Source organism: Pomacea canaliculata, linkage group LG14 (assembly GCF_003073045.1).
Source record: "Pomacea canaliculata isolate SZHN2017 linkage group LG14, ASM307304v1, whole genome shotgun sequence".
Lineage (NCBI taxonomy): Eukaryota > Metazoa > Mollusca > Gastropoda > Architaenioglossa > Ampullariidae > Pomacea > Pomacea canaliculata.
Genome location: NC_037603.1, coordinates 14,581,621 through 14,653,709, shown reverse-complemented (window position 1 = coordinate 14,653,709; position 72,089 = coordinate 14,581,621). Strand labels below are relative to the sequence as shown.

Below are 72,089 nucleotides of genomic sequence, written 5' to 3'. Positions count from 1 at the left end.
ATATCGTCCTGCAAGGACTGGCGGGAGGGTCAGGCGGGGCCCACGTCCACGTACCTGGCCGGCGCCTTCCTGCTTCATGAGGACGATGAGATCAGCGTTCTAACGACAAGTCAGAGCATGCTGCAACGGCTACCGGCCACCACATACTTCGGCATTCATCTCATTTAGTGGCATAGCCTCTCTACTTTGAGCGGAACACATTCAATAAATAATGACAAACACGACAATGATAGAGTAAATACTCATCTTCTAACTTCTTGCAGGTATCAGTGTATAGATTATGTATGTGTATTTATTGTGTGTGTGTGTGGAATGAACTACTTCATTGTCCAGTTGAAGAAATAAAGAAGGATAATAAATTTCTATTATATACGTCCTTCGCTCAAAGTCCTAGTTTGAGAAAGTGAGAGACAGGGAGGAATCAAATGAGGAGAGAGCGATGCACCAAGCTTAGCCGAATCTTGGTGTGTTTGCTGGGAGGGAGCGAGCAAGAGAAAGTCATGAGCTGTCAACCTATAAAGTTAGGGAAGGGACATCAAGCCTCCAAGTGTTTCGCTGTACAATGCGCGTTTATAAGCTTGAATAAAGCGATAGATAAAAAGCTGGCAATAAAATCACAGCTGTGATAGTAAACTGTTTAATATTAAATACAACACTGGTATTTATGCTGATGAGTAACAGGGTTTAAAGATAGATCAGCCGTACTGAAAATGTCATAGATACATATCTGTCACGATGACCAGCATGTATGAGCATTTGATACACAATAAAACTCTTGTTCTGTTTTGTTTAGTCCTTGTTACTCCTCGAGGACCATAGGGCCACAACAACACCTCTCCAGCAGACCTGGTATAGGGCAGCCCCCCTCAGTCGGGCCAATGTGGTTCCCACGTCCTTTACCTCGCTCTCTACTGTTCTTTTCCAAGTCTGCTTTGTTCTCCCAGCTCTCCTCTTCCCCTGAGGATTCCAGTCAAGTGCCTGCCTGGCAATGGTGTCAGCTGGTTTGCGCAGGGTGTGTCCTATCCAGCACCATTTGCGCTTTTTTCTGGTTCTTTTCCACAGGCTGCTGTTGAAGATCTTTTGAGGCCATCTTATTTCCAGAATATGGTGTGGCATCTGTTCATGTTATTTCCTACAGTCGCTTCATGTTTCCCTGTATAGCTGCTGTCTCTGTTTCCTCTGTCAGTTCATTGGTGACCCGTCTCTTGTCCTCCCTGACAGACATCTTCACTTGGCGGTTGGCTTCCAACATTCAGCTCTGAGACCTTCCTTCTCTTGTTGATCTTGGCACTGATGGAGCTTTTGTTTCAGTCCCTTTCTTGATTCAATCTTTTCCCAGGTCTCTGGAGTCATCCATTTCTTGTTTTTTCTAATAAAACTCTTGATAAAGGAAATTCAGCTTCATTTGCATCCGCGCAAGGTGGAGAGTGAAGGGACAGATGGTAACGATCAGGATACGAACTTTTCGAAGGGAGAAGTCTAGTCTAGATGTAACTTTAAGAAAATTTGAACCATAGATATATAGTACACCGTCCAATGTGTTGTAGAACTGACATCCTTTGGAAAAAGTGTCACAGTACTTTCTTGTTTAGCTTATTCAAACAGCAATTAGTGACATAGAAATATATGTAAAGGATTTAAGTTTGTAAAATCACATAATTTCCTAGAATTCTGCGATATAAACTCTGTTTTCGGAAGTTTCTATTCCCAAAATGTAGCTAAAACCACGGACCTGTATTAATGGACTGTTTGCAGACGATTTCAACAATGAAAGAGGTGGTTCATACTGCTGATTAAAACTATGGAAAGCTTGTGATGTTCGTCGTTTTAAACCGGAACTGGTTTAGAGATTGAACTCAGCTGCTATCAGATAAAAAGCTCCGTCCTGACATGTCAGATTATTTGCAAAAGCTGTTTTCAAATACCTTGTTCCTTCATTATCACAACTTTTAACCTAATTGCAATATTCGTTAAACCACGAACTAATATACACGTCCATGCTTAAACATATCCGTTCAGGAATATTTAAAATATGCTACTGTGAGATTCTTTATACTTCATGTGTGTGTGTGTGCGTGCGTGATATCGACACTTATAACAAATTAAGATAGGGAAATTCTTGCTGTCTGTTCTATAAAAACAAGGAAAAAGTGATCGACGATTTGTCAATTATTCATTTTGTGCCAAAATAAAAACGATCTGCGCAGGAAAGCATTAAATAGATATTTATTATCTGCACCTTGCACGACCCACAGGCTTTAGTTATGTTTGGAGTCTTGGGACAAACACTATGGAAGCTGGATAGTAGGGTGTCTCTCAGAGTACCCTTTGGGTGCATATTCCCTCTGACCTGCACTGACTTATTGTTACAGATTACATAGCAGACACGAAAGCACAATATTCAACAGACATTCAAGTCCCAAGAGGATTTATTATTACCACGTACTTATTCTGCTACATCTTTCTTGTTTATTTCTGTCTACACGAGAGGTAGAAATGTTTCTTTAAGCCCTCCCAAAAGTAATAAAGCACAGCAATTGAAAAAAAGAGTACCTTTCATTTTTTGAGTAATATACAAGTTATACAGATATTGTGCATCAATGTACACACAAACACACACAGATACACATCATATATGCACTTACACAGGTCTCCAAAGTACAGGTAATAAGTTTGTCAAGAGATCGACCATCAAACTGGTTTTTGATTACATAATCACGTAACTGAAAAGGAATTTTTTAAAAGTTTCTTGAACCAAAAGAAGATGCTAAAGCATTTGTATCCCTTGTATGGTCAGTTGTAATTTCAATCTCCACTTCAAACAGCATCTCAATTAAAAAATAATAAATAAAATACTTGGAAAAGAAACAGTATGAATGTCACATGAGAAATATTACAACCAATACACTTTACTGCTTGCTTTCTTGAGGTAATGTGTATCTGCAAAATGCAGTAAGAGAAAAAAAAAGAAGAGCAGTAAAATTTGAAATTTTAAACTGATCTGAATGATTTTGAAATATTCCTTTCGCGTTTTGTCTCCACCCCCTGACACACTAACAGTCTCAAGAAAAATAAAAGCTGATACTTCAAAAGCAATAACTATTTTATAGTTAATATTCTAAAGGAGGGGTTGAATAGAATGGTGACATCAACTCAGCATTGTTGAAGTGAAGATCTGTTGAAGGATCATGGGGAGATTCCTGGTGTCCATGCAGACATAGGAATGGCCCATGGGAAGCTGTTTATTTAATCTGAAGAATACAAAAATATGTACATTAAACTCTGATGCAGTCTCCTGTCTTGCGCTTGATACATGAAGGTACATTCACTCAGTCATGTACATATACTAGTTTGCATGCAAGTGTATACATTCATAAGTGTATGCATATGTATAGACATATGCCACTTGCATATAATAATAAATGAGTGATTTATATAGTGCATAATCACATTCACGAAGGAGCATGCTCTCAGCACTTGAGACATGAACATAATATTAAGGACTGAAGGAGAAACAACTATGTAGATAAGTAATAGAAGACACAAAGGGGAATCAGAGAACAAATAATAAGGATGAAGAGTATCATAAATCTGCAGAGAAAGACAAGCAGGAAGACTAGTCCCTTAACTATAATCACAACTATTGACAGCTATGTTGATTGGTGTAATGAGTAATGCTCATGAAACTGAAGGCATGCTGTTTCATACTTGTGGCACAATGAACTTTCCTCAGTCAGCCCAGCTGTCAGGAATGGATAACCAATTTTGTGGATGGTTGAGAAATGATACACCATTGAGAGGAAGAAAGATGGGCACAACCCTCACAAAGCAACTGGCCACGAGAAAAATGAGATCGCTACCACCTCACTCCCCCAAAAAAAAAAATCAAAAAAGGAATGGCCTTAGAATGCATACACATACATCCATAACTCTCAAGACATCACAAACTTCCTGGCTTACCTAACTGCCTGATCACCAAGGGACCCGATAAATATCGCATAGGCATTCACATCTTCATTAGATGTCAAGATTTCACCAAAGCGAGAAGGGCGAATTCCATAGCGGTCAAAGTTTGCATCACTTAAAAGAATGACAAAATGTTCATCAGCTTCCTCCTCTCCAATTTTCTCAATGGCATCTTTGACAGCCTCCAGAGTGTTGTCTCCACTGATGCAAAACTGAGAGTGGGCATGCATTGTCTGCAAAAAAAAAGTCACTATCATAATTATATACCATCCTTTCTTCTGCAGCAAATTATCAAAAGAAAAGCTATTTTTAAAGGGGAAAAAAAATTATGAGGCAAAGTAAATGAAATGAAAGAAAACAATCTGTTTAAAATGAAATAATAAAACTATGAATTTAAATATGATGGGCAACATAACTTTAAACATTTTTTTCGAGGCAAAAATTTTAATGTCTGTAAGATGCTTACTTTCAAGACATTCAATCTTTCTTTGTTGTTTTTTGGGGGCTTATCAGCCTTGACAATAGGTTCTGCAGATGTTTCACCAGAGTGACCATATATGTCATACTGAAATTTGAAACAAAAAAAATTCAAGAAAGTTATCACAGTTGTCAGACTTCCTTACATCTAATCAAGTACATAGATCACATAGAACAAACAAACTAACATTCTTTCTATGAAGTATCTTGTTGTTAAGATGTACTTTATGTACAACTTTTGTAATGATAATGAGGGTTGTCATTAGTATTGCTTTTAACACACAGTCTTTTATTTTTAGTTTACCTTGATTTTGTTTTCATAGTTTTCAAAAGCTTCCATCATCATAAGCGTGGCCTCCATTTCACGAGTAAGGCGAGAGTCATGACCATTGAACCGATACATGCTGCCTGACACATCCACCACCAGACGCAGTCTTTTGGGCAGCTCTTGAGGAGTTCCCATCTGGCACATGCAGACCTCACAACTATTAGGAATGAATAGCAACACCTTTCTCTGTGTGTGTGTGTGTGTGCGCATGCATGCACAAGCCCTTGTGTGTAACTTTCATCTTAAAACTGCTCAGGATTTTATGCTTCTTAAAACTGTAGATCTTTTCCTTTATTAAAAGCAATGTTTCCTATCTAAAGATGGAGCTGACACAAATATTTAAAAATGACTGTGATCCAAAGAGTATGAACTGTCAGCCTGACAATATAAACAGACTGATAAACATCAGGAAAAACATATGCAAATATAAATGAAATCAATTGTAGATAAATCATTTTAACTGGATCAATTCTCACACAGCCAAAGAAATTCTGAACCCTTATTATTTAAAATCAGAGGAAAGTGTTGTGAAACCTCTGGTTCCTTTTCACCACGACGCTTGTAGACAGATTTTTCTCCTGTCAGTCCTTCAATCAATTTCGCATCATCAAGGTCCCCATAAGCCTGATTTTTCAACCACTGCCGCTCTTTGCCTTTTGCCTGCAGCAACAGATACAGATCAGCTGTGTTCTCTTATGACTTTATGAATCTTGATGATGTAGAATTATTACAAAGCAAAAATTTCTCTTAAATCCATTCAGCTAACAGAAATTCAATGCATAATAATAAGATACATTTCAGAGAATATTTTTGTGTTTTAGATGCCTTAAAGTTATTAGTATTGAGAAGCCTTTTGATCATTTAAGCATGATATCAGCTGAAATCTCCCCAGAAATAGATTTTCCAGGTATCACACCTGCAAAGAGTCTAGGATCACCCGAAGACTCTGTACTTGCCGACGAACACTGGAGGAAAACTTCTCATATGTCTCACCATCAAACTCACTCATCTCGATTTCTCTGAGCCTGAAACAGTACACCTACTGTTTATAGAAAAAAATTATGTTAACGGCATATATCAGCAATGCTAGAGAAGACTTTTATAACATTAGTGATACATGTATATTGCAATAAAGGACCAGAGTTTAAAAAAACAGTTGGCAGTAATACACCATCTGACAATCTGCCACAGCTGAAACATCCAATGAAGAGGAATTCTGATGATATTATCAATGAAACTTAATTTTTATTATAGTTCTTCATTTTGCATCTTTCTAGCTTTTACATTCCTTGTGAATAAGCAGAATTGTACATCAAATTTACAATAGCTCCACCCAAACCTTTCACGATATGCTTTTTGTGCCATCTCTCGAGCAGCCTGACGTACCTGAAAACAACCAGTTGTTGAACAAAATAAATGCATGCACGGTAGAAAAGCAAGTAATGGTAGTAAAGTGGAAATGTTACATATCTGTTCCAGAAAATAGGATGAAATATGAACTGGAAAAGGTATCAACTAACCGATTCTGGCACAGCATCTTTTTCCCATTGTGGCACCTGAAACACTTGATGGCCAGCATCCAGTCTGTAAGGTCCTCCAAACCCTCCAAGGCCTGCTGTATTACTACCACCTATAAAAACAATATTATTTCCTGTCTTTATATTGACTCTATAATTAGCAACATGTATTTTATTTGCAAAAAAACTCAGGGTTGATTTAAAAACTTTTATAATAAAATCAGCCAACGGTAACAGTCACCAAAAAAATTCTTTATGGTCATATTATTATAAGGAAATCCCTTCTCAACAAAAGCAAAACTACTCAAGCCAATAGATAAGATGTTATCAAGTGCTATAGTACAACTTACTCAAGTACCCCTTGTTCATTCTTTGAAAAATCTACTTGAAAACCAACTTACCAAGTCCAAGATAAAAAAAAAAGATGATGTTAGGTGTTTCTATAAAAGTGTCAAATGACAATGCCAGAAATCCTCATAACTAATAATTTTTTTAAATCTACACGTAAAAATGGACTTACCTACACCACCTGCCCAGTTACCTCCTCCAACATGAGGCATGTTCTGAGGGTCTATTTGACCATGCTTTAAGTCAATATTTTCATGATCTCTACCACTCTCTCTTTCTTCATTCACCTGCACAGGCAAAAGTCACTTCAAGTCTAGAAAACTTTCTTCTATTCCTTAGCAATCCAGCACTAAATCCACTTCTATGATAGTCATCCCACCCCTAGTCCTAATTTCAATGACCAAACTTGCACTGACATGAAAAGCTCATATGGTCTGTCACAGAGTAAACACCTGAAACCTATTTGGTGAAAAATCGTCAGCCTCCAAAGAAATAGTAGACAATAACTATTCAAAGCCTTGCACTCTTTTAAGAGCTTCTATTCAAAGGAAAGATAAAGTTTCATAATGTTAAATCACATAAAATTGCCTTGCCTGTAAAGGTCTACTGTCTTCATAACCAATCATATTGCGCCACTCTTGAAGAGAACGCTTCAAGTTGACAACAGATGTCTCCCATGTTCGAACACAGCCCCCCACATCAACTGAAACGAGCCCATCATCACTCAGAGGTGCTATAAAGACACTGACTTCAGAAGCACTCATCAGCCAGGAGATATATGGAGACACATGACGAGATCTTCAACCAAAACAAAAAGCAAAAAAAAAAAACTTTTTTAAAATGTCAGTTTTAGATCTTTCACAGATATCTTTAATCTCTCATCATTCAAAGTATTTGCCTTTGAAAGACTCTTTATTATAATTATAAGCATTGGTAACAAGTCTGCTGCTGCTGATAATTCTGCAGCCATCTACATATGAGTTTGTAAAAGTAAATTGCTTTTGACATGATCAATGAATGTTCCATCAATATGTGTTAACATGTCAAAATGTAATTTCTGCAAAACAATCTGTGCCAAAGCCAAAGATAAATAAACAGTATTATTCAATGTATATTTTTATGAACATTAATTTACAATGTGTTCTTGTGTATGATATTTGTTTTTGATTTTAAAAATTCTTTCTTGATCTGCTCTTTCCCCTCTACTGTTATGAATCACATTATTTTTTTATTCTTAAATATTTCAACACAATAAGGTCTCTTGTATAATCACATAATTTGCAATATAATAGAATAGAACTTGCCATTGTTATACAATACATGCAACATCAGACTTACCCAGGTACAGGAATGTACCGCAGCTTTCGAATGGGGAGATCAGCAACTTCCAGGTATCCACTAAGTTCCGACGATTTGGAAGCTGAAGAAAGGTTACTTCTTTATAAAATATTAAAAGATAATTATATAAACTATTCAAAATGTATAAAAACTTTAATGTAACACAAAACAAGTGAATTAGAATGAATTATGCAGGTTTGTCTCATAAATTGTGATCACAGAACACTACTTTTCTACCCTAAAAAATAGCATCATCCTAATGAGAAAAAATATATTAGCCGACCAACACAAACTAGTCTGCTTATATTTTTAAGATCAACACTGACATTAAGATTCCTCCTTCTCAGTAAGAATCTAAAGGGTAGTGTAGCCAATAAAGTTGCCCTATATGTAACAAATGCTTGAAAATGAGATCTCCATGACTATGTACACCACATTAGGACATAAGGTTATGCAGTGTAGAATCCCAAAATTATTTTGCAGTAGGCCCTTAATACAAAATGTTTAAGTACTATCCTCATGTTGATATGCATATAATTTGATGTTGATATTGGGCAGACACCCTCTCAAAAACTAAATAAAGACATTATTATACACAAACAAACAAGACAAATGTCATGTTGCACCTTCTGATACAATAGTCTTTGGCACTTTCCATGCAGGCAGTGCACGTACGACTTGCCCAGACTTTGGCAAGTATGATATGGAGCGGCCAGCATTTGGTGCTGCAGGTTTGCTGATGAAACCAGAGAATGGATCATACTTTTTGTCATCACTGGTCTCTGGCAAAGGATCTCTCAATGCAGAATAAACTTCAACAGTTCCCTCAAAAAAAAAGGAAAAAAACCATCAAACATCAGTCCTATTACTTCTGTTTTGAAGCAAATTTTTTATTTCTTTGAAGCTATGAGGGTTGTGACTTGCTTGATTGCTTATTGCTTCATAAAATAATAGCAAAGAACAGATAATATCCATTAACATTTCCTCTACTACCATATTGCTGCTGCTTACAGTCCTTGTTTATGATAGGACAATATTTTTTTATCATTATCATACTGTGGAAAAATAGAGATTTCTGTCCTCCATGTTCCAGAAAGTTAATAATTGTGTTGTCTTTGCTGCCAGTAACCTCGACGCCATTTTTTCAATAATCAACAACAGAAGAGAACATGCTTTACCAGCTCTGGAAATCCAACAAGGATTGATGCGTAACTGTTAGGTGTGACTACAATGCGGTTGGGAGAGCTGATGTTCTTCTCTAGTGCAAGGCTCAGAGATTCATGAGACATTGGTGTCGTAGTCACTTGGCTTATCCGCATGTTACCATAATCTTGATGGGTTTTGGAAAAAAAAAGGTCAATAATAATCAGAGAACCTATACAGGACTGTTCCCCAACCAAAGTCAGGCTCATAATGCTCTACAAAATCTTCCTACACTTTTACAAACTGAAGCAATGTCTCATGTAACAACCTATCCATTGGTACAGGCTAAGGAAGAAAAAAATCATTATAGACAAGCCCTGCATAGGCACAATTCCCCCAAAACTAGCATGACACTTTTTTAAAACATGAGAAATATATTCACATTTAAGAAACAAAAATCATTCTCAAGACTATCGAAGGTCTTAATTCTTGGCATGTGATGTTATTTCCAGATCCTTTGTATTAAGAGTTTATGATTTGAAGACTCTGCCTAAATCTTGCCACTGGTTAAAAACTCTGCTGTGCAACTTCAACAAATGTCAAATAATGTAACAAGATAAAAAAAAAATACCTCCAGTTTCTGTGACTGGTTGAAGAATAAATTCATCTTCAGCTTTTCGATCCAGGAGGTATTTTCTGAAAAGAATGACAATACAGTAGACAACATAAAATATATATTCTTATTAATAAACACAATTTATGATGTGTTAGGAATTTGATTATGTATAATGTCTTTTAAGCTTAATTTAGCTTATGAGAAATAGTCTCACTGGTTTGAATCTGCTTCAATCAGTAGCCATTTGGAGATGTCGATGTTATGACAGGCTTGTAGCTTAATGGGGAGAGAAACAGAGTGTGATAAGCCCTCCAGTATGTTCAGCACTTCCACGTTCCCCCTGTAGGTATAAGAAACATTAAACCATTTACAGGAAAATACACTGGGTACACTGTGGAACGGGATGCTAAAAATATAGCATCACTGATTGTCTTAGCCTGTAGCTGACTTTCTTAACCATCGTCAGTAAACTGCTAGATTCGTAATATATTTTGGACATAAAAAGTTGCTTACTCATTTAATTTAAAGAAGAGTACAGTGCCCTTGGGATCATAACCAGCCTTTGTGCACATCCTGAAAGGATTCTGTAATAAAACAATCTATTAATATATGCTCTCAAATTTTTAAAAATTACTCATAATAATAATTATCATTGAATTCATGCAGCACTGTTTTTACTGCTCTGTGTGGTGCACAATATATACCAGTCACTATCCTTCATACTCACAAAGACAATGCTCTCTTGTGGTTTAACTACACTTTTACAAAATCATCAATAATGAATTGAAAACACCACAACCATTGTTCTCAAATTCAAAACAAATGCAATAGGCTTTGTTCATTCACCTTAACCTGTGGCATAACAGTTGTGAAACGGCGTTTTTCTGGTGGTGTTTCTGGCAAGCTATCGCTTAGAAGTCGAGTCACATCCCCACTGTCCATGTTGACCATTAGAACTACATTGGTCTGAAATTGGCAAATATTTTACATGTTTTCTATCAAAGTGCAAACTTCAAATATGGTAAAAATATAAAAGCAAATAACATAACAGTACATTAAGACAAAGCATGTAGGAGCAAAAATCAAAAGAGAAGGAAAGGGAAATAATCCAGTTATTATAGATTGGTGAAACAAGAGGCTAGGCTTCACATTTCACATAATGAACGATCTAAGTACAACAAGTGTTTGAAGATAGAATCTCATTTATAAAATTCAATGATTCATTCAGCAGTAACTCTCCCCCAGTATACTCACCACCTCTTCATGCAAGACAATGCAGTCATCCAGTGGTGCTGCAAGGGCAAGAATTTTGACACGTGGGCGATATCCTCCACTGGTAGAAGGGAAAACATCGTACAGATCTATGTAATTTGCTGTGCTCTTGAAGGGGTTGATGCAATACAGACCTATGGGATTGGCTGTGGCAACATAGATGATGTCATGCTTGTTTTGGCCAGGGCTTCGCTCTCCAGCTGCAGATTGAATACAAAAATATATGCATACAAATAAAAATGTGGCTGTAGACCACACATTAATATAGCAGTTTTACAAAACAAAAACCTCTCTCTAAAGCTAACTGCACAGATATGACGAAACTGAAGTGTAAACATCGATCACTGGCAGTCTAGTAGTTAGTGCATTGAACTGCAGAGCAGAACATGACTTGCTCAAGGACAACTTGAACCCTTGGCTGGAAAACCTGCCCACCCAGCAGGAAGGGTACCTGATCTATCAGGGGAGGTAAAAGCAGAAAGGAATAGGGATGGGCTCCATCATACACATGCTATATTCTAGTCACAGTGGACAGCGTTCCTATGACCTCTAAGCTATGAACATTCTACATTACATCAGTCATTACTTTAGTAAAAGGATAATGCAGAATATAATACATTTTTTGCTGACCAGCCAAAGAATTACCATCTTATCCTGTCGCTCTTCAGTTCCCTATTTCTACTTTATTTAACACTTTAATCACTTGCTTTTAAAAGAATTCTTAATCATTCTACTTTAATTTCTGTTTTAATATGGCTAATTAAAAACATTTTAATCACTATTTTTCACAGATCCTCATGCTTGCTATACAACTCTTTAACATACTAGCCCCTGCTCATCACCTGCAATTGAGATGATTCAATGCATTGTCAAGATCTATGATGCATTGGATAAAGTTCATGTGTGTTGTATGAGAGAGTATAGGGTGTATGTGCATGTTAAATGTCATTATATGTTCACACGTATAAATTATTTTGTGACCAAAAGAAACAATTTCTGTCCTGGATTATGCCTGGTATAGACAATAAAGATTGATCGATTGACACTACAAATCCAGCAACCCAACACTGGCAAAACTATTGATTGATGAGTTTATTGCAAGTTGAGGAAATCTCAGATTCTCCAACCTTCGCAAATAGTGTAATATGCAATAAAAATGTAAATGACCCAAGTCAAAATATCTTACACATTTCCACTGAAAAGATCACATGTGCACTGTGTCACATGTTCAAATTCACAATAAGCTCTGAGCCACATTACTCCTTTATGATGCATATCACACAATCCTGCTAAATGTGCATGCTATAATCAGTAAAACCTGTAAAAAAGAATAATAAAAGGTCTATTTTATGTTCACATCTTTTACACAACAGAATGCTTATGTACTAGAAATATCCACAGTACCTTTGCTGACATCCAAGTCACAGACAACATTACTCTCATCAATAGGCAATGTCCAGTATGCTTCTTGCTCTGTGAAGACAGATGCCCTGGTCTCTGTGCGCTCCAGTTTCTTGCTTTCAACATATAAGGGCACTGGACCCTACAATTTGTCAAAAATTGCATGACTGTTCAATGGCAGTTACACATATCAGATGCATGACACTAATGGTTTGTGAAGCATATCATCCAAATGATATGGGATTTTATTAATCAGATTATTATAAGAAAAGCATGACCTCCAAACCAGATTGTTATCATGTTTATATCTGGTGTCATTTATAAAGTAAGATGACCAGACTTGTAAGTACAATGATTATAAACAGAACTGAAATTTGCTTATGAGCAGTTATAAGTGTGTTGTATTACATCACCTTATGTTTAAAATCCTCTAAACATGATATACTTTATTACAACACATTACATGTATATATTACAAACATTATAATCAGCAAGCACAATTATTTTACACTGAACTAATGGTTACCTTAGCCTCCTTTTCAGCTCTTGATTCATGGGATATCCACTATTAGAAAATCTCACATTGCTGGTAATCAACTTGTGAATTTTCTTCTGTTCTACCCAAAGTAAAATTTGTTTGATGTGTTGTTTCAAGGCAAATCTATGTTGTCGTTTTAGCCACAGTAAAATCTAATTAAGTAAACATGTCGCATAACTGACCTTAATCTGTAGCTTTTTGGTTACCGTGGGCAACATCATGAGCGATGTTTTCTGCCGAAGACCTTGACTAGAAATTGTCCACTCTCCAACTACCTCAAACTTTGGCAGCTCCAGTCTTAACAAAAATTTTAAAAGCGCTAACTGAAGATGTCATTTGAAATATTGCACACAGATATTTAATCTAAACACACTTCTGACTGAAATAGTTGACCTTTCTCAATCAAATTTTTAAGCAGTACACATTTTCATTTTTTTTAAAAAAGCATTGCTTACAAAAAATACATTACTTTTATTGGCATGTTCACTGTATTTGTGTGTCCAAGGTACAGAGTGGGACATTTAAAAGTAGTCTGCAATACACTTGGCAGGCTATTTTTAAGTGGTTCACCCTACAACAAAAGAAATTTCTTGGAAAAAAAAATAATTATGCTTGATTTTAGAACCAAACTGCATTTTGAGTCAAAATGTGACAATTATCATTGAAGAACCTTCAAGCAAAATTTATTAAATATTTCACACTTCAGGTATATTACAGCAGAACTGATAATATGTAAAAAAATATCGTTGAATATGAAAGCTTATGAATAGATGCATCCAGACATATTTTGCCTGTGTATATGTTCATGTATGCACTTGAGTGTACTTGAATGTGCATGGATAGGTGGATGGAAGACAGCAATCACATATTTGTGTGTGCATGTGCAAGAATGCCATGATCTGGATGTATACATTTATATATACAAAATGTATGATAATCTTTACATACTCTTTTTTGAGTATTCACACATGCATGACTGGCTAGATGTAAAAGCTACGTGTGTGTGTGTGAAAGAGAGAAAAACACAAAAATGCATGCACAAGCATAAATAATTTCTACCAGCATATTTTTCTTTATAAATATGAGGATGCTTCTTTCTGTACTAATGTAACATAATGCCACACATAAGAAAGACACGACACTTTTAAAAACATTAACCATTTATTTTGAAATGATCACAATTATTTTTGACAAGAATTGTTCATGCAGTCACTAAGATCATAATTCTAAAAACACTATCCTCATTGGCTCCTTACAACATTTCGACATTCACTCTGTCATAAATACTGCAGGGTGCATCAACTAAATATCTGTGTTTAAAACGGTTTTTTTCATTACGTCATCCTAAATTATTTTTGTTTATGGCCCACAACACTTCATTTTCTGATATTCGTGGCAGTTATTTTAGTATGAAATGTTATAAAGTCAGATAAAAGACTGAAAGGAGCAGATTTAAAAATCAATATTAGAGATGTTTGTACAAGAAGATCCATAGTGTAAATGGCATATATTTTGTCAAATAATAAAATAATATCTAATTTAAAGCCTAAATATATTTTTTATTCACATGTAGTCACCCCAATTAATTTATGAATGCCTCCAATTCATAAAACCACAGCTGGAAAAAGAAACTCTAGTCTGCCCTAATTTAGAAGCCATTTCTTATCTGCTACGACAAAGAAACATTAAAAATGCTTGCGTTTCACCAGATTGTCTGGCTTTTGTTTGCATAAACTTAAATTAACAGACAAATCTTAGCCACAGTTTAACTGGCTAATGCTGAGGCCTTCAAGTATAATTTTACAAAATCTAAAAATTTGAGTAAGATTTTTCCAGTATTTTTCTCCCTTCAGATTACTTGGATTTCTGATGATTACATGTCACAGTTTTTGTTTCTTTTCATTTGGTGCATATACTGATTACCATAACTCATCTGTTTATGTAAATTTTGGCATGAATGGAGAACCAATATAAATTACCACTTACTCTTTGGCAAGAGCTATAGAAGCTTGGGAGGCACCAAGAGGAATGCCATGTTTCTGCATTGTTTCAATCAAAGTCTCCTTTAGTTCCTTGTTATACTGGTCAAAGTCAAACACATTCTTAACCACTGTTGTGAGGCCCTCACTGGGATATTTCTGTTCACATGTAACAGAAACAAAACTGATTGTGGTGGCAATAATGAAACTTACCATCCTTTTTAATATAATAGTAACAAAAAATATACATTTTTATAGCACTCTACTGCAACACCTGAGCACTAATCAGTTACATGAACAACATAAATAGTAGAAACTGCACAACAGATGAACAGAGTTATTAAAAAGAAAAAAAAAAGAAAGAAAAAGAAAGGATATAGAACAATAGCCAGACTAAGAATTGTGGCCAAAATCATTTAGATTCTTGAGCAAATGAGTTTTAAGGACATGTTTAGATGACTCTGCTGGTGGTATTTTACAAGAGGGAAAGAATTCCAACAAGTTGAAGCCAACTGGATAAACACGAACACCGACAGTTTTCATCCTGTTTCTTAGCACTCAAAGAGGCAAATATCTGTAGAAGTACATAGATACTGACCTGGAGCCATCCAAAAAGTATACTGCTATCATTAATGTGCCTTTACTATCTATACATATTTCCTCTTCCATATCTTTTCTCCAGATACTTCTTCTGTAGATGTGGTCCCTGTTTTAAGGTCAAGACTAGATAATTCCTAGCACCAAAAATAAACCATCCTCTCGCCTTCATGTCATAGCTACCTCCCTTTACTTTAAATGTTGACTTCAAGCTGTGATTACATCAAAATTGTAACTGCTAATGCCCAGTCACAATTACCTTTTAAAATTCCAAAAGTAAACCTTTTGAAATCAGCTCCTGTCATGGACAATTTTAATACTGCATTAATATTTTCTTATCATGCCCCTTGACAACAATACCTCATGTTATTTACCTCAAGATGACGGACGATGTTGACAACTTCACGAGTGGAGTATGGATAGCTGATCAATCCCTGATCAGCCATATTTCTCAACTCACCAAAGGCAAGGACAAGTTTATGCAATGTAGCCTCTGGAACATGAGGTCCATATTGTCGCAGCATGGCCATCTCAGATTCCACATCTGGATTGTCAATTGCGTGACAGCTAAAAATGTCACCTGGTTAAAACACAACGTAAATATTTGATTCATTACAGATAAACTCTCATCATATTTTTTGTCTGCAGTGCTACCTTCTGATAATGTATCATTCACAGCCTAAAAATCTCTAAGTCTCCAGAGAATTGAATATATAATTAAATCAAGGTTTACTTTAATATACCATCTAGAACTAGAACATCCTCAAAATACTTTCATGGCAAATGATGGTATGGCCTAAAACAAAGTAACAGTTCAAAAAAGAAATGTTTTTGAATAACCAAATTAGTGCATATCAAATTGCTTTGCAAATGGCAACTTACCCATTGCACCAAAAAAATCATTGCCCAAGAAAGGAAAACCTGGTCGATTTGCTAAGACAATCATGCGAAAGTCTGGATGAGAAACAATTACAGTGTCACTTGGCTTGATGCCAGATGTTGCTGCAAGAAAATTAAAAAAATGACTGCGTTATTGACATGCAGTAAATGATAAATTATAAATTAAATAGAAATAATTACTGATGACATTTAAAGTTTAATAATACACTTTCATGCACTTTTTCTAGCACTCTTTTGATCCAAATTAAGGGGAGAAAGAGAACTGGAGAAAAAAAATCAATGTACTAAAAGCTGCATACATTTGCAGGATTTACTTTCATTCTCATCATTTATGCCAAAGCATCACAAGTGGCCCTAAAATATGTATTAGCTTCTCCAAAGAAAGACTTGTGATTTAAAATACACAGATAAATTGTAAATGTTGTTCCAAAATATAATTTTACAGAAATAACCATTACATGAAACAATACGGCGCCCATCAGACAAATGCATTTCTCCAGACTCCACAAGAGTTTTCAGTATGCAAGTAACATGAGTGGGGGCTTTGTCTGCTTCATCAATCACTAGAACATTGCCAGACTTTACTGCTTTTACCTGAAAAGAATATGTGCATGGAGAAAATTAATTATATTTTATAAATACCTTTTTTTTTTATATATAAATTGCTGCAGACTTTTAAAAATATGATTCCAAAACTTGTTTCTTAAATATTCAATGATGACAACAATTTGCTATTGTTGCTGCTTATTTTGTTTTCCTTTTTGACTCTTTGAAATCATCACATTAAATAAAGAAATTAATATTCAACTTGCAGTTTACCTAACTTATCAAGTCTATTCAAATTTTTTTTTTAATTCCAAAAGAGGCAAATTTTTACCTCACCTCCAAGTCCACAAAATTAATGGCAAATAAATGGTATAAGTTGAAAATTATATCCATGCAGAAAGAATTATTTTTCATAAACAAATCATGCTATCAAACTGCAACAAGAAATATAGGTGTCAGGAAGAGACTAAAATCCTACTGACCAGTGGAGAATCTTCATATATGATAATGCCTTCTTTGACAGTAGGCTGCAGTGTTAGGGTCTGAACAGTGGTGTCTCTGTCAGATAAAAAGCATGAAATTACTTCAACAACTCATTTTTAAACTATTTTCAATAGTTTGATTACAGATGGAGTGGGGTATAGGTGCATAAAGATCATATTTATGAGTAAACTAATGAGTGGGTCCAATACTTAGACTAAACCTGTATATTCACTTGGTCTGAATAAAATCATGCATGCATTTTTGTTTGTTTTCTTTTCTTTTTGGGGGAGAAGGGATTAATTTTACAGTAAAGCAAAATAGCCATATAAATTAAATAAGCTTTTTTTTTTTTTCTTCACGACTTTTAAAGAAGTAATTTAGAATATGTCTTAAATGACCAAAGTGAAGCATACTGAAAGAAATATTACAGTAAAGGAATAATTCATGTAAATATTAAATACCTGTGAAGTTGTATGTATTCTCGTGGTCTGTTTAGCAGCTGCAAAAACCTGTCAACAATCTTGTTCTTGCCAACACCTTGATTCCCAACCAGCAACAGATGCTCTCCAAGAGTAAAATCTTTCATCATATCTTCCATCACACTAAGGTGCTGCGTAAAATAGAAGAAAGATGAAAAACATCCATTCTTTTTGCAAAACAAACTTTTTTGTAAGTAAGGGCAGGTCAACATGGCATTTGTAATAGACTTAAGTCACATACTCTATGGTGCTGTGATGTCTAAGGAAAAACAATAGTCAAAAATATCCTACCTGAGGATTTTCATAAAAAAGGATGTTGGGAACTTTTGTTCTGTTGTCTGGATTGTAGACGGGGATAGAGGTATTCCCTACTCTTAAAATTCCATCCTTTACTTCACCTGCCAAAATTTACAATAAAACTTTTCCCTTTCAAAAAGCGAATAGAAATCATTGAAGAATGAAAAATATTAAAATTTCATGCAACAACATCTGTATGCTTGGAACCTAATAATAGACAGACATTTGTGAGTTATGTGCAATAATCTGTGCAAAAATTTTAGTGTGAAAATGAGTGAATGTATGACTTACATGTAACTGCCCTCTCGAAATCCTCCAAAGTAGACTCCACCTTAGCAGCCACTATCCCTATCTCAGTCAGTGTTTGCTCCAGTGCTGAGTGAGCAAGTCGTGGAAGAAATCTAAATTGAAATATTATTGAAAGTAGTAATAAAGTCTGCTGAATCTAATACCTGATAGGATTAATTTCTTAATGAAAAATTGTAAGTTCAACATAAAGCAAATATGATGTTATAAGATAACTGCACATATTGGCATCATCTAAATCAACACAAGACAAAATTTTACTTCAAAATACAAATCCCATCAAATAGAACTAACTAGAACAAGACTATAGCTAGGGACCTAAGGTAAAGCTATTTTAAAAATCCCACTCCACTTTAAACCATTAGCAAGAAACTGCTAAATGTTCTTAGCATCTACTTTAGTTAAAAAACTAAAACGTAAAAGCTTGGAACACTTACGCATTTCAGAGAGCAATAGACAAAGCAAGATACTTGATGGGTGAACATCAACAGACCTCATGAATTGAAAGATAACTAACAGCCCCAGTTCTACATCCAATATATAACTGCAGCCCCAAAGTACTACCCCTTGACTGATGTTACACAGAAAAACAAACAAATTTCAAAGGCAAGTTATGCACCTCTGTATATCAACACACACACAAAGTTTCAAGGTTCTCACCTGGCCAAACAAGCCTTGTGTATCATGCCATATAGGTCTTCACTTGGGTATTTAGACATACGTCGTGCAATTCGCAGAAGTTGTCTTGTAGACATTGATGAAGCTAAGGAATTGAGCTACAACATAAATTTTTGTCAATTTTTTCCACATTTGAACACAAAGATGCAAATGTAAAGACAATTTCATAATACTGTGTAACAAAAGAATGGTTTCAATAAGCCAAACACATTCAAATAATAAAATATTTTATGAAGAGACATACATTTGAAAAGAAAAGGCTGAAAGCTTTAATGAGTTATGGTAGAAGAAACGTTTTCAGAATTTGGAAATTAGTGTCTAATTTACAGCTGGTCCAAAATTATTTTTTTTAATTCTAACACATCTTCATTCTACACATCTTTTATGTAATCCTGACTTACTGTCCCATCATGTGAGTCTCGAAGTTTGTGGACAAAGTCAAACACTTTACTCATATCTGGCATGCCAGGCACCTGGAGATAATTGTTAATGTGGTCTATCAACCTTTATGTACCAAAAAATGTTAGACAGTTTGTCTTTCAAATGCAGAAACGTTTATGATATTAAAATTTATCAGCAACTGATTTTAACCAAAAAAAATCATCACTGATAGCTGAATACATCTCAAACTGAATTTGATTTGATTTGTGACTGTAATGAGTTTTGATTATATTTGCGTATGTACATCCAAGAAAAAAAAAATCAATGTAAAATAAAAGACTTCTGTAAAGAAAAAAAGGCTAAGGATGGAGGTACAAAGATTACTTGTGATTATCATGAACTTGAATAAAATGCAAGTTTTCTCAACTTACCAGATTGACAATGACATTGTACTCTTCATCGCGTGAAAGGGGGCGCATGTGGTGATAAAGAAACATAGTCAACATCTCGGGTGATAACCACTGCTGCTTACTACTGCCTACAACAGGTGGTTCAGCAAGCGCCACAATTCGGAAGGAAGGATGGATGGGAAAAATGTTTCTGTGATGTGCAAACATTAAAATATTTCACTTAAACTGCTTTTTATAGCCTAGTAATCTACATTACATTTTTCAAATTTTCCTTTGCACGTGCATGAAAATGGGTGGTTAGGGAAGCAGGCAAAAGTGGATAACCAGGCAAGTGACATTCATTAATGTGAAGGCAGATGTATGCATACTTGACAAGAAGAAGAAAGAACAGAGAGACAAAGGGAAATAAAAAGAAGTAGGTGTGGCTATACCAAATATCAACTACAAAGTAAAGAGAAGATGTGACTTAATCAATTATAAAATAAAGAGAAGTAGATGTGGCCATATAAAATATCAACTATAAAATAAAAACCTTTATCCAAGTCAAACTTTTTAATAATAATAATAGGTAAAAACTTTTATGGTAAAAATATACTTTGTTTTTGATGTTAACACAATTCCTGCTACTTCCTCAAAAAAACAAGCTTTTCCTTCTGAAGAATAATCTAGCACTATCTGGAGATACTGATGATAGAAGCCTCACCTCTCAGCTAGTTGGTCATTGGTCAAACCAGTCTCTTCTTTGACAGCCTCAAAACGTTCTTCACTCAGAAGGCGTGTCCCATCAAACAACTGCACCTCTCGCTCATTCACCAGCCTGACAACATTTATTACTGAAATATGCATTTTGCTTCCTCTTTAAAGTTCTGGTAGTAACAATAATGTTCAGAATCCTTTACAAGTATGCAAAGCTTCCATATAAATGCACTCTTCAAAACAGATAAATTTGAAAATTTTATCAATTTATGCAAAAAATAAATGCAGTTTATATTATTAATTAGTACATCACAAAAGAAGTTTTTCAACAACTATTTTCACACTGAAAGAAAGACAAAACTTTATATTTTTTTTAATCCTATTACACATATTTTTATCATGCAATAAACAGTTTCTACCTATGAAGGACTGAGAAGGAACCTTGATTGATCCTGTGTACACCATCCAAAACAGCCAAACTACCTTCTACTGCTGCTGTCATGAGGGGTGCTGGCCGCCACACAGTATCACCATTTGGCAGGGTGGTTCTTTGCTGAAGTAGGTCTCTTGAAGTCATATCCTGAAGAAATATGAGAGAATGTATGAGCTATCTGACATACATAATGTCCAGAGTGCAAAACAGAAGGCAAATCATTCCAAAAGTATAGTTTTAATAAAATAGTCTTCACTGAAGGTAATGAAAGATAAAGCACAAAGAATAAATAGGGGAGGGAATAAAATGTATACAGATAATAATACAACATACAGATAAACTAGTTTTAAAGTCTGACATGGGCTTACCCAAAGAAAGAAAAACATGTTTTCAGTCATCTCAAGAGCAGACAAACAACTAACCTGGTACAGCATTATGGGTTCAATGTGGTAGCCCAACATGTCTGCAAACTGCTTCACAACTACTGTCTTACCACAGCCCTGAGTGAAAAAATGGAGTCAAAATAAAATATATGTTTCTTTAGATTTGATAATTTAGCTTTCCAATGCAGGGTTACATAAGGTTTTATGCAGCTCTATAGCCATTTACATAAATCACTAGAGTGAGGGATGGTCAACATCTTTAGCATTACCATAGCCAGATTAATAAACTGGTTACGGGTACCAAGTGTATCTTCAGACTTGGCCACCCTCACCCCCATGTGATACACTCTCTACACTGCAGTTTAAAAAGGGTTTTATGATTTGAAATATTAATGGTTTCAAAGAACCATTTATGACCATCGGACAAATGTCTTTACCCTTGGTCCAATGATGCAGAAATCTTTGACCAGGTGAGACTGCAGCATCTCTGACAGAAACGCATCGTGGTATCCTGTAGGTACAAATGTTCCATCTCGTCCCAGTGGAGCAGATGTCAAGTGTCCAGCAGATACCTGAGAAAATGACATAATGCACTGCAGTAAGCCTAAAGGCTTTTTAAGAAAAGAAAAGCATAGAGAAAGCACAACCGCAGAATGACAGTAGCAAAATAAATGAAATTTTACACAACTTTGAACCAACAAAATGCTTGTCTTTTTTAAACTTACTGTAAGGTCATATTTTTTGTTCCCAACACTGATTTCAGCTTGTGCATTCTTTGAGTCTTTTCGGATGCTGCCAACTCCACCTTTTGTCTGTCCTGTGTCTACCAGCTCAAATTTCTGCAACATATAATTAACAGTTTTTAATTCAGTTAGGTTCAGTAAAAATTTATCAATAGAGTTTCATATTGAGAAGCTTTTCTAAATCTAAAAATCTTGGAAAATATGATGTGTAAATTCCTGACTTAGAAACAACTGAACTGATAATATTTTTTGTTCATAATCACAAATTTACTTTTTTCCCAGCAAATTTTCATGGCAATTTCATTATATTTATGCTTATAAAATATTTCTCAAGACAGTCATCAGGGAAATATGGCTGGCATAATGTAATACAGAAGACAATGATGTGCTGTGCAAGGAGCAATAGAATATTACAGCCAACGCGTCCAAGACTGCAGTTTTGCCCTCCTTCCCCAGCATAAGATTGAAAGGATACAGTCGTTGCAGCAAGTTATATGATGAAAGCTCTGGGATTGTATCCTGCAAAAGACATTAAGAATATCAATTAAACTCCCATGCTCTTAAAGTGTCTTCTGTTTATTATTTATTATATTTATATATTATATTTCTTATAATTTTTCCCAACTGCTGTTGACCATTTCCCCTCCACTGGAAACAGTCAATGGCTTGTGCTATCCATACAACTTTAAAACATGCTTCACAACCTGAGTTCACTAAATGGTGTGCATCGAATCTGAAAAAAAAGAACTATTTCACAGACTATTTCATCTACACAACTAGGAAACACAAAAATCTGCAACAAATATGCATATCAATGAAATGTCATACTAACCAGTAATTTGACTATGTAAGGTAAGTTGTCCATGGGAAAGTCAGGCAGACCAATTGATTCTGACTCTCTCTGTTGTAAGGTGGTTGCAAAAGAAAGGATTTGTGATATTCTGCAAAGCAAAGCAGTTCTTTTGATCAGCAAACTTTACAAAAACACTGGCTTTAAAAACTATAACTGTTTTAATTTTAATACATGAATTTAAATATATATATATAAAATCATAGTTCTAATATTCCTGTGAATGTAAACTGCTGAAGTCAATTGATCCATTTGAATCACAGCCTGAAATATATCATGAAAATATTAACGTGATGAAACATATGTGGCAGAAGATGGCTTAGATGCAACTGAAGTTTGATTGGTTAGTCATACCAAAAGGCATGCAAATTTGCTTTGTTCCAGTGGGGACAGAAGAGGCCACAATGAGGCAGGTTGAAGGGGAGGGGTATGTATCCAACCTACAGGTAGGCAAATTCCTGCTGCACAACAACATGGCCAGCTACCCATAGCACAATAATCCTCCTGGTGGACATAAAAGACATTAGGAGTGTGGGGGAGGGAAGAAGTGCAGCATGAAGAAGTCAGCAGAGAGCAGCTTAGAAAGAATGTTGAAAACTATCATCACCTTAGCCAGCAGTCCATTTCAGAACTGAGCCTCTGAAGCAGAAAGTTTGCCTTAAGTTACTTTGCTGGGCAGTGGTCACATTAGCAGCTGCAGATGACCTGAAAGTGTTATAATAAAGAGGGGTGCCCAACCTACACCCCACAAAGATGCCTCATGCAGCCCACTCATTTTAACCAGACACAACATAATTTCATTTTTAACGTCACGATTCTGGCAAAACCACCATATTCTGGCCTGCAAGATTTTATATCATGTCCAGTGCGGCCATTGAGCAAGAAAAAGTTGGGCACCACTGTAACAAAGACATCAACAGCCTACAGCTAGATGTGCAGCATTATTTTCACAAAGTGTCCATGAGCTATAAGGTAACACATAATCAGAGATTCTAGACTTAGTATCAAAAAGCTGAAGAAAATAAAAAATCACAACCAAAACACTACTTCGAGTCTGGTCATTGTTACCTGTCAGATGGCAGGTGAGATGCTTGTTGTTGTAATGAAGCATATATTTCCTGAAAAGTAAATCATACTTGTTTATAATGCAACTTCTTTTGAACTCAATCCCAGCAAGTGTGTTTACCACAATGTCATAAGGGTGTCTGACTCTAATATGGGTTAAACTCATTAAATTGCTTACACTAAAGAAATAAATGCTTGTTGGATCAAAAGTAACAAACATTGGTCAAACAGTAACAAAATAACTCAGACAAAACCTTACCTTAAATGGCAATGGATAGACATCCCTTGCCTGAAACCTAGACCGAAGAGGTGGGTCCAATGGATTGCCTTGGTAATGTGGAACTGGTAACCCAAGGGCTATAACTCTGAAGAATTCACTGACCCGAACAAGTTTAAGGGCATCTAACTCTTCCTTAGAATGCTCTTCCAAAAGCTTGTCATAGCGTTCAGCAGCAACAAGAAACCTCCCATCATCCAACTGCATCTCCCGGTTCTCTAGAAGGTTGTTAAGAACTGGAAGGACATTCCGCTCTGCCTTTTCCACCCCTTCCAGCAGCAGAACACGACCCTCCAGTGCAGCCCTGACTGCACATTGATCTGCATAGTATGCTGTGCCTACGTGTATTTCACGCCTCTGTTTGAGGTCAGACTCTGTTGTATCTCTTGACAATGACACATACTCATGTTCACGTTTGGTGAGTTCCTGTTAAAAAAAAAAATCTTTGACAAGAAAAAATAAGTCTTTATTATCTTAAACAAAAACTGTTAAACATAACCAAGGTTTGCAAAATTTTGAATATAAATGTAAAAATCCTTAAGATTTGAAGATCTTTATCATTTGTCACATACCCTACTCCAATATATACACCAAAAGATCACCATTTTCAAAACATTATCTTCACTGTAAATACTTGATAAATGATTAACAGAAAAGAAATATCATAGACTTTTTGGAGGCTTTTATTTTTAGCTTACATCTGTTTTATAAAGTGCACAAGATTACAACAAGACAGTGCTGCATTCAGCAAATAAAATAACTGCCTCTGTGTTGTCTTTAATCAACACACAATTACTGTTTGTAAATGAGTGTAGATCGCATGTGAGTCTCAATCATGATTGTATGCAGGTCGCTCTGGTGGAGTAGGTATGAACATGTTGTGATATTGTTGTCATAGGGTTCTAACCCTTGCTTTGCTATAGAGCTGTTACTTATTGCCCTAAAGATAAATAAAATCATATCTTATCACAAATATTATTACATTGCCTGCCATAATAATATGTAAGAAAGAATATTATAAAAATAAAGCAGTTATAAAACACAGAAAAGAAAAATAACCTCAAAAATACACACATACCAAATACATCAAAGCAATTTGCCGACGAAATGGTCCTGGTGGTCCTATTAGAAAAATATCCTGTCCCAAGGCATCCTTCAAAAAAAAAACAACTTTTGTTTACATTTACTAAGTTAAAAAAAATACAATCACTTTTTTTGTTTAGAAGAAATTTTTGTGTTTATTTTGATCAGCATAAAAATGATTTACCTTTTGCATAATCCATCTCAAATGTCGAAGAACAGTTTGTGGAAGTTCCTTCTTGTCTGAAATGGATAAGACAACAAAACAAAATACAATGTTGCAATGATAATGTGTGTCTTGATGCACACCAGAAAGCATCTGTAAAACATTTTTTGGTCGACATACCTCTGGATCTCCTTAAATGTGCTAAGTATGCTTTGCAACATCATTTATTGCCCTATTGAAATATGCTGCCAACTTTGGCACATGGATTAATGTTATAATTTATATGGATTCAGTCAATACAACTTTTTCTGCAATGTAAATTTGATAATTAATGCACATAGCTTGCTTAAGTGGTCGATACTGAGAACAAAATGCTAAAACTACTCACAAAACTTCCAAACTTAATCTTTCCTGATCGTATGCAATCTATTATTCACCATCAGATTTTCGGGGCTGCTTTATACCAGCCACAATACTTTTGATCTCTTTGCTTGACAAGCATATGGGTGTGGCCACTGATCACTGTGGACACATTTATCGTTTTATGTGTGTGTCCATGTGTATATAAACAGTATATATCAGTTTTAAGAGGGAGTAACCAAGAGTAACCAGACAATTAAAAATGTACTTTCCCACAGACTTAAGATACCTACAATATTTCCTAGGAACAAGTTCTGGTGCTTTAGGATCTTTCACTTGAATTGAAACATCACCTATGCTGACTCTCTTTGAACCTGAAAGAAAAGATCATAAATTTGCTAAATGTGTGATTTATGAACTTTAAATTGTGCGCGCTATTCAAATTAGCAACAAATCAACAAGATCGTGAAAACATGACTGATATGAAAAGCCAAGACTGCAATATTAATTAATGTATTTAAGCTTGATACTTGCTGGTTATTCGTGGAAGTAAAAAACCAATTTCTTACCTGACTCAGAGGAGCACCATCTGACTTGTAAATCTGCAGTCGATTCTCTCCATGCAGGCTTAATGACAGCCTGAAGGTGTCTCAAACGGCGGTTAGCCCGCTCGAGACTCATGAAGCCAAAAATCCTCATAAACTATTTTAGCTGCTTCACCGTGTCATGGTAATCTGTTATGAAAATCGCAGAAACTTTAGACAATGGTCCAAAGTCCGCCTGAACGCAAGCGTTCTTCCACCTTGGCTACACGCGTAGTTCGTCTCAATCCGAGGCTGTCGTCTGCTGTTCAAGGGATCATGCCGTTTTTCTTAAACTTTTCTGTAAAATATTAAATATTACACACACAATTTATATTTTAACTATATCACTACCTTTATGATAACCGTATAGTAGAATTAAATTTTATACTTGTTTTTGGGAAAACAGAGCAAAAACAATATATATTCACTGAATTTAATGAGTTGTCCCTCGCTCAACAACAAAATGTCTTCCCATTCATTGGGTGTAAAGAACGAGCAAGGAAGTCAGTACATTAGGGGTTATAATGCTCGTTTTTAGGGATTTTTATCTTAAAACCACAGCAGACCGTATTACCTTTAGGGTAAAATGTATCAGACCAAATTCATCAACGACTTGGTCTAGCTTTCACGTTCGTTCAACTTTTGTGAATTTCTTTAAAACTGATCATGACTAAATATGCATTTGTACCTTCGTCCTCGGTAATTCCAAGTAAAGGGGCACATATTTCACAAATATTGGTATGAACCAGGGACAAAGGAGTTTTCTAACTGCGATAGATTGGTGAAAAATACGAAAAGTCTTATTAATAACATCTTACCCTTAATCCTTCAGGTTACTGTTTATATGTCAAATATAAGTTTTAAAATGTTTTTTCATTGACGTCAGAAGCAAAAAGTTAGAGAAAAACCTGTAAGAAATTTTGACTGTAACTGCAAGCTTTTCAAAACGTCTGAGAAAATATATTGTGCTGTAAAGAACTGTCATCAACTCCACTACTGCATGGCACCATTCCCAATAAATAACACTGATGAGTACATTCTGTTAATGCATTGTACGATCACAATAAATTAAATTGATACGTGTGGCATGAGATACCAGGCATGTATTTTATATAGATGGGTAATACATATAGGTACACAATCCCTGCACAATTCGACTTGTATGTTGGCTTCTTACTGAAGGAGTCATGCCTTAAGTAGTCACAAGCCACACAGGGGGGAAACATGTTGAAAAGCATTATAAAACAACATACTTTTTGTTACAGTTTAAACCAATCTTCCTAAGCAATGTGGACCCACGATCAGAAATGGTAGACTATAAGCAAGTCATAAACATTCAGAAGTGCATCTATTTTGGAGTCAAACATGTCTTTGGTGATGATGGCAAAGTTCTGCCACATCATACATTTTTTTAGATGATTGGCAACTGGTCTTTTGGCGGTTACTTCAAAGTATGATGTAAATAGTTTATTATAAGCTACTGTTTTACTAAAGTTTTTGAATACTTCCAGGATTCTTCATTACTCTGGTTATGTGAGATGTTTGATGACACGCTGCTACATACTGTCACACATTTCTTCCCCACCCTATTCCATCACACGCACACACTCTCATACACTTTCTTGCATATGCACACTAACATGTATCATGGGCATAGATGTGTGCATGCAGATATGTGCTGTCATCTGAGCCTAAATAAACTCAGTATTTTGTCCTGTTTATTTAACTTAAGATCTTAGTGGTAAGTAAGCACTTTTTGTGTTAAACAAATTGACAATCTTCAGGAACAAGCTTTCCAGATGGCATTCACTCTGTTGACAACAGTTTATCAGTTGCCTCTAGACTGTTTGTATTTCACCTACTTTGGAGGGAACTCAGAACAAAATTTATCAAAAGACACAGAGTGCAGAGATATTTGGAGATCACTTGGGTGAGAATCTACGAGAGTAGCTTTTGCTTCAGATAGATATTTTATGTCAGTCTTTTGTTATGTAGTTTTGAGATTGGTAAGGTTTGGTCAAAGAGTAATCATTCAACTGTTCAGTGAAAATGAAATCTTCTGTAAACAAAGCTATTCACAGTGTTGTCTTAGCTATTGTCAAAGGAAAAGATTTGAGAAGATTTGTAGAAAAGGTTAAAAACATAATGTCCCTCAAAAAATACATCTTACCTACATCCTTTTTTTAGAATTTACATGTCTGCAGCTGTAAACACTCAATGAAAGATGAGATAATGCTTCAAATTGCAAATTCAAAGCGCAGGTGGAGTTTTCCCGCAGAAGACAAAACCTTCTATATTATTATAATGAACAAGAACTCTCATTAATAGTTTTTTTTAAATATTAGAAAACATTTATTTACAATAATAAACATAGCTGAACATTTCAATTAACATGTATGATAACAAGAGTGTGTACATGCATCTAATTTGTATGTGTGCATTTCCATGCACCTGCGAATGTAAATCCCTTTAAACGGTGCTCCCAGAAAATGTTGAACATTGGGCATTTTTAAGTAGTTGTTTTTGTAAGTGCCTGCTGCTAACATACAAAAAAATAATAATAATAATCTTCTTCAACACACAGCAGGACTTGAGTACAAATCATTGTGTCAATACAAAATGTGCAATTAAAAAAAAGACTGAACACACTGAAGTGACCTGAAGGTAAGAAAGCAAAATCATAAAGTGATATTTTTTAAATGGTCAAATTCTTAGTTATGGTTTAGTAAATAGAATGGGTATTGATGAGGGTATGAGAATTTTTATATCAATTGCCTATTTTGAGTGACTTCAACACTGCCGCTCTACACCTGCTCCAAATCTGACTGAAATATAATATTCTGTACTTTTTATATTTATTCCTGCCACAATAGTTTGCATATATCCAGGATGCATATATTCACACATGTATATGTAAGCACAAAGACATGCATCAGTCCAGATTCAGAACAGCTGTATCATTAAATCAGAAAATCACAAACTGGCCTTTCAATACTTGCACAAAATGAAACGGTCACCTTCTCCAACAATAAGACTCAAGTTTACAGCTGATAATGGACATTTGAACAGAGACATCAACCTGCAGATAAATATGCCATACCAAACAACAGATTCTCAACGTCGAAAAAAAAAAAAAAAAAAAAAACCCAACCTAAACATCTAGTTAATTTCTAAAGTGTTCCCTAAATGCTCTAAAAATTTAGATGAAAAAGTTGAGGGTCTGGAGATAAATACATACAGCCATCACCATTCTCAGCATTGTTGTCCAAGTCTCTGTCTTCTTGCATCTTACAGGCCTGCTTTGAAACTTTAATCCCAAGATTTTTCACTCTACAGATGAATTAACTAAAAGTTATTTCAGAAATAAAATACACCCATTCATCTTTATAATACTGAAACCTTGCCATCTTGAATGTTTACATTTCCAGGGCAGCTGCTTCTAGTTCTCACACTTCATTCAGCCCCAAGTGTGTTAGAAGACTATGACCTTTTCCCAACTTTACCCGAGGCTCTTAAATTTTGCGAGTTAATATCAGGGATGCAGCTCAGGTGGAGGGAGACTAAATATTCTATTAAAAAAAATGTCATAACTGCTTTGGCCAACAAGAAAAAGAGGATTTACTGGAGTTCTATGAGAAGACCACAGATAAAACAGCTCATCACCAAGAAGGGTATTCAAGAACACCGGACACCCCTGTAGCACTCCAACTGAAGGTAATGAAAGAGCTACTGACATCTCTGCCAGTAAGGCTGAATGGATAACATTTATATGAAATATATACTCTACAATATCAAATTTTTCATGGTTTATTGCTGAAATGTATCAAGCCTCCTAAAAAATTCCAAGAAAATTTCAGTTTAAAATTTTGATAAAATTCATTTTTAGGTAATTCTTGTGTGAGCCAAAAACAAACATCTGTTCTGGAGCAGTACCTTATGCAGACAATAAAGACTGATTAATTCAAAGCCAAAGGGTTTGTAGAATGAAAGCCGATAGCATACTAAATCTGCTAACATTTACTTACATGTTCATTAATCTGGGTCAGAGTTGATAAAACTGCCAGAGTAATGCTTTAGAAGACACTGTGTCAGCTATAGCAGTAAATGTGCCCACCTGGAAACTGACCATATCTCAGCTGACTCCCAGGAATTTACTCTTAGTTTTGTAAAAACAGTTTAAGCACAAGCAACTTTAGCCTTCATCAGTCAGTTCTTTTAAATGCATGGGCTAGCAGACTATTAATTGTCCCTAAGAGTGGGGAAAAAAAAAGAATAAACCGGATGAACACACAAGTATTCCGCAATTCCCCTTCCCCAGCATAAAATTCTGCAATCTAAAATGCCTGACTGACAAAATATGAATATTTAGAGCCAAGACATGAAAACTACTAGTAACCAAAAAGAACAATTGCAACATCACCTTTAGTTTCTTCACAGCAGATTAGTTAAACATAAAACATGCAGACCTTGGATACACAGAAGAGGGAAAAAAAGGAGTAAAACCTACTTGTAGATAAATGCAAAATGCAGATAATAAATAAATCTGTTCAGGTATTTTGATAATGTATTTTAAAGTAACAATATCTCATCCTGGGAGGCAGACAGCACTCCAGCAGCCAATGACACAGGATAATAACTTTCAAAAAACAGCAACCAATAAATATTAAGAATAATATTTGTTAACAAGATTCCTCAAGTAGATGCTGCAGGTCATTTGCAAATAATGAACAGCTGAGTGGCCTGAGAAAGATGGAACTTCTAACACCCTGTCACCAGGCTGACTATGCAACAGAGGGATACCAGCGGTCAATGGTAGGTCTTGTTTGTCACATACATACTCTCTTTGTTATACCATGTTCCAGATTTCATACTTTAGAAAAGAGTATTTTATATGCTCAAACTACAATTGTGAGAACATACATGCTATGGGATTATAAAAAGCACTGATAACTGCAATGGAATATATTGAATGCTTTAGATTCACATTAGAAAAATATTAGTTAATTAAAATGTTGACTGGAATATTGCACTATGTTAACCTGTTTGTTGTCCATATTCACAATCAAACCTCATGAAATTTTACACAAGAAAATCTGCAACATGTGAGACCATGCTTGTCTACAACATATATTATTTAAAGATTTATAAAAACTACTTAAATATGTCTATCAAGCACCTATAAGGTGTATTTTTCTATCTGTTTATGATACTAAGTTCATTCAACTTTGAGCTTAGTTTGACACTTCTGTTAGCTTTTAATTATTAAGCAGTTGGATCCACCTTTCACTAATTACTTTAGCTCTGTCATACCCAGCAGAAAATATATATATATACACACACATGTACTAACAAAAGTGCTGCATAAAATACAGCGCAGTCAGATGTTTTTGCGATGACATGGGTAATATTTTCTGCAAGAAAACATTATAAGTTACAGCCAGATAAGGGAAGATCTGTGACAACTTGGCCCATGTCTATAATTTTGGGCAAGGGACTGAATAAGCTGGTGTGCACTGGAGAGGATTGAAATACAAACACTGTATTAAGCACAGATCTTTTTCTACAGATAAAACTGCACAAAATTTCTATTTGACACTGACACTGAAAGAAAGAAAGGAACAATAAACAACAAAAACATAAAAGACCCCTATAGCTAAAATATGGTAATAAAAAACTCTTTGCTGCAAGTTAAAGGAACCATTTAACTCTATAGCAGTGTTGCCTAACCTTTTCTTGCTCGAGGGCTGGACTGGACATGATATAAAATCTTACAGGTCAGAACATGGCGGTTTTGCCAGAATTATAACGTTAAAAAAGAAATTATGTTGTGTCTGATTAAAATTAGCGGGCTGCATGAGGCACCTTTTGGACCAGATGTGGCCCCTGCTCTATAACATCAAACTGTAGTATCCAAACTTTTAAACTATTGTTTCAATCTCCATCAGCACGTTCTGTAAGATTTTGTCTGCAATCACACAAAAAGCAGTTAAAGAGACTTAACAGTTGAGTCAAACAATTGTTTTTACTGTTGTGAACACTGGGACATAGCATTTTTGTTTCATTTTCATTGAAATGATTAAAGTTACAAAGTGTAAGTGTTGCATTATCAGTTGAACCGAGAACAAAGCCTAATCATAAACTACTCGTTCTTTGTGCATATTTTCATGCACTGTTCCACTTCACCTGCAAACTATGACACTGAACACTAGGAACAGAATAATTGCTCTTAACTGTTTGATAGCCTACCCAGTAAGTTTCCTGACAAACCACAAGGGTCATCATTCATAACAATGATTTCCTAACTTCTCACATATGCCAGAAACAGAAAGAGTGTCCAAACAAAGGAAGATCTGTTAAAAATACAGAGCTCTTTAATTCTGGCAATATTGCAAATGGCCAAACAATCCTTCACATTAACAAGATGCTACCTGAAGCTGTCCAGCCTTTGATCAGTTTAATCTTTATGGTCTGCAGTCCCACATTACAAACTGATAATTACAAATCTCTCCCACAGGTGTTAACACAGAGAGTAAATCCATTCAAAATGAAACACAAAAGAACCATTCCCATATCTTAAGGCTTCTTAAGGTATCTATCCCTGGTTCCATTCAAATCTTACATTTCATAATGTAATGCCTGTACTAGTTCTTCCAACAGCATGATGCAACTGTTAATGTCAGTTTTCAATGTCAAATGTCTTTAAAGTAGCAGATGATCTTTTCCCTTACATACCCATCACATTACAAGCTGCATGAAAATGTCTTCAGGGTATCCGGTGCTTTTAAAGATTTGCTGCAAAAGCAGAGCACTATCAGTTTTACATCTTAAAAAACAAGTTGTAAGAAGTACCCCTTTACCCTGTCAGGTCTCACCCAACCCAAGCATCTTAAAAGGATTGAAGAAAACAAAATCTATATAACTACTACCTTCATTGAAGATAACAAATTAAAATAAGCCCAATATTACCACTCACAAAATCTTAGATAAGTAGTTACTCCTTATTCCCCCATGGGATGTAACAGCCACAGAAGGACAGACAGAAGAAAGAATTTTTGTGTTCTAGATACAGCTCTCCTCATTTATCCCACATCTTTACCTTGCAAAGATGCAAAAATCACAGACAAGATACCTGAACACCAACACATCTACTCCTAAAATAATCACTTTGGCAACGGGGGAGAAAAAATGTTCCAAGAGACATAAACACAAGTGCAACAAGGGAAAACTTGCTCGAAACAGAAGTTCTACTGAACATTTGTTTGCATTCCATAGATGGGTGCAGAATAAGGAATTCCTGATAACAAACCAGAGAAATGAAATCAATGCACAGGTTACAAGTCAGGAGCTGACTGGAGAAGTCAACAGCTTAAATGTAAATACACATCGCTTGGCAAGGTGCAAAAGTCAGTCAGTACAAGAATTAGCAACTGCAACGAACATGTACTCCTCTTCCTGTTGCTCCTTTTGCACCTTTATATTAAGTGGAGATCTCCTCCCCCACCTCACTAAGCTGCCACATGTAAACAATCAGCTGTTCAAGCCTTCACCATAAGTAGGCCTCCAGCTCTTCCATCTTGTTCAGATGCTTCATATTTTCAAGGTTTGCTTGACACAGACTAACTAGATGCAGTGCCATGCAAAAATTATTCTGCAGTAATGTCCTCTTGGCAGAATCACTACAATGAACGTCAGCTGTCCCTTTCATTGGCCGCAGCTGCCACAGTGTTCGCTCTTGATGAACCAATGTTATGCTTTTTATGCATCACTGTTAAGATTTGCCTGGACTTTTATCCAAACGAATAATTTTCTTGACTGGAGAACCTGTGTGTGCCTGAAGGAAAAGAATATGAAAGAAACACTCACACAACTGCAAAACCAAACCACTAAAACATTTAATTTCTTTGCAAATGTATTCATATCCATAATATGCAAATACAGTAAAACCTCTTAAGACCTTCCTGATTACAACCCCCTTTGAGTTTCAACCCGTAAATTTTTAATAGATGTATTTCACTATACAAACGTCATCTCTATCAAGACTACCTCCTCAACCCAACTTTATGACTGACAGTTTGTGAAAGTGAAAACAAACAAAAAAAAAAAAAAACATTTTAAAGAACTTTATTTCAATATTTAAATAAGTCAACTTGAATTTATAGGTGTTGAAATCATGGTTTGTTGAACGAAACTAAACTGGTTGATTTCCCTATTAGGGCTCTTCTCACCACCCAATTTTGTTGGATTTTAGCGAGTCTTAATAGAGAGGTTTTATTGTATTAGTTTGAGCATTCTATAAAGGCTCAATGCTGCATCCGTATGTGGTATTACAATGTTTTTTGGATACCTAAACTCTTTAAAATCTTTAACTGGTCTTGTCCATGTTATGTGCCCACACAAATACCTACAGGTATGTGCACACACACAGGTAAATGTCTATTTCAGCTCGACACAAGAACAAGCAAATATCATGCTCAAACAAAGAGATAAAATGTTTTATTTCCATCCCTAACCTTGTTAGTAGATTTGTCCAGAAGACGATCAATTTCTTGCTGGTAGAAATTAAATACTTGCACACAGTCTCGACAAACAAGAGTGCTGGGCAGGTTGTACAAGAAACAATTGCTGCGCACCAACAGCATGTCTGCATGAAAATCATCAAAATGTGCGTACTGGCCACTCTGAAACAATAAAGCCACCAATATATATGCTGTACAGTTTTATAAATGCTGAAACATGACACTGAAGTACACAGTTCTAATGCTGTTCCGCATAAAAATTATAAATTAAAAAAAATATAGATATATATATAATGCTGACTACTTATCACAGCTTACATGCTACACTTTCAATTTTGCAAAATATCTATTTTCCTACATAGATACCTTAATATTTTAACAAATACATAAATCTATAAATATGTCTGTGCATGTGCACACATACACACGCATTCATTTTACCTCGAGTTTTTTCCTTATGGTAGCAAAATCCATGGGATTCTTTATAATGGAGTAGTAATCAGGTGCATCTGCTGGATCGACTGTAAAAAATGACAAATATCTTTTCCTTTCAAACTTCACGATGAACACCATTTATACAGATTTCACCCATGCCCATCTAATTTGAATTCAGTTTTGTTTTGAATGTTTCTCAAAGTGTATTTCTAAACTACATTAACAATAAATGAACGAAGTCTCGGGGGAAAAAAAATGCCAAAGAAGTTAGCTGAACATGTAAGTAAAAATAAAATATCAAAATGTTTGTAAAGTTATCCATAAAAATAAACAAACATCAATTCTGTCTAGAGACTGCTAAGAAGAATAATCCTTACCTGGCTGTGTAAACCAGGCTGCTGCATTAAGCTCCCCCTTTTCCCTATTTGCTCCCCTGAAGCGACTCACTCTCATCAGAATGCTTGACACACAAAAAAGCACGAAAACAGCTGCCCTTAAGCTTTCACACTTTACTTTGACACAAATAACATTTCTCATTATCAACGTAAACCCAAAATCGAATATGGGGAAATAATAAGAATGTATGGGAAAAGCACTCAGCTGCTTATTAGCAGAACAGACAAGTGCATAAGATGCTACGTCACTATCAACCACTCCACACAACCCCATCAGACATCAATTCAATTCTATGCAATTCTCATCTTTTATGCAACTCTCGCATTAGAACGAACAACATTTTCAATTACAAATGTAGAACTCATTTTATGAAATCAGAGACACTAGTTATGTTTTGCTTACTTAGATGCTGCCCTGACCCAGCTGCTCCCAGATGACCCAACAGCATCTTCTTCCAGGACAGGAGGAGGTTTCCGTTTGCGTTTGCTATGCCTCTGAGAGTTATTGGGGTCAAGCCCATCACCGGCAATTTCTGCTGTGCCTGTGAAAAGTGTAAGACAAGGTTTCCTTAATGCAACTTACAGTCACTCATGTGAATACCAGAACTTTAAAATAGATCTACCTATTTGATATCATGTGCATACCATACAGTTCTTTTTTTAATGTAAAATAAATCTATTTAAATACAAAGGCAGCCAGGTATATCATAAAGTGTACATCTACCCTTGCCCTGCACCAAAACTAATAAATAATTGTACAAACCTGCATCAGGGATGGAAATCAAGTTCACCTCATCATCTCCTGTTGAAGAAAAGTCTGCTGTGGATGACACTGGCACATCAGGTGATAAAACAGCTATATCTAATTGTCGCTGAGTGTCCACTTCTGATTGTGTATGTCCATCATGCACTAAACGAACTGTCCCAGTTAATTCTGTCAAAGGTTTAGAAACTGTTAATGTCCTTCTAGATAAGGGGTCAATGCTTACTGGCACAGTATTTTCTAAAACAAACGTCCGTGAAGCAGTCAGAGGAATAACCTCTGGTTTTGTTATTGTAGTTGATGCCACTGAACCTGGCAAAGCACCATGGATAGAGTTGGCATTGCGTGCATTAGCCACAACTGCTGCTGCCGATGAAAGTGTTGCTAGTGAGGTGGCTGAAGCCACAGATGAAGAAACAGAAACTGATGCAGAGGGTAGCGGTCCCAGGGCCCCTGATGACATTGTAATGAAGCTGCCATTTGTCGTGGTGCTACTTTTGCTGCTGCTATGCGTTGGCACAAATGATGAGGCATCAACAGGTAGCTAAAAACACAATAAACATGAGTGAAGACTGGCAAGCACATTAAATCTTGACAATGACACCCAAAACTATGACTCCAAGTTTCCTTTTTATATGCGAACTTTATTACATGCTGCTGAAACATCCAGACATTACTCTAAACTCACCACAATCACAATGATAAAATTTAATAACCCAAATGCATTACTACAATAATATCTGCTTATGCCATGATATACACATAACATTTCCACCAGGCACTATCTGCTATTGTGAACATGTCAACAATTCTCTAATGGCTAAGGAACTTTCATTCCTCTTTACACTATCGTTAATTTTTTTTCAAAAAGACTTGCCATCTACAATAAAAAGTTATGATGGGAGGACAGACAGACAACGATTCAATACATGCATGACAAGCAGCTGCAACTTTACCTGTTCGTGAGCGATGATTTTGATGCTGGCTGTCCTGCTATCTTTCATGTTCTCTAGAGGCATGAAGGCTGTTTGTCTGTTGGCCACTGCCCATGGTGACTGCAGAGATGCTACTGTGGAAGGGGGCAGGTGTGAGGCAGGTTGTGTCAACTGAGGAATGATGTCTGTCCACAAAATAAATCCACTGACAGGGGTGTCTGTCAACCAGCTGGCAAGTACAATCTTAATTCCAACTGTTAAATACAGTGGACCTTCTAAACTACGGACCAATCAAACATAATTTGGTCTCATTGGGAAGAGTTCTTGTTTGGGAGAAGGAGCTCTCCATGTCATCCATGTGAAAAGCCACAAAATCTTCATGTACACAAACACACACAAAGTATATTCCGAATTGAGGTTGTGTATATCCTTGCTTTTAGTATTAACATTCTTTATCGCAAAAGAAAAGTTGATATGGGATGGGTGTTTGATTTTCTTTTCTGGTTATCTCATACTACTTTTTAAAAAGTACATCATGTTTCATGTAACTGTTAAGAGGGAAAAATAACAGCAAATTATGTAGACATAAAATTATGTCTCCTTTGCCTTTAAAAATGAATCTAATATCACCAAACAACATACCTGCATCAGTCTGTTCAATCTCTTCTGATGGAGAATCTGACTCCCCTAGAAGGATGCTGGTAAAGTCAACCACTTCAGCAGTGGATGATGCTGGCTGAGAAGCATTATCCACACTGTTCCCATCACTGACAACATTCATGATGTTTGTTTCAGGGACATAGTTCTCACTCCCGTCTTCTGTGAATTCGTAGGAATCCAAGTCAATCTGTGCCTGCGCCAAAGAGCTGCTAAGTAGGTCCATAGGCTGTGGCGTGACAGCAGGATGCTGGGCAGGCACAGACACAATTAAAGGTTGAGGAAGAGCAGTCTGCGGGGCAACTGGTTGCTGGAGATGTGTTGAAACAGAAACGATTGGCAATCGATCTGCTTGAAATGCGGAGTCCTCTTGACCACTGCTTGAGACCTGTGGTTGAGCTGCAGCAGTGGATGGTAAAACAGAACTATAGAAAAGGCCAGTCTGTGGATCCAGTTCACCTTGCTGTACTTTGACGTCAGTGCTGGAGGTAGAAGGTAAAGAGTCACTGTCCGTCAGAGGTTTCTGCACCTGGTGGGCCATGCCCCCAGGAAGGCCACTGTTCACAGCTGATATTTTGCTGGCATGAACTATAGCTTTTCTGACCACCTGATTCGGCCCTTGAACCCCCTTTTCGATGTCAGTATCAGAGACCTGGTGACCCTGGTTCAGCAAGGTCATGGCTTGTTCTGGCAAGGAGATGCACACATGTTAGAGTTACATTTAAAAGACGGTGGGAGTGGTTGAAAAGGAAAGAATGGTATAAGAAAAAAATCTGCTTAAATACTATTTAATTCATGAACAACTGGTATCTACAACAAGAAGGTATATGAGCTGTTTTCTTCCTAACATGTAACACTATTCTTGAGACTGGTGTCTACAAGAAGAAGGTATATGAGCTGTTCTCTTACCTAAAGTGTAACACTGTTCTTGAGAGCCAGGCCCCTGCTGATCATGGGCACTACTGCTCCTGCACCAGCACATCATGCTTCATTAGCCCACAGATTCAAGGCCAAGGATTTCCAATGACTCAGTACACATATATACTGGTAAACCATTTACATTGCTTTTAGCTATGACATTTTGTTTGGTGCTTTTATCACAAACTTCTACATTTCTATATTTATCACTCAGAGGAAATTGTTCTCCATTTCTCAGGACTAAGAAATGTTAATTCTTCAAGCCTATGAATCATTTGTGGTCCAAACAGAACAAATTTAAGCCAATAGCATATGTTAAAGACTATAATGAACATTAATTAGCATATGTTTAAATACAATTAAAGCTAACCGATTCACAATTTTAGCTCCACTGTTCTGAAGTCCAATCAATGCCTGCATGGCTGTAGCATCAGCTGAGTCTGGAGTCACAGAAGTTGTCTCTTCTTCTGTCACATCATATTCAAACCACTCATTGGCTCCAATACCACCTTCAATACAAGTCAGAAGTGGATCTTTCAGGAGAAATTAAGAATGTTCATATATTCATGATTTTTACATAACTGGTGTAAATGTCCATCATTAGAGGCAATGTTTGGGTCAAGCAGATGACAAACTACATAGAAAGCTGTTGAAACCAAGAGGCTTGGCATGTTCTGCATAAGCATTCAGATCACTTTTTCTATTTGCATAAGTACCTGGATGTTTACTATGTCAAAAAGAAGACTTCTAATATAACAGTCACTTGAAAATTTTCAATAAAAACACAATCCATACAGGACCTAAAAGACAAGGCATGTGCCATTGAATATTTCTGTGATGGGTACTCAACAGTATTACAATGAAATTCGAGTACAATTACAATGGAAGTATCTTGTTCAAGATAGATCTTTTGTTTATTTGAAGTACTCACACTCTCATGTTTATGTGCATGCATCTATGCACACACTCAACCAGTCACCCATGCTACTTGAACACACCCCTCTAATAATAAACAATCTGCCAGCAAAGGAACTGAAATGCAATTCCATACACACCCGAAGATTCTGAACTGCCTTCAGGTACAATACCAGCAGCCTGTATGAGTTCAGCTAGCAAAGATGATGTCCTGGCTTCGGCTTCCACTACTGGCCTCTGAGGTACTCCCTACAACAGTGTACGATGCCCTTCATTTGATGGCCTGTTCTGTGTACTACAACCATCTCTTTTTTCTGATAAGTCATTTAGTTTGCATTAATCTTATAAGAAAATATATTCATACTTCAAAATCTGATTGTGATAAGGTGTACAGAAGTTTCCAATACATTGCTGAAGGTTTTTAATCCTTTTTATTATTTTGTTTTTGTTTTTAAAGGCCAAACTTTTAGCTCAGGGCAGGAAAGAATGCTTGGACCCAAAGAAGGGACCCGAGAAGCATGTGTGATGCTGGCTACTTAAGTGGTCATTCTTTACTATTTGCTTCCATTTGGCCCAACAAGTACCCTCACCTTCCTCTGCCAGATTGAATCTATTTTTTCCTGCCAGACAGTGAAAGTTTGGCCTTGAGATTTGAGAACAATCACACGAGGCAAGGCACTGCAGCATTCTAAAGCTCTATTTCTACAGTTACTTCCCTTAACTTTATTTCCCTTCGAAAGAAAAATGGAAATAGAAGCAAACACGTTATTTCTAGTTCTTAGAGGTGATCTGTACTTCTGTAAAGATGGTATTCCTGATCACAGGCAATTTTCATGTCACAGACCATTTTCAGATCTCTATGTAAAGCAATTTTTATGTAAATTTTCCCCTAACCACCGATTTCACTTAGACAAAGTCATAAACAAACATCCCTTTACACAAGGAAAATGTATTAAAATGCAGACACTGTATATTCAACATGCACCATGTGTACCATGCCTGCAGACCTATGGGAGCCGACTTAGACATGATTGTCAGCTTCTCAAAATGGTGATTTGCAAAATTACAATGAGTTACATGTTATGCTAAAGATATAGTTATGTTGGTATCCCACCATGAAACAAATGTTCCACATTAAATACATCTAAAACCACAACATATCAAGGCCTTACGCACAGAACACCTTCTTTTGAGCTTTTTTACCTGTTCAAATGTGTGCATTTAGTGATAAATCTGTTAGTTTTTTTTTTAAAGTCATGTAATGTGAAATCCGTAATAAACAGATAGCCCTATATTTGTGGAACTGACATTACAAGCAACATTCCAAACCATGTTACAGCATTTATGAGTAATTATTGTGATAAATCATTTATTTTATTAAAGTTTTGCAGAAATCTAATACAACTTTATTGATCCCCAGGGGCAATTCAAAATAGTGCTCATACTAGCAATAGTATATAAATATACATGGAATAAAAAAAGAAATTATAAATGTCCATGTTGAAATATTGTCTCTCACGCACACATTCTCCCTTTCCCACAGATACTACATTTGATCTTAGACAAAAGGCTCTCTCCCACACACACACAATTCCTAACAACAGCAGATCAACATTTTGTCTTAGGTGAAAACATGCAGTATTTACCTGTCTGCTAGCATCCACATTACCAGCAGTTGTAATGATGACTCGGTGCTCTGGAACTCGACCACCAACACCTGTAATTGTGCCAACATTGCTACTTGGGGAGATGCTAACAGACACTTGGCGCCCTGACTCTTTCTGAATGAAGTTGGCCAATTCCTGTTACAACCACAATTTAGCAAGTTTCATAGTGAATAAAGTCTGAGTTGAAAAACTGATGTTAAACAGTACCTACATATTAAATATCTACCACTCTCAGTAATCCCTCATTTGAACGATTCTTACTACAGGCAGACTGAAATGGTTCAAGTAGATTATGGTTGGAAAAATGGTTCAGGGGCTACACAATCTTTTCTGAGGAGAGAAAAAAAAGAGTGGAAACAGAACAACAGTATGTGAGATTATCAGGGTCAATAATGGGCTTCTTCAGAAGTGGGGTGACAACAGTATGCTTAAATAACAGCGATACAGCACCCCTCGACAAAGAGTGGTTGTTAATGCCACTGATAACTGGAATCCTCAAGGCACTCATGCAGGAGATGAGTCAGACTCAGGTCAAGAGAGCTGGGTTTCTTCAGAGAGTTTACAATGATCTTCCTTTCAAGATAGAACACAAAACATTCAAGGCACCAGTACCCCATTGCTACTTAAAATAAGTATTTCCTTTACATCACTAAGCTATTGTCAGTTTTAGTTTATGTACTACTCGAGTAGTACAGCTATTGTCAGTGAAACCATTCATGCACAAACTGATATGTGTTCAGCATATCCAAGTTTTCTTATTTTGGCCCTTACCTTTTCAAAAGCTGCAGGGTTGGTGATAACAGTAGTTCCACCCTTAGGCAGCTGAGTTGGTAGTGGTGGACGTCTAGGCTGAGTCTTTTGCACCACAATCACATTTGGTTTTGACACTACACACACACAAATACAACAAAAAACCAGTCTGACATATCAAACACTTTTGGAAACTCAAACACAACTTTTTCAGCTAATGCTCACAGCAAGCAAATTCACATAAAAACTTGGCCAGTTATGCTGCAGCACAGTACTCAATTCTCACAAATTTATGGTAATCTCAGATCAAACATACACCAAAATATAATAGTAAATATATAAACTGCAGTTGGAAGTTCATTTAGACTATGGGTGAAATAGGCCACATTTAGTCTACAAGTGAAGAGGAAATTCAGACATACTTCATCCATTTGTTATTTACTAAATGTATGCAGCAACAAGTACTGCACAACTTTTGGCCAAAGTAGCAACGCAATCCTAAAAGCATAAAAAAAAAACATTTGGGCAGTATGCCTCAACAAACATGCCTGTAGTGCCTCCTGCTGCCGACTTGACTGCTGTAAGATGCAACGTCTTGGGATTGACAGTGACAACATTTGAAGCTTTGGATGTTGTGGCGATTACCCGCCCCCCTGGTGTAGTAATGTTGAGTACCTTACCACCAGATGCTGCTGTGGCACAGCAAACAGAAAAAGATAATCATGTGAGATTATAAAGAAAGCACAGCAAAACTTCTGATATAAGAACACCATTCAGTTTAAAACCATTCCTACATAAGAGGCATCCCTTCGTCAACATGAGAGGCTGAACAAGCACCTTGATAACAAGTCTCACAACAGTGTGAAAGGTGCCTGCTGTATATATTTACAAGAAATTTTGTCTTTGTATTTATCATATGAATGATACATCAGCATAGCCTTAAAAAACATAACAGATACTTGGTTCAAGGAAAAGGTGTTTTTTTCCACAAGCATGGAGGAAGCCTTGCAAGTTTAGAAGAAAATCAAAATTGCAGACCATTTCAGATGCTTTCTTGCCATGTGCGTTATGCATGAGAGCAGTTATTTAGAGCTAACGCAAGACAAAATTATCTGTAATCTTAAGAAATAAACACACAAGCTCTTTGCTTTACATCAGCAAAACACAATTATGACTAGGACAGGGTTAGAGTTGACTGCTCAAAACAAAATGGAGGATAACCAAGGTAACAGGCATCGAAAGGTACAGTATCCACTAACTGGCAGGCTTTTTAGTCCTCCTGTCTTCTACTAATTTACAAAGATCCCCACAAAGGACCTTTTCTTGAAGTATTTCAAGTCTCAGACATTGTCATTCCTCTAATCCATTACAGGACAGACACCATAATACATGACATACTGGAACTTCTTCCTACTTCTTAATAATTACCGGGACGGTTAAGTGGTGCAACGGTTAGCACCTGTCACCAATACAGTGAAGGTTGGCTGTCCTGCGTTCAGCTCTTGTCTCTGCTACACTGACTTTCTCTGCATGTGGCATCTGTTTACAGGCTGCCTTGTAGTGATACAGCCTTAGTTGCTGGCTCGGTGTAAAACACCACTTTCTCCACCCCCCCACTAATAACTTCCACATGCTCAGTCTGCTTAGAGGTGCTGTTCTTTCACTGAACATGACACCTGTTTACAGGGCTTTCTCTGGATATGACACCTATTTACAGAGCCAGCTGCTCTGCCATGATATAACCTTAATTGCTGGCTCAGCATAAAACACCCTACCCACTCCACTCAAAATGATGCTTAAGAGTTACAGAAATCACTGATTTATTGCAAAAGACGCCATCTTTAGTTCCAAACATCTCTGCACTCATGTTTATCAGGTATTTACCAATCAAAGGTCAAATCAAAGGTTTCTTCTCTCCTTCCACCTCAAAATTTCTTTTCCAAGCAACAAAGGGGCAACCACAATGATGCTAAAAAAAGCACTATTGATCAAGGCAATCCAAGGAGTTTAAAAAGCATTAGACTAAACCTACTGGTGTAGCTGCCAACAGACTTGGGAACCATGGTGACAGTGGTGTTTCCAGATGATGATGAAGACCCAGCATTGACAACCACCACAGGTGTTCCAGGAGAGCCAGTTAGCTGGGCTGGTTTGGGCAGAATCTTGCTGGTCCTCCTGCCATGCTCTGAGTTATAATCTTCATACCTGCATCATAAAATTATATGCATGTTAATTATATGCATGTTTATATGCATATATAATGTAACTAAAGTTAAATGGTGTAGAGAAAAAAAAACCCACCTGAACTTGCAACTATAATAGGGAAAAAAGCTTGATTAATCAAAAGAAATCAAACACATGTAATTCCAGTAAAATACTCTTTTCTTCTTTTGGCTACCTACATTTTTGTTGATATTGCCAGGACATATCCTTTAATACTTAAACATAACTTACTTTTTGTTCATGGTCAGCTTTTTTGTCTGCCAATTTACGAATTATTAATTATTCAAATAAGCAAAGCAGGGAAGATATCCAACTTAAAATTAATTGGCATCAACCAAATGCACCTCACCTCCCTCCTGCTTGATCTGGATGGGTTGTGGCTTGGGCAATGTCTTCACCTGTATGTTATGGATGCTCTGAGGAGATGGTGGCACCGGTTGTGAGCTTGTTGGTCCCATGGGGATGACAACTCCTGGTTTGGGCTGAGGCTGGATGAGATAATGAGCAACAATCCAAGTCTTGCTACAAAAAATGGTTGACAGACCTCAAATGTACATCAATACAACTGATTACAGCTATCATTATCTCACACTAAATTACTGTAACAATAGCAAACTGCTGTAATTCCCCCCTCCCCAATTTTTGAGGTAAAGACTCGTCAAATTTATAAGATACACATCCATTTACATAAGCTGTTCTGTATATAAAAAGGCAAACCAGGCTGGCTGTCTATGTAGTGAAAAGCAATGCAGTAATAATTGTATTGATACTACAGTGCAATCACCCTTACACCACCATTCTGTAAAAGATAAGCTGCCTTTTTAATCATCACCTTGAGGTCATGGTTTAGAATCAAAGGAAATCTTTGTTAGAGGGAGAGTACAACTGAGTCATCATGGAAATCTTGGAATGGAAGTCATGCTTTAATACTAAGGAAATCATCTTTGATCAGTCTTGTTTTCTTGTTAAAATGTAAAGATCTACTCATATTCAGATTTACTGTCAAAACAGTGCTTTTCTCCTATCTCTGAAGATGTCAAATAATTTTGTTTAAATAGCTACATCCTCATATACAGCACATCAGTAATTCCCAACAAAATCAATAAGGTAAATCCAAAAACTTTCAACACCAACATATGGTTCTTTGCAAGACTGTCTTAAAATGAACTCTTGGCGCAAGCATGTCATTTGTCATAGTGCTTCACATGACCAAAGAAAGGTATCAGTCACAATCTTCACCTAAGCAATCTTGACAATTGTGCCTTAAGTTTAAGTGGTTTTTTTAATGATTGCACACCTGTGGAAAGCGTTGCCTGGGAACCACTTTTGGCCGTGGCTTTGCAATGTTCACGGATGGACTAAACACAGGTGATGATCCCACAACTGATGTTGGCATTGTAACTGCAATAAAGAAACCTTTTATTTATACATAATTGTATAAATTTTCATTCTCTCTTGCACATACAAACACACACACACACAAAGGTAAAATGTTTAAAACCACAATAAGGTATCCACTCCTACCTCAGTATAAGGCCTTTAATGGCAATAAGGTTTCCCATGACAAGTAAAGATTAAACCTGAGTTCTGAGAAGTCGGTAGTTACTGACCCGTTTCAAAATCTGAAGAGAATGCAAATGATGCTGATCTCACTTCCTATCATTTCTTGTCACTACTGTGGGGGATTGTTCATGGTAACTTTGAAATTACACAATTTTAAAGAAACTAGCCTGCTACTTCACTCCACTATAGCCCTTACTACATATTGAGGAAATCTGTTCTTCCTGCCTACAGGTAGCTATTCCAAGCTTTTGTTTTGTTTAGTTACCTGTAGCAGAGGAAGAAGTTGTGATTGAAGTAGTAGTCACAGTAACAACTCCTCCCACACTGTTGTTGGCCTGGGCAATGCCTGGACTGCCTGGAATAATGATAGATGTGCGAGTTGCACCAGTCTGGGAGGTGGCCGTGGAAGTCGAGGCACGAATGACGGGAACGGACATGGATCGCTGGAAGACACTAGAGCCTGAAGACTGGCCAGAACTTGTCACAAGGATCACCTGAAATTGTGGGTTTACAGACTAAAGATAGATGACAATTTATTTTTAAACAATCATTTCCACCAGAAACACAAGGACACACTATTCTAAAACCTCCCATCACAGCTACCCTTGCTTCTAAATTTTCTTCTTTTTTTTTAAAAAAAGCAAAATAACTTTATCAAGGTTTATGTATGATGTGGCAAATAGCATTTACAAATTATATCAACATAAATTTTTTCATAGTATGTTCTACAGCCAATGACAAAATGTATATCACGCCCTGCTTTGAAAGGGTCGTCGACCCATCAAATAAATATTTCAATTCTCATAGAGAAATTTTATTTTATGTGGTGATTTTGCTAATTTACTTGAAGACAATACATCTATGTGCATTGTTGCAATGTGAAGTGCTTACCTTTGGAGGCTGCCCACCAGGCTGAGAAACAATGGTTCTCCCTTGAGGACTTTTACTGATTGTGATTTTAACCGGTGATGCACTGCCTGGAGTACTTGAAGCAGTGGTATAGGAAACACGAGCTGTCTGGGTTTGCGTGGAGACAGTGGCTGCTCCCAGACCATCAATCGAGAGGCTCCTGCGCTGCCGACGACCTTGTGGCTCATCTTCTTCTTCCTGATTTAGCATACCTGCAGAATAAGGGGAAAAAAATTTTATACCAGTGAAAACAGACAACTAAATATTATTTCAAAGTGCATGGAAAAAACTGGGTAAAGTCATCAACATCTCATCCTACACACTGATGCATCCTTTCATCTATGGTGCATTTGTTCGATAAAAAAATTTAACGTCTGTAACTAAAGCATGCTTATGTCTGAAACTTGGTATGTCAAACTGAGATTGAATGAAAAACTAAATCAACATTTATTTAATACTCTTTCTTCATGAATGATTGAGCTAACATCTATTCCTAACCTTTGATATGAATAGAAGTACCACTAGGCAATACAACCACATTCGATGTGGGACTAGATGACCTGGAAGGCTTTGCTGCAGGTGATGTATGGATGGATGCTGGAGTGGAGGTAGAACTCTGATTTGCCACTAGACACAAGTACACACTAAAAGACTTCTAAAGACCATAAAAATGAATCAAAATAGGCTATTTTAGTCATGTTATAATCATTTTCAGGGGTAATCTTTTAGTAGCAATTTAAACTACATCTTTGGATGTAACTCTCTACACTGCTGTCAGTTATATAATGCAAATGGCATTATATAACCCCGAAATGCACAAGAAATAATTTTGTATCAATGTTAAGCTAGAAAGCACCAAACAGATCACAATTTTCACTCATTTAACAAGTAAATAAGACAGAACTAAAGACAGTAAGTCAAAAAGTTATTAAATAATTCATATATATATATATTTCATTTAACTACATGCATTCCTTATTTGCAGCTTCAACAAAATTTGTAAGAACAGACACATACATTCTTTATTTCCTGTTAAAGCTGGATTCATGAGCTGTGCATTCTTCTCAGCCACTTCCTTTGCTGCTTGTGTTGCAGTCTGAGTGAAAGCTGTTTGTGGCACTAGTCGAGGCAACAGTGGAACTAGTCGTCGTCCCTCTATAAGCCATTCTGACGCAGCTGAAGTACCACTGTTGCTGCTGACAGAAGATGAATTACTGGTAATATCTGCCAAATCTTTCTTTTATAAAGCATATTTAATTAGCTTAGTTGAAAAATCATCCTTATTAACAAAAGGAGCATTTTAAAGTTTGAAGGTTCACAACCATGTTGTAAAACTATATCACCTAATGTAAAAACTCTGGGGAAAATCTTAGCTCTTTCAGGATTAAAGAAAATATATTTCAGTGCTGTAAAACAATGTAACAAACCAAAAACAAATTTTTGAAACAAATTACTGCCTCTCTTGAGTTAATACCATGAAAATAATTTAATTTACAAAGATCATGCAATTTAAAATACCTGTCTGCAACAGTAGTTAATTTTTCATCATTTACAGCACGTCGAACCTCTGCACGATGCCGCTCTGTAGAAATGCTAGAATAAAAAAAAAGTTGTTTTTTACTTTTCAACAGTAATTATTTTCATACTGTTAATTGCTATAATACATAAAATTAGCTATCTGCACACACACACACACACACTTTCTCCCTCTATCACTTGTGAGCAGTTTGTTTTGTGGAATAACAACAGTCACCTAAGCATTTGTTGAAGATCTTGCAACACTTTTTTCTTCTCTCGAGAGAGATCGCCTTGAGCACGAAAAGCGGATATAATGGCACTGTATGCTTCAAGCTCAAGACGACGCAGTATACGTTTGCACTCATCACGAGAATAATCAAGCAGCATTGGCCACATCGTTGACACTTCTGCAAAGAATTTAAAAAAAACAGAGCATCTTAATAAATTTACTTCATACTCTTTCAATAATTCAGCAAAAATCTGGACATTTCCTTATCGACGAGTAAACTACAACTGTCGTTTCTTAACTTTCAGTCGAAAGCGATTTAGCAAAATTAAAACCAGTTCATTCAATTTATGCGCATCATATTATAATAATATCATAAGCACTGGAAGCTTTCGGTAAGCTCTAATGCACATCATAAAATTCCGAAATCTAGTGCACAAATTAGTTTGTCATCGACCTAGCCAAATCATGAAAATTGTACTACTACAACACCGGACAATAAATTTAGTCTTTTCTTATTTCGTAAAGATTGCATAGCTTATTTATTATTATATAGAAATTAAAATAGGATTGCACTTGTCATTTCAAAAATCAGTCAAGGTAAATAATAATACAAGTTCAAATTTGGTCAAATGCTATACTAATATTGCTCTAAAAAAAAAAAAAGGTGACGGTTTTTCGATGCTTGCTGAGGGGCTTGACGATTTTTGAAGTTTAGTGACTGAACTTACCAAATTTGTAGGACTGTAACCAGCGCAATTGAAAGACAAGAATGTCTTTCTCTATTCTCAAAGAAATCGGATCACTGTTACGTTAAAACTTTGTCAAAACCTGCAAAATTCTTCTATTAAAGCAGAATTTACAGATTTTTTCCGCCATGTTGAAGTGGCGGGGGCTATCTGCGCATGCGCCAATATTGTCAAGAGGTAAAAATCATTTAGCTATCTTTTGAACTACTATAATTCTTCGTCATTTTTTACATAACTAGACTATAATCTGTTTGATGTTATACTCTGTGTTTCAAGGGAACACATTTTTCATTCATTTTTCGACTAATTTTATTTATTGAAATAAATAATGTCGACAGTAATAAAATACATCATTTTGACTGATCAGCAATAATACAGTTGCTACTTCACTCGTTTTATTAGCTAAGCAATAAATAAAAATAAATTAATAACACATTTTCATTACGAAGGGTTTCTTTCAATTTCTTTAATATGAACATTGCATTAAGTATACTTCCAAAGTGGTCTCAGGTAAACAAAGCAAAACTTGTCAAACTTTTTATGAAAACCAGAGGGTTAAACGAAATAGGAATGATGGATTTTCAAAGATGTGTTTATTTATTCTTCTGCTACCGTAAGAGGATCAAAATATTTTTAACAGCAATTATCTTTACTAGTTGTACACATAATCAGCATATACATTATACAGAGTCAAGCAAGACTTTTTTGTGTTAAAAGCCAAGAAAATTGAAAAGACGGGTGCAGGGCACTGAAAATCAGATAATGTCAACACCCATTTGATCAAAATAATTTTAATAAAGCTGAATAGTATCCGTAGTGCATCATATACCAACAATCATCTTGCAAAAGCTTGAAAGCGCAGACATACGATTAACATAAATTTTTAGATATAATACTGTATTAGAATTTTAATAAAGCATAATGCATATGCTAATAATTGGATGGCTAAAGACAGAGACAGTCCAATAAGAGAACTTAAATAATCTGCCAATTATCTGAGTCTAGTCACATTTTGATTATCATTAACAGATTTTGCGAAGATGTATTCATATTTGAGAAACTCCGGGCAGTCTCTTTTCACAATTAGAGTCGTTGCAAATTGTAACTCGTTTCCTATTAACTTTATGCACCAAATTTGAACAGCTTCCAGAACTCTTTGGATAATAGGCCAAAATGTGTCGAACTATTTTATAGTTTTGATGGTTAACAGTACATATTGTCACCTGTTGAAAACTCAGTCCCAGACAATTTTCAAGAGGGGACGTTAAATAGGTCGCTAGGACTAGGCAAAATGATAGCCAGTCCCTACTATTACGAGTACTAATGTCTAGCGTAGAAATAGCAGCTCGTTACCCTTAGTTGAGGGAGGATCAATCTAATATTAAAACATTAGGACACAATAAAGAGAATTCTCCAGGCGCCAAACGTGAGTGGATGGGGCATGTGGGTGTGAAAAAAGGAAAGGATATCAGGTAATTCTCCCTGAACGGAGGTGGCAAGTCTTGCATGGAATAACCAGTCTGCTCTGTAACTCTTGGGGCACAATTGTGGCTTTGCCAGGGAAGGCGATTTTTATTGCTTTTATAGCAAAGTTCGAACTTTCTCCTTTCAAAATATGTATAGGTTTCTTGGTCTAATGTTTACCCAAGAGCAGCAATAATAAAAAACAAACTTCACCCACTGTCGTCTTCAGTTTTGAGCCGGTCTTTGTAATACTTATACTTTTATGCAGTGTTCAGCCAATTTTTCATCTATTCACCTTGGCATCAATTACCCTCAAGAGTATCCTGAAGGATGCTCTTAAGAGTGTTGTTCCTAGTTCACACTGTCAGCCAGACTTCCCAGTCATCTGCTGCAATTTTTATACCTTCCATCTATCTCAACTCCAACAACCAGTACAGATCAGGGGTCTTAGCATCCCACTGACAGATGTCATAAACTTCCTTTGTGAGAATCTGCAGCAATTGTCAACAATAGCCTAAAAACCTACCAGACCAACATGTTCATTTTGAGAAGTGCAGTCATCATAACATTCTTCTGACATATATGGTTTGCCTTCTTAATAGTATGAACACTTCCAGCAAAATATAGCATGATAAACGAAGAATTTGTATAATGCATACTCGCACTCTTAGCACTTAAAACAAGAATGAGACATAGACAGCATACAAGGGACAGAAGAATAAACAGTAATGACGATGAATAAAAACAAATATAGAAAACGCAAAAAGAAAGCAAGTAACAAGAATTGAGAATCTGCAGAGGAATGAGTAGGAAAGTAACAAAAAGCAGAAGGGTGGGTGGGGGATGAAAAAGGACTAGCATTGCATGGATTGTGTTAGGAGTAATTCTCATGGAAGAGGTGCAGCAAAGACGAGATCTTCACTAAAATTACTTAACAAAACATAACATTTTACATCATCTAATTTTGATACAAATTTAGTTACCTATAAACTGTTTATTTTCTCACTTGAATTAACATTTTGTCTACTTGGAGAAACAGAACTTGGGCGAGTTAAAAGTGAAAGAAAGATGTTTTAAATCTGAAGCATCCGAAGACGAAAGACAAAGACCTATCTAAAAAAAAAACAAATTATTGGTATGTAAAGAAAAAGATGCGGTACAACAGTGAAATATAAAAACACAAATTAACAAACCTATAGTACTTTGCTTTTATAACTTGAAATGTTGGATGAGTTAAAACATTTTGTAGATCAACAGTCTTCTGACATACATGGTTTACCTTCATAATAGTACGAACCACTTCCAGCAAAATATAGCAATATGTAAAACGTAATGTACCAGCCAGTTTTTGTTTGTTCATATTTGGTTTTTTATGGTATTTCTTATAATAATAAACAGAGAATTTGTGTAATGCATACTCACGCTCTTAGCGCTTAAAACAAGAATGAGACATGAACAGCATACGAGTGGCAGAAGAATAAACAGTACTGACGATGTATAGACAACAAATATAAAAAATGCAAAAAGGAACCAAGTAACAAGAACTGAGAATATCGTGATTCTGCAGAGGAAGATAAGTAGGAAACTAACAAACAGCAGAAAAGCAGAGGGGGAAGGAGGATGAAAAAACTAGCATTGCATAGATTGTGTTATGAGTAATGCTCAAGGAAAAGCTGCATTTTCAGTGCAGAAAACACAAGAGATCATCACTAAAATTATTTTCTTTTAATTAAATCTTACAAAATCCTCATCCTCAAAAAAGTACCTATGTATCACATATGCACACAGTGACCAAACCCTCTGCCATAAAGCATCTCTCTTTTTATTTAGACATCTCCCCTAAACAATACATCCACAAACATAAATAATCTTTCACTTTTAATCAAATAAATATCATCCATAATGATAAACATGTTTACACAACTTTGTTATTTCTATCATTGCACCTGGATTCAAGCTTTTGCTCAAAGTAAAAACAAACAGAACTGTGGAAGCATTTGAGAAATATGAAACAAGTGTACAAAATATAGGACTGGAAAAATGCAAATCCTAATACAACTGACCATTTATTAAAAACAAAAAATTCTGTAATCCAAGTGACTTATTCCGAGCTTAGGAAAAAAAAAATTTCACAAAAATACTGATAACAAGGTTGTGAAAAAATAAGATTTTTGCATGAAGTGCACAGCTCATTTGTGCTTTTTTGTTAAATCTTGTGATATTCATCAAGGCACTTAATTAAGCATTGTCAGTAGACATGTAAATAGAGAGCTAGTAGTCTATTTTCCACATCATGCATTTTAGCTAAAAATGCCCACAACTAATTTGTAATGGGTGAGAATCTCTTCAAGGGTCAGCCTGTACACGAAGGTTATCAGTGTTTCCAATCAACAATGTCCAAAAAATATCCTAGTCATTTTCTATCCTTTTTCAATCAAAGATACAGCATAATCAGAAGACATACCACAATTCATAATTGTATCAATAAAATAATAATAAATCCTTGGGTATCCCAGTTAGACCAAGACTGAGAAAAAACAAAACTGATTTTACTTGTTACCAGGTCCACATTAAAAAATAAAAACAAAAAAAAAATTCTTTGGGAAGATTTTCTTCATAAGTATTTTATAATTTTAAAAATCTGTACCTGCAAGAGAAATGGACTTCTAATCTTAAATAATCTACTATCAAATCTAAACAGAATTTTTAGTGGTTGTGGGGTCAGTGGAATAATAACGCTGAGCAGCGGTTGTAATAACCAAAAATTCCCTGTACTGTTATGTACTATGTCCACTATGATTTAGATTGTGTGTATAGGCACTGGGTGGGTGGGGGGATTGAAATTGTGTTTTATGCTGAGCCAGCAACTTCAGCTATATCACGGCAAGGTAAACCAAGATTTATAACCTGTGACCCGTAATCCACCCACTATCACATAAACACGAAGACTGTTGTATTCTGATAGAAAAACATGTACCACATCAGAAATCTATCGTAACTACGACTTTGAAAAGACATTTGACAAAAGCTGGCACAAATGGCCGTAGCATGTGATGCAAAAATACATCGAAGAGGGCCTTGTTCAAGCAAATGAAAGATGTGCCTCGGTGAAAATCTTTGCAGGGACATTCATGCATTATGTACACACACACACACATTTGCACAACACACATATTCATATTATAAATACAGTATCACAAACTGAAATCCTATTTTCAAGGAAACATGCATGCACATATTAACATATTATTCAAGAACAAATGCAGCAGCCAATGGTAAACTTTCATAGACAAATGGAACAGTGAAAACATTAAAGCTTTTAACAATTCAACTGACAGCCCACGCACCCACCCACCACTGCAAAGTGCAAGGGAAAACAATATAAAACATTAACAACACATTTTAGGAGGTTTTCTGGTAACCAGTGAAAAACCAGCGCCTCTCAAGGGTTGCCCACAACCAGCTACTTCTTGACGAAAAAGACTGGGTAGCCGATCCAACAAATCTTCTACTTCTCTGGGTCGAACTGTCATTATCTGACTGAGGTATGACCACAAGTAGTCAACACTTGCCCCATTGGGATGTACATTCAGGAAGCATGCAATCAGACCTGTGATCAGTTTCAGAGTTCAGAAAATAACCATTCACTAACATTTCCTAAACTAATTTTAGAAAAAAAAAATACTTTGACATTTGTTTTTCAAGGCAGGCCATTTGATTAAGTTAATGCCATGCAACCCTATGGACCTTAAATAACACAATTCTTCTATATTCTTCTATATTCGTCATGTTGGAGTAATGCAGATATTCATGCATAGTGCATCAGCAATCTTAAAATATGTTTACTTTTGTGCCTCAAGTAAACTTCAGGTTTGAAGTCTCAAGGAAGTCAGAATTTTACAAATAAATTATCAGTCCTTGAGAGAAAGTTAAAGATCAAAATAATAAAATTATGTTTACTTCACATAAAACCTTTCCCAAATGCACTTTTTTTTTGGTTTAGGAAATAAGCAAAAGGCTACTTAAAAAATCAAAGTAATAAAATAATTATCCTCACCTAACATCCATACTTCTTTTTCTTTCAGGCTGATGCCACTGCTGCTAACCAGCGTCTCTTGACTAGAGATCCCCGATATAGTTCCACCAGATTCTTTTCCCTGTCACAAACACAAGTATTTAACTACTGTGAGATTTTGTTGTTTTCATAAACATTATTTCAATCAGAATTCCAATGTTTTACCATCAATTTGTTCAAAATTTCTTAATGCAATTCCATATCCTGAAGCTCCAGTTCAGTTCATATATACTACAACCATGAAGATTTAAATTATTTACATCTGCTGGAAACATCATTTACTGGCAATGAACAGGATCACAATTTTAAAGAGGGAAGGGGGAGCAGAACCTCATTTTCAATCCCTTCTTCTTTGCTGCCATATGATGGGGATCTCCTTACAGCTGCTGTGTTTGTCCGAGCCTCTTCTTGTGCACGTCGCATTTGTGCTTGCTGAGAAATTAGTTGCTGTAACATACAGCACCCAATAAAGAATGAACAAGTTAAAGGATGGTTTCAAAATTATACTTTTTTTTTAATACTACTGAGGAAAAACATACCAACATATCAAAGGTAACCTACTAGAAGATCAGGGCAAAATATAACTATATAGCAAAATCAATAGAAGCAAATGGTATTTTTAAAAAAATTGCCTTTTCACAAATTAACTTTGTAAGCACAGGGTACCTGTTGCATGCCTTTCAGTGCATTTTGAAGAGACGTAATCTGTCGTTCCAAAGCTTCTGTAGTTTGTTTGGCCTCCAGTTTGACCATCTCTCCTTCATTCATGTAAGCAGCCAGCTGACATTTTAATGAGTCATTTTCTTCTTTAAGTGCAGCAACCTCTGCTGATACACCTGCATTACCTTCAACACCATATGCAAAATATACGACAAGAGCTACCTTCAAATGTAAAATATAGTTACACATATCAAAATCATACTTAAAAATGACGTCACTTAGGGATAAACAAAGACATCAGATGACATGGTTTGGAGGACAATCAAAGGACAAATATACACAAAATTTACAAACAAAACTAAATTACCAGTACTCTGATTTCCAAGGTCACAGCTGTGAAATAAAATGTTTTATCACTTTTCAAACTAAATCCAATTTCTTATGCTTGTAATTTTTCCTGCTAATCAAATAATATAAAAATATCTATTAGTAATGCAAGTAATCTGAGACTTTAACTAAAAGGTCTGATAGCTATTCCAAGTAATAGTGAGCATTCAACAACCCCATCATCATCAGAAAAAGAACCACCCATGATAAATACAAATGAACTGAGTGATCACCCTTAATATCTACTTCTACAAAAAAAAAAATCTTTAGATCAATTTCAGCACAGGACAAATTACCATCATCATCCTCACTGCGCTTTTTCTTGCCAGGTGGTTCATTACTGTCACCTTCTGCATCTGAGAGGTCCATTTCATCTTCACTGCGTTCACTGAGAAATTCAGCTTGTTGAGATGTCTTAATCTCCTGTAAGAAGTGTAATGCAGAATGACTTAATCATCACCAAAATAACACTTCCATCTGAAGATACGTTGCAGCATTTCCCACGAGAACAAGATAATGTATACCTGACTCTTGTTTCTTTTTTCCCATAACTCCTTATGTGAAATTTCACAGAAATGGAGAAGCCATGGAGTCATAGTCACAATGCATTTCAATTCCTCAGAATCTACTGTAACTCCGTGATTCACACCTCATAGTCTCTGCTGGCTAAAATTTATAACTGGTAGAAACTTACCCTTGGTGATTAATAAAATAAGCTTAAAATGTTGGTTCAAGTCAATATGATTTTTACCAGCAATCAGAAGAATTCTTTTTAATCTCCAAGTTTTAGTGAGTGCATTACTTCAGACCAGTGAAAATTACCTTCATCTTCATGATATAACAGACCTTTACTTGCTCTGGTATGATCACTCCTTAATCTATTTACCTTTGTCAGATGATCCAAAGATTCCAATGCAAACACAAAGAGAAAAGCTAAATAATGCAATTTTTCAATTTGTGGAAAATATTTAATTTCCAAAAGAGTGCTTGGAATATCTGTTCTTTACCACGAACAGTGCCGACTCAAAGGCCTGCAATTTCCTGAAACAGTTCCTGGGTGCAACATGTTTTACCTGAAAAGTCCATGTAGACAGTATGGTCCATTCAGCCATCCTGAAGACAACTTCTTGACACTCACAAAATGATATTTTACCATTCACTTGCAGATGAAGTCGGAGCAACATGCTCAGGAATAAGTTACAATGCTGCCCTACAACATTTACCACATCACCGTGTCCACTGCATGACTCTTTGGTCCTGACCTCTCAATTTAGCAGAAGCTAGATGAATAGCACCTTCTGATAAAATTTTTGTCTGACATGCACTGTGTGCATTCTTCCTAGCAAATATCCTTGAAAACTGTTACTTTCATTTACAGTAGGCCAGTGATCTCGTCTACCAGCTCCAATCTTTGTTATTCTCCACAATTTATTTCAGGAATATCTCTGAAAACTGATGCATCTTACAGTGGTACATGTCTTTCAAATCATTTTTGTGGAGTGTTTTTCAGCACACCCTCAGCTCTTTCCATAGCTCATTTTAGAGGTAAGTGTATGTTTTAGTCAAGTCATATGCCACTGCAAGTCATCCAATTAATACAAAGTGAAAACAACACATTGTCAAACACAAGAGCCCAGCCAACAGGAATGAAAGCGAGCACAAAAAAATACATTTGTCCTATATTTTTGAGCTGGCTATAGTTTATTTACAAGGCCAGGAAAGTATTGGATTATGTGCAAAATTATTACGTCACTTACCAAATTGCAATATTCATTGTGACACCAATAGTCACTTAATGAGCCACCCATAAGATCTGTGATTTTGAATTGTATCCACAAATGCTATGACATGGACATTCTTGTGGCACGTTACATTCCTGTTGCTTTACAACAAAACACCTGTTAACATGGCTCTTGCCCTTACCTGCACCTGCTTGTACCACATGTCGATGTTCTTGCGCTGGGCCTTCGTAAAATGGTCCCAGTTCTTCTGCTTGAGGGAGGCCGCAAAGATGTGCTCTATCTGACCCACTTACAGAAATGAGGCAGTTTTAACATTACCATTTCTTGTTTGATTCTCCACTCTTGGCTACAGCTGAAGCCAAAGGTTCCTCAAGAGCTCTTATTTCTCACAAGCACTATTCCATCTGTTCAACACTTACCATGGGGCATCAACTATAGTCTCTAAAGATCATGTACAATAAAAATACATAGACTAACAATGTAAGGTATCTTTATGATAATTTATCTGCATACTTTTATAAGATCTTGCACATACTTTTTAGCTTTTTTTCTTTCTTTTTAGGGGATGGATGGGTAGCAAATAGCAACTTTCCACAGCAAGTTCTGAGCACAACAAATCCAAGTATTAATAAATGGATAAATTATGTAAGAGAAAACTGATGGTTCATATTCTGATTAAAAAAATGCTTCCTGCAAACTAGTAGTTAAAAACTGACAAATCTGAATCAACTCAAATGAGCCATTATTATAAAATAATGTGAAGGCTATGCAATTATAACTGTCAAGGTTTTCAAATTGACTCTTCTAACTAAATGATTTACAAGTATTAAAAACAAATCTGTGCACTTTAACTCAGATTGTGACCAAGAAGTTAGCAGATAACAGGTCTAAGTTTCCCAGCATTGGAGGCACAGTTAAGATCTGCCATGAAGGTCACAGTGCAAAATAAAATGAAAACCCCACTGTATGCATGCCTATGACTAACTCATCTACTTTCCTCCACTGCAGCTGGTTGATTTGTGTCCTTCTGTAAGGTGCAAGCACAGCTCGGTGTAAGCATTCTATTTCTATCTTCTTTTCTACCATTTATGATTTTGCATGAAAATGAGAAATACATAGTAAATAATAACAGTTGTAAAGCAAGGAGATAAATGTAAGGGACACAACTTACATTGCACCAGGATGCCTTGCACCCGCTGTTTAAAAAGAAGTTTCGCCTGATTTACTTCCTCTTCATGCTGCTGCTTCTCCAGCAGAAGGCGTCTTACATGAGTGTTTGAACTTTGGATGAGGGAGTAGAAAAGACTGCTTGATCGCTTGTCAACGCTACCACGATCCAGCCAGGCAATTAGCTTTTGCGATGCTTTCATGAATCCAGAGTCACCTAAATTTTTTAATGTCAAATGATTTTAATGTTCAATGTAAATTTTTTCATGTCAAATGATTTTAATGTTCAAGGTAAAAGAGTTTAGGCCAGGTAAGACATTTTGTAACGAAAGTAATATACTTTGATCAAATGTTGATTACAGATTTACATACACAAAGACATGACAACTAGGGTTTGAAGGGTTTTGAACTCTCAACAGAAAGTTTTAACTGGGAGTGAAAACCCTTAGTGTATAACAGATGGGAAACCATGGTTTGTGCTGTTAAAGACTGCTAAAATCTGGTTTTCTAATTAAAAAATTACTCACTCTTGATAACTTCCAGCAATGTGTTGCCATCAAACACCGTAAAGGGAGTGACAGGTGGAGGGGAAGGAACTCTAAGACGCTCTTCTTGTATCTGCTGCTGATGGCGCATTTCACGAGCCATGGCTCTCTGCTCACATTCCCATTCGTGCTGGTCATTGCGTGCATTGGCATAGTCTACATGCAGACGGCCTGTGTTTGGCTTGTCATCTTTGTTGTCTATTTTCATTCGAAAGCCTACACCCCATTTTAAAAAAATAGAGAAAAGTTGCATATTGATATAATGCAATTAACTGGAAACTTCTTCCATTTCTTAAAGCTCCATGTATTTATTGAGTGAGAGAAGGGGTATATTATTCATATTATTTCTAAATATTATTATTTATAAAGGCACATTTTTTACATGTGGCACATGCGCAAAGACATGATGTTGAGGGCCCCAAGCACATGAATGGTTTGGTAGAACATACACCTCACAAACACTCAAGCATTTGATACATGCAACTTCCTTTGGAAAAAAAGAAGATGGATTGCTGCTACTAGCTGCAATTTTCCTAAAACTAATTAAGATATATTACAAATATTATCAAAATAAAACATACCTGACAAATATATGGCTTGCTCCACGGCATCATGATGGACAAAGCGAATGTGGGCAAAGTTCTTCTTTCCAAGACGAACGGTCTCAATTTGACCACACCGTTCAAATACCTCATGAAGAATCTCTTCTGTGATATTTTCTGGCAGTCCTCCAATAAAAGCTGTTCTACATCCTGGTGGTCGTTCCCTCACACTGTGTGGTGGGGCATCTGAATTGTCCGAGGAAAAAAATTAAAAGAAAATAGAAGCAAATATGCCTCCATATAACCAGTTAACCTTTTTACATACATCACAGTATTTGTGGTATCATATCACAAGTTTAATCCCATCAACTGTAACTCAAGGTTGAATACTATATTTACATATTAATAACAATGTGCAATTTATATCATGCATTTTGCCTTTAAAGAAATTAAAGAAAAGCACCAACAACTTGTATTAAATGTGAGCATGAACATGCAGCCAGGATAAAGGAAGGAAGTGACATAAGTTTTAAGCTTCTCATAACCAGAGAGTAAATTACTGAATCCTAATGGCATTAGGTGCTAGCTAATTCCCACATTTTCCTTTCAGTTTTGGTGAGTTGGTGAGCTAATCATGATTATATGCCCTCTTATAAACCTTCTAACTGTACCTGTAAATCCTAGATGTACCTATTTATGGTAAAGATAGATTTTTACTCAAAGAGAATGGTAAAAGTAAAACAAACATAAAACATAAGAAGTTTGCAGAAATAAGAGAAAATTAGATAATACCATTTCTCTGAAAATGGTTTGCAGTATCTACTCAAACAATGCTCACACAGCTAAAATTGCTCCGACAAACAGCTGTCACCAATTATCCTTTTATATCCCAACTTCTTTATTCATGGCTTTAAGACTTATTTCACAGAGATGGCAAAGATAGCATATCAATTTTTCTTTGACCTGGGTGTGGTGGGTACAGAACACAGGAATTCAGTGTAATAATTTCCTTGAGTTGTATGGGTGGTCCCATGCTTTGTCCCATGCCAGGCATTCCTAATCCTATGCTTCCAGGACCAGGTCCCAGGCCTCCCATTCCTCCAGGTCCTGGGCCCATTAATCCCATGGGTGTCATTGGCCCTAGTGGACCAAGCATGTTTCCGTACTACAACACACACATACACACCAGTTAATGATGCAAGAAACTCCAGAAGTCACTAAACCACAACAGTACACTTACATATAGATCAACTATGAAGATCACTAAACATCAGGGTAAAAGGCACTTCTTCTGATGGCATTTTCATTTACTCTTCCCTACACTATTTAAATATACATGCATTTGTTTTGTTCCTAGGTTGACTGTTTCCTGAGTACACCTAAATCTACAGGTTAGCACATCTTAGGTCATGTTTAAATTTGATTTCAGTGCACTTAACAACGCAGATTAATATCTCACCATTCCCAGAGAATGATTTGAGATGAAAACTTTTTTCAGAAAAAAAAAAAAAAGTAATTTAACAGACTGGGCATACATACACAGTTACATACCTGTCCCATATTTACTGGTCCCATAATCATGGGATTTGGGCCCATGGGGCCCATTGGGCCAAGGGCTGTCATGGGCGCCATCATGTTACCAGTCATGCCGCTGTTACTGTCTGCCATATCCATGTTACCATTGGCCATGGCTGCCATACTGTAGTGATTTGTGCTCATGATCGTGTTTGTACTAGAGGCTGCTGCTGATGCAGCTGCAAACATTGCAGCCGATACGGTGCTGGATGTAACATCATCTGTTAAAATAAAGTTTTGTGCACTGTGCAAATGACACCACATGTTAGAACGTGTAACACATAAAAACACCAGAAGATATAATTGATTATGTGTTAATGTCCACTTGTCCATTTTACAAACTTCATGTGCAGAATAATGTTTATGCTGCCCACTTATCGCATTTTTTATAACAATTTTCATAAACAATTGTTATCAAAGGAAAACATTTATAGCTAGACAAATAACATTTAATAATAAATATAATAGCAAAATTATGTCTCTTATCAACAAAGTTTTGTCCGCCAAAAAAAGAGGGCGGGGCCTATCATTAAAAAAATGCTCCTTGCGGAAAAACAATGTAAACAACCAAAACATGAATGTTTTATTTCCAATAGGCCACTAAAGCCACTATTGAAAAAAAAAAGCAGGGGTTACCAACCTACAGCCCACAGGCCACATCCAGCCCAAGAAGGTGCCTCATCCAGCCTACTCGTTTTAACCAGATACAGAGTAATTTCTTTTTTAACGTCATGATTCTGGCAAAACTGCCATGTCTTGGCCTTAAAGATTTTATATCATGTCCAGCCCGGCCCTTGGGCGAGAAAAGGTTGGGCACCACTGCTCTACTCAAATGTGCATATCCAGATTTTTAAACTAAAAATAAAATAATGGTGCATATTTAACCCTTCAAGCACAATGAGCCAAGGTTGTGGTTTTGTTAGGGTAGCATGGGGAAGGCAATTTTATACCTTTATTGCAAACTTCAAGCTTTCCAAAAATTGTTTTGGCTTCTTGGTCTAACGTTTACCTGAGAGCAATAATAATAAAAAACAAACTTCACTCACTGTTGCACTTGCAATTGTTGGTTATTAGCCAGTCTTTATAATACTTACAATTTTATGTTATGCTCAGAGGGTTAATATGCTTCCTTATAAATTATGACAACCTGTCAGGCAATTACTTATCATGCCCAGATCTGTGGTGTTTAGATTGCTTATATTTTGTGGATGACATGGGAAACATCAGCTCTTACTTGCAGCAATTTCATCTGCATCACTGTGGGTGTAAACCACAGGAGGCTTTCCTTTGTTCCTATTAAACTCCAGTGGCATATCATTACGAGATGGATCCATTCCTCAACTGGCTGGCAAATACAATTGAATGGCTTAAAAGACACTGCCTGCTTAATTTTTTTTTTTAATTGCAGAAAGAAGATACTGAACAAGAATTTGCTTACATGATGATGTCTGTAAGCGCATTTTATATAAGTATATAAATGTAAAGCAGCTATTGAAAACTAATATTTAATAACTATAATTAAATAGTAATAACTGCAACAACTAAAGCTTAACGGAAAATACCGAATACACTGATAAGAATGCACACTCAGCGTTCGACTACTGCCACTATTTGCCTGGCGTGCAGGATATGGTGGTATCCTTCACCTTTTAAACACAATGTTTCATATCAAAATAACTCGTTCCAATCATTTTCGAATGGCCAAAGTAATGTGACTAATAGGAATATGATATATAAAACAGATTAGATCATTGACCAGAAAACTTATGAGTAAAGTTCTTACGTAAAGATAGTCAATGCAGTTAAATCTTCTGGGAATGCCTATTGACCATAGCATAAGGATTGAGGATGTGGTTTGTTTGTTTGTGTTTTATGCCGTGCCAGCAAGAGGACGTGGTAGGGAGTGGGGCGATTGGTGGAAGGGGGAACATACCTTTTGAAACACGTAGCAGCCGTCATTGACGCGTTTCTAAAAGGCTAAAGCGAACCATGAAAAGGAAATTTTGAATTAAGACAATTTGGAGTTATTGTTCCCTCCAGGCAATGAAAGAGACGCATAAAATGAAGCCGAAAACACTGAACAAATCTGATGTTTTACTTTAACATTCACTTCGCTTTTTAAACTCTCAGGTTGCCAGGAGCAAAATCAGCAAAGGGAGAAAACAGCACTTGATTATTTCTTGTGAATGAAAACAAAATGCGACGGAACCACCTGTGAGCTACTAATTCGGCTTTAGAAAGCAAAAGCAGACGCAACAATGGACATATCGGTTTGTAAAATTTGTAATACGTATCAGGCAAAGAGCTACTGAATCAAACATTTAAAATTATTCAATCGTTTGTTTTATTATCATGTTTGCTTAAATCAAAGGTATTAAATTACTTAAAAATTCACTTTTTCGCAGGCCCAGGAAGCAGCACTAAAGAAAAAACTGCAGCATTTTCTTTCAGAGTTGCCCAGATTTGGAACTGTACAGGGATTCCAGCACTTTTCGATGTATTTGCGAGGTAAAGAGGAACTTTGCGTCACTGTCAGTCATGAACCTCAGGTAAGAAACAGATCGAGCTGAGAAAACAGAATGATGGCTACATCTTGAAACAAAAAGCATAAAACAATTTAGCTCACTATGACTTAAAGGCTAACCCAAGTCTGATAGGAAATTAAGTCTGCTTTTTTGTAATGTTGCTGGAAGTGAGTCACCTCTTTCAAAAATTGAAAATTAGAGGTAACAGTTTTAGTGTCTGACGAGTTTTTATCTTGCAAATAAAATAGAGCTATTTGCTCAGATTCTGAAAATTATTACTGATACAATAGCTTGTAAGGAACAAAACCCTGGCATTAAAAAAAAATGTTTGGCCTTTAAGCAATAGTAATCTCAATTTTAATTTGGCATTTTTTTGCAGCTTTGAAAAAATCCTTAATTTCATTATATTATAAAGCTCTGTACTGTGTGCTTGTACAAGTGTACAAGGAAGAAAGCAAGAATCAAAGTATAGTACAGAGAAAGTGGGAAATGAGTATTCCTGGCAACACACTTTTTTATCTTTCTCTCCACTAGAAATTTTGGGTTGAGCATGAGCCCGTCACTTTAGGAAGTATCAAAGAGTCCAAATGTCTCACTATTTCACTTCATTGACACTGCACATGAATATGCTTGACTTAAATGAAGTGATAGATAAAAAATTTGCAATAAAATCACATCTAGTAGAGTTAGTGACAGCAAGCAAACCTTGGAAGATAAAGATGTTTTGTATTTGTATTTTTTAATTTTTAAAAAAGTAAAGAAACTGAAGCATTCATCATGAGTCAAGTATAATTTCATCTCAGAACTGATCAGAGATTTTTGTTGACTGAGTGGGTGAACATAGTTTTCTGTTGGCTTTACTTTAGTTCTGCTCCAATCATTATCTTAATTTTGCTTATTAGTTTTGATTTTCATTCTGTATTTGTTTCAGGTTTCATCACGTAGATGCAGTTTTATTGGTAATTCTGCCACAGAATTTTCTGCTGGAGACAGCTTGACATCAGCCCATTTACCATATGATCCGTATGTTATTAAACTTGTGATATTAATTATTAAGAAATAAAAGCTTTTGCTTAAAATTGCATAATTTTTTTATGGTATGTTTATAACATACCCAAAGATAGATACCGCCTCCCTACTCCTCACCTCAGTAGCTAAGAGGTTTTTTTTTTCATCAAGCAAAAATGCATTTTTTTAATGTTCTCCTGCTCATGGTGATTGGAAAAATATTCTAATGTGTAGAGAGAAAACTGCTTACTAACTTAGTTAGATTCTTTTGAACTGATGATCACATGCAAAATCAAAATTGTACAAAATTATGCTTTCCATATTTAAGACAAATGGGCATTCTCCTTTATAGGCAGAGGGTTCATGTGGAAACAGAGCATATTGTAATCAACTAACTGCTTTTTGTTTTATTGTTTGTTTTCTTTTTTTTTTACTATTTGGGTGTAGCTAACTTTCCCTCTATTCATGCCCATGCTCTTCTTCAAAACTTATTTTCTTTTTTTCTTTCTCGCCTATGCTGAGTCTCCATTGAGTATGTGAAAAACTTGCCTCCCCTGCACTGGACCATTGTGAAGGGAGCATGCTTCACCAGTCTAATTCTTTACCAAATTTAAAAATTACCCGTTTTTAAACAAAAACTACTTTTATATGTTGCCTAGGAAGACTGTTCTACATGAATAACATCACTCCCTCCATTTTTAGGAGGGCTCTTATGTTGTCACAGGGTACTCAGATGGCACTGAGTGGAATGGGAAATCAGGGTGTTGGACTCCCACCTGCATCACCAAGTGATAATGAGCAAGGATCAAACAGTGTATGGATTTCTTATTTTTATTCTGTAATTGATATTTAATGCCTCAGTTGTTACAGATAAATCTTGACTGAGAACGTGTATTATCATAACTTCTGCATCTTTTGTTTTTTTTACCACTTCCATATGTATAAATGGAACGTATTTTGGGGGAAAAGTTTTAAAGCATATCAGCAGCTACGAGTTAGAGCATTTATTTATTACCAAATATAGCATGTAATTTTATATTGGTAAAAAAAGTTGCTGATTAAAGATAAGGGTGGTTAAGATGAGGATGCTTTATTCTACAAATTTGCCAAATGACATGTCATTGGTTTAATTACTAAGAAATTCAACATTTTGCCTTTAGGGTTCCCACACATTATTTCTTGTTGCTGGTTATGCTCGATACTCCTGTCCTTATGTATGGGTGAGGTCAAATCACACCCGCCTAATGAAAATGTCAGGGCTGGCAGACAAAGATAACCCACTGCGCCTGAAGTCCACTTCTCAGTGGAAGGACACAGGTAATCTTTTTTGGTTTTGTTTTCGTAAACATTTAACAGTAGCCTGACAGAATTGGCTTTATTATGCTGTGGTATCGTGTATGCATCTTCAAAAACTCATTTACAGTAGCATGTCTTTCTCTATCTCACACACACAAAATTACAAACTGTTTTCACAATGATTTACTGTTAATAGATATATAATGTCATTTATTAAAAGAATGAAGAATTAATGGCCCATATTCAAGCCCAGTTTGTTGATGATTATTAACGGAAGGTTACTTTTTATTATTTAATATATAGAAAAAAAGGAAGTAAAAATTACACTTTCAAACTTGTATAATCAAAATGTAATTAGATTTAGCAATATAATTTGCCATCAGCTAATTTCAGCAAGTCAGCCAGGTGTTACTTTTGATACTTTTGATACTGGCCACTGAAGGTTTTTTTTTTTTTAAAGAAAATAGAGAATTTACCAAGAATGGTTACAAGTTATCGTGTATTAAAAACCAATAATCTAAGTTTACAATACAAAAAATTAAAATTGCTATTATTATCCCTTGGTTAAATTAATTTTCTTCTTTTCTTGTTTCAGATGTATTTATATGGGATGTCATCGCTGAACTTGTTAAATTGTGCATGTACCCAGCACCCCGTAATCCCTTTGCTGTTGATATGGACTGCTTTTTATCCTTGACTACTCAGCAGCAAGTACTGGCTACTGCTGCAATGATGTCTTGTCTTGAAAGAATTATTGTCCACACACCTGATGATAAGCAATATTCAGAGAAATGTGAGTAATAAAAGTGAAGAGTTTATCTAAATGATGCTGCTTGTTTGCTGCTGCTGCTTGTTTAGCATGGAATCCCAGCATGAGGCCAGGCTTTCTGTTTTTCCCGCCTTCATGTGACAATATCTTTCAGCAGTGCTTCTTATAAGTGTAGTTCTTATTCATGGATATTGCTTGTTGAAAAGTTTTAAGCAATCATAATTAAAAACATAAAGCAAAAAGACTTTGCTTAAGTAAGGATGAAGAAATTTAGTGTGGAAAATATACCAGCACAAAGCACCTCATAAAAATATGTCTCATTATTTATCAGAATTTGTTTTCTTTTGCAGTGCTGGAAGATCTTCAACTTGTCTCACGTTTACACTATACAGCTTTGCAAATGCTTGCCAGGAAACATCAGCTTCCTGTTTTGGAAGAGTATCATCAAGGGCAAAAGCAAAAGATGCACAGTGCCCAGAGTGGACGTGGAACATTTGCAAAATCTGGTGGCAGGTACCCAAGCATAGAAAATACCACTGTCACCCCCAATCCAGGTATGACTGTAGAGTCAACTCGGGGCGTCTATACACCTCAAGGTTCAGCAGAAAGAGGGTTTCCAGGTTATGGCTTCACTCCTGCACCAAGTCTGTTTTAGAAAGGATTTATTCCTTGTTTGAATTTAACTAAAAAAGCATACATGTAAAACACGAGCAGCTAAGAAGAATTGTTTAAGTAAAATTTTAAGCAATCACTTTGTTTACAATATATGATTTAGATGTAGAAGTTGTGCTGGCTATGTGTGCAGCGGTAGAGAGCTTGTCACCAAGGTGGTGAGCATTGTGGGTCATAGGTCAGATTCTTGTCTTCAGCTTAGGTACATGTATTTTCTATGAGATGTTACCTTTTTATCAGGGGCTATTTCCAGATGCTTTGGTTTCCTCCCAGTTCCTCACCCCATACTCAATACTGCAGAATCACAACAAAGTATTATAGTGCTTAAGTGTCACTCCATAACAAAAGATGTGAAAGTATTATATGCTGTATGCACACAGTCCAGAAGCAGATGTTAGCCTGAGTGGCTCACCTTCAGTGTATTAAATGTCTCATGGGAAACAACTTTTTTTCTTAATGACTGGATCAAACTCATGACATTATGTTTGTCCACATCCACTCCTAATCTCCCCATTGGCTGTAGCCTAGACAGTGACAATGTATCCATGTGCAGTCTTCTTTCTGTGCATGGTGATGCTTGTAGGCATGTATCTCAAGGACAGAAAAGGGTATTCACCCAGATTCTGAATGAAAATAGCATCTGCAAAAAAAAAAAAAAAGAAAGAGCTGTTACACGTCTACTTTTACTTCTTCTAGAGGAGAGCATCTGTCTTTCCCAGCCCTCAGTTTGAGTAGATTATATTATACCCTACCTCCTTAAGCTTTGCTGGTTGCCAGCTCAAGCTCACATGGAATACAAGATCACTACAGTGTTACTGTTGTCTTCGTGGCTTGCCTCAGCATACCTGATATCATCACCCCAGTCGGTGTCTTAGGTCTGCTTTTGTTGCTTCCTCTCTGTGCCACACCTGAGACAGAAGAAATTTGGTAGACACTCCTTTTTTTCTTGAACCCGTCTGCCCTTTTCTGTTTCTATGTTCAAAGCATTTAAATCCAGCCTCAAAACCTGTCTCATTAAGAAATATCTTGCATAATCAAGCATACCATTTGATGTGCCCTTTAATTCTTCATTTTCATCCATGTACTTAGTTCATGTTTTGAGCCACTCACCTTTTACTGTTTTACTTTCAATTCATGTACCATATGGAAGATCAAAGGAACTTTTTTTTAGAATAGGAATGTTTATATAAAAATGGCCTGTTAACATGCCAGCCTGCAAATTGAGCAGACTGGTTTCACAACAAAAGATAAACTAACATGGTGACTTGATTTATGCAGAATTATTTCTTAATTTGTGTACTTTGCTATGGTAACTGTGCTTATGAAGACAATCTCTTTCTCTGAGTGCAATTGGCAGCTGATTATGTGTCATTAAATGATCTTGTGTTATTAATTGTGGAGATTCTGTGTGATTCACAGCAACAGTCCTACTTCGGGTATTACTAATGACAGCCACCACTGTGGGATTTTTTTATACAACACTTTTTAGGTTAGGTATTTACTCTTTTGGCTACTTAGTAATATTTTTAGTAGATATTTTTCAACACCCTTATTGCTGGCAGTCAGTTTCCATAACTTGCTTCACTGGGACCATGTTACGTGACCTAATATCAGATATTTTGTTTTGTGATGACATTTTCATCAGTTTTAGTACAGGCTTGAACATTCCCATAAGTACATTTAAGTTAGTAGAATGAAGGTATCATGAAATAGCCGTTTCATCAGCCTTTCCTGTTTGAAAAGGCATCATTGTGTGATTGTTACACAGAATCATGTGCTTTAGAGACAGATGTCATGCAAGTGGGTCAACTTCCTTGTGTTAAATTTGTATGAGCCACTAGGAATGCAATGTCATCTTAAGTGTTTAATGTGCTATACAACACAACCATTCCTCTTTGCCTTTTTATTTAATAGAGTCCTCTACAATTTTTTCAAATATGTTTTTAATCATCAGTCTTTAAAATATTTTCAGTGTTGTCATATCTGTTATTTTGTCACAAAAATACAACCAGTATTTATTTGTCAATCTGTCTTCATGGCAGGTATTCACAGTAAAGAATTGAAGAATTTGTTTACCCTCTGAAAAAGTATTGTTATATGCAATTTTCTTCATGCACTTTTACAAAAATTAATTTTTCTTATACTGTTTTTGTTAAATATGTCCAAATTGGGTGTTTTTTGCAGTGCAGACCACATGTCTTTCCATCATCAAACTTCAGTACTGTCATTATGTCACAACAAAGCCTTTTGGCTTTCCTGAAATGTTTTAATATTGTGTCAACATGTACTGCATAGGCACATCTTTGCCTTCTTCAAAGATAAAAGACAAACCATTTGATGCAAGCATTTTTAGCCAGCCTGTCACTAAAACTATTACTAAAATTTAAGAATTATTTGGGTAAAGGTTTGCACAGAAAGGGTTGTAAGAATTTTTTTAAATGGCATTTTACAAGATATGTTTTCAGAATTCTTTAGTCCCAATGCATGGAGCATCAGCACATCCCTTTATATGCCCTGCCCTGAACCTTCTCTGCTAGCGGTTTCCATTTGTCCACAGTATTCCTCCATGAGCTATAGTTATGAAATGAAGGTAAGTCATATGGAGAATTCAAGAGTAAAGTGGTGTCCAGACCCCACAAACATCATGGGGTGAAGAAACATGAGGTCCATGAGGTCTGAACACTGCTTTGTAACTTCAGAAACATTTTTCTTTTAGCTCCCCATTTTGCCCTGGGAATAACTAGCTTCATCACTACAGCCATGAGGTCCCCATGCCAAGTAGGTATTCTATGAATGTACATGGTAATTTATAGCAAAATTGTAAAAGTGTTTTTGAAATACTAATAACTTTATTTCTAATTTACATGTTATTCAAAATATTGGAGTAAGAGGAGCTATGTGTGCATATGTGCCTCCATTTCCATGCAATTGTGTAAAGATGTAGATGTACCCTGGGTAAAGGGGAAAGGTTCTTACTGGGAAAAAAATTGCATTTGTTACTGATTACCTGGCTTTAGCTGCAATCTTTCACCGCTTGGATGTAGACACAAAAATATATAAATGTTTAGAAAAGCCCCATTCCAGTTATCACCTACAACTTAATTCAGTGACATATCACAATCTGTAAAACTTGTTGACTGAATTAAATATTTAGAAATGATAGCTTTTTTAAAATAAAGTCTTTGTGTGGATGTGTGTACAAATGAGCATGCAGAAAGAGTGTCATCCATAAACTGATGAAGTATACAATATCAGAAAAGTACATTGCCTGTTTTCAAAAAGACTGAAGGGAAACAATATGGGTTAGGGTTTTGGGGGTTTTTTTTGTTTTTTTTTTTTGTTTTTTTCGCAATTCATAACCACTGCATGTTTATCAATCAGTTTGGTTACTAATCATTATCACCACCATGGAAGAGTAGCCATCATTCATGTGTTACAAAATGATTGGTTTAAATATGTGCAGACTGAAGTTACTTATAGGTTACCTGTAATCATCTTGGATACATGATCTGTCCTGTCACAATCCACTTAGAGCAGATGAAATATGCTGCAGACAACAACTTTAACCCAAACAAAAGACATTAAGTCATTAATAAAGTATTCTTTGTGCCTTGTGTACATGTGCTTAGTATAGATTCTGTTAGCTTGCAATAAAATAACAAATTTGGTGAAAGCTGAGTACTTTCAGACACTTATTAAAATTCCTAAATCTGTTTTACTAGCTGTTGGGTCACTCCCACCCACTAACTCCTATATCTTTAAATTCTATCCTGCTCCCTTCCTCACTAAAAAAAAAAGAAAGAGTTATCATTGGTGCCAGGTAAACCTAGTAATGCCTAGAAGCACAATCTTAGAAATGCTCTTTTTTATGCACCGGTGTGCTGGC

General features: G+C 36.1%; 5 protein-coding genes across 8 annotated transcripts in view; 2 read left to right on the top strand and 3 right to left on the bottom strand.

The window, feature by feature from the left end:
* The window catches only part of LOC112555287 (tumor necrosis factor ligand superfamily member 10-like), a 7,065-nt gene extending 6,280 nt beyond the window's left edge, over positions 1–785 (top strand). For both annotated transcript variants that reach the window (XM_025223625.1, XM_025223624.1), the window contains exon 6: positions 1–785. This exon is cut by the window's left edge and continues 49 nt beyond it. In XM_025223625.1, coding sequence (XP_025079410.1) covers positions 1–168 — 168 coding nt within the window. In that variant the 3' untranslated portion in view covers positions 169–785.
* Positions 786–2,411: 1,626 nt separating this feature from the next.
* LOC112555244 (von Willebrand factor A domain-containing protein 8-like) lies at positions 2,412–26,902 on the bottom strand. Of its 3 annotated transcripts, XM_025223549.1 has the most exons (44): positions 26,623–26,902; positions 26,347–26,427; positions 25,715–25,770; positions 25,526–25,600; positions 24,430–24,873; positions 24,174–24,223; positions 23,088–23,196; positions 22,670–22,774; positions 22,238–22,351; positions 21,950–22,084; positions 21,552–21,629; positions 21,116–21,276; positions 20,704–20,817; positions 20,022–20,190; positions 19,611–19,682; positions 19,192–19,307; positions 18,517–18,626; positions 18,220–18,326; positions 17,911–18,059; positions 17,449–17,524; positions 16,879–17,014; positions 16,403–16,522; positions 15,895–16,100; positions 14,931–15,082; positions 13,127–13,241; positions 12,410–12,548; positions 10,988–11,205; positions 10,580–10,699; positions 10,247–10,317; positions 9,948–10,073; positions 9,749–9,813; positions 9,153–9,304; positions 8,601–8,799; positions 7,975–8,056; positions 7,230–7,434; positions 6,809–6,923; positions 6,292–6,401; positions 6,111–6,157; positions 5,688–5,796; positions 5,306–5,431; positions 4,748–4,906; positions 4,433–4,531; positions 3,961–4,199; positions 2,412–3,251 (listed from the first exon to the last, which is right to left on the bottom strand). In XM_025223549.1, exons 1-44 carry the CDS (start codon positions 26,750–26,752, stop codon positions 3,149–3,151), a joined length of 5,664 nt encoding a protein of 1,887 aa, XP_025079334.1. In that variant the 5' UTR covers positions 26,753–26,902; the 3' UTR covers positions 2,412–3,148. The 3 variants fall into 3 exon arrangements, with proteins under 3 accessions (XP_025079334.1, XP_025079335.1, XP_025079336.1); XM_025223550.1 differs by lacking the exon at positions 21,552–21,629; XM_025223551.1 differs by lacking the exons at positions 24,430–24,873; positions 25,526–25,600; positions 25,715–25,770; positions 26,347–26,427; positions 26,623–26,902 and having other exon boundaries at positions 23,088–23,128; positions 23,169–23,196.
* Positions 26,903–28,962: 2,060 nt separating this feature from the next.
* On the bottom strand, positions 28,963–50,897 carry LOC112555874 (BRCA2-interacting transcriptional repressor EMSY-like). Its single transcript, XM_025224439.1, is given in 25 exon segments — positions 28,963–34,468; positions 35,148–35,315; positions 35,595–35,674; positions 35,966–36,048; positions 36,387–36,525; positions 36,747–37,290; positions 37,703–37,866; positions 38,324–39,025; positions 39,248–39,306; positions 39,627–39,765; positions 40,312–40,420; positions 41,818–41,973; positions 42,610–42,725; positions 43,137–43,280; positions 44,621–44,758; positions 44,761–44,793; positions 45,161–45,299; positions 46,109–46,212; positions 46,640–46,868; positions 47,266–47,495; positions 47,782–47,910; positions 48,301–48,476; positions 48,802–48,876; positions 49,037–49,208; positions 49,759–50,897. Coding segments are annotated over 24 exon segments (4,080 nt in total). The 5' UTR covers positions 49,198–49,208; positions 49,759–50,897; the 3' UTR covers positions 28,963–34,405.
* Positions 50,898–52,223: 1,326 nt separating this feature from the next.
* On the bottom strand, positions 52,224–63,995 carry LOC112555875 (ecto-NOX disulfide-thiol exchanger 2-like). Its single transcript, XM_025224440.1, is given in 14 exon segments — positions 52,224–54,692; positions 54,695–54,850; positions 55,298–55,397; positions 55,646–55,762; positions 55,982–56,160; positions 56,659–56,785; positions 58,286–58,392; positions 59,276–59,488; positions 59,799–60,032; positions 60,398–60,604; positions 61,322–61,523; positions 61,910–62,154; positions 63,168–63,278; positions 63,867–63,995. Coding segments are annotated over 13 exon segments (2,037 nt in total). The 5' UTR covers positions 63,268–63,278; positions 63,867–63,995; the 3' UTR covers positions 52,224–54,642.
* A 65-nt stretch (positions 63,996–64,060) lies between these two features.
* On the top strand, positions 64,061–71,365 carry LOC112555879. Its single transcript, XM_025224444.1, has 7 exons — positions 64,061–64,203; positions 64,339–64,482; positions 65,390–65,481; positions 66,169–66,280; positions 66,627–66,783; positions 67,358–67,555; positions 67,882–71,365. Exons 1-7 carry the CDS (start codon positions 64,192–64,194, stop codon positions 68,184–68,186), a joined length of 1,020 nt encoding a protein of 339 aa, XP_025080229.1. The 5' UTR covers positions 64,061–64,191; the 3' UTR covers positions 68,187–71,365.
* The last annotated feature ends 724 nt before the right edge of the window (positions 71,366–72,089 follow it).

Coding starts and splice junctions, on each gene's coding strand:
- LOC112555879 (XM_025224444.1), top strand. Junction 65,482..66,168: donor GCCCATTTACCATATGATCC/GTATGTTATTAA, acceptor CTCCATTTTTAG/GAGGGCTCTTATGTTGTCAC. Junction 66,784..67,357: donor TTCTCAGTGGAAGGACACAG/GTAATCTTTTTT, acceptor TTCTTGTTTCAG/ATGTATTTATATGGGATGTC.
- LOC112555244 (XM_025223549.1), bottom strand. CDS start 26,752: ATGAGGATTTTTGGCTTCATGAGTCTCGAGCGGGCTAACCGCCGTTTG. Junction 21,277..21,551: donor AACCCATAATGCTGTACCAG/GTTAGTTGTTTG, acceptor ATATTTCTTCAG/GATATGACTTCAAGAGACCT. Junction 18,627..19,191: donor CACAAGGCTTGTTTGGCCAG/GTGAGAACCTTG, acceptor ATTTCAATTTAG/ATTTCTTCCACGACTTGCTC.